A 72,089-nucleotide genomic window follows, 5' to 3' on the forward strand; every position below is an offset into this window, starting at 1 on the left:
TACAGCGGCTCTTTTCAGTTATTAAGCAACATGTAGCTGTTCTTCCTTGTGAAACTGGTAGTTCCACAACAGCTGTTGCTTAGAGATCCTCAAAACTCTCCAGCTCTCAGATTCAATTGAATTTTCAATGGTTCGATGGTCATGAACATGTTCCTGGTAAAATCACCAGTTGACCGACCCCTGAGTCAAATCTTGTGATTCAAGCTCTCCATTCACTTTCGATATTCTCAGTTCGACGAACGCTCTTGAGGTTCGCCAATTGCATTCCAGGTTCGCCACTCTCTTTAAAATTTGTGTTTTTAAATGTGTTTAAATAATAAATTATAAAGTATTTTACTTTTTTTAAAACAAAAATAAAAAATTTCCACTGCAAACACTACTGTGTTAGGGCAGCACGGTGGCTTAGTGGTTAGCACTTCTGCCTTACAGCACTGGGGTCGAGTTTAATTCCCGACCATGGCTTTATCTGTGAGGAGTTTGTATGTTCTTGCCGTATTTGCGTGAGTTTCCTCCGGGTGCTCTGGTTTCCTCCCACTCTCCAAAAACATACTGGTAGGTTAATTGGCTGCTAAAAAGTTGACCCTAGTCTTTGTGTCTGTCTCTGTATGTATATGTTAGGGAATTTAGACTGTAAGCCCCAATGGGGCAGGGACTGATGTGAGTGAGTTCTCTGTACAGTGCTGCAGAATTAGTGGCGCTATATAAATAAATGGTAATAATAATACTGTGTTCAAAGTGGGTACAATGTTTACTAACTATAATCCACAACCAGGCTGGGCTGGGTAGCATCTGCTAGGTCACTGGGCTACCTGCATTTTTTTCTTTGAAAATGTTCCTAATATGCTGCTAATAGGAGGGGCAGGTCTCACCCCCATGGCTAAAACTTGCCATCCAGCACCTGACAACCATTAACATCTATCAATATAAGATTAACCGAGTTCAAGGGAAAAATGTGAAAATTCCAACAAAGTTTATTAATTTTGCACCGATTTGATATTAATTAGGAAAGTAATATTAGAGCCTCTGTACTGCGGTGACTCCGCTTTCTCCATCTACTATGTAGATGATGTAGATTCTACATGGTGGGACAACCACATAACAAGGGAGAAGCGTCAAAGGGGCGGGGCTGTCGCTATGGTGACGCAAGGAGCACGCCTGTTACTGGGGGCGGAAGTGACGTAGGGTACGCGGAAGTTTTGGAAGTGGTTGGTCATGGAGTCAGATGCTTACAAGGTGAGCCGGCGATCTGGGGGTCGTTCCACCGGCCGGGGAGGGCCCAGGATGTTGGGGTTGTGTTGTGTACGGGACTCGGTATAGATTAGCATCCATTTATCTTCTGGGGAAGAAGCTTGGCGGCAAAGCTTATAGCTGCCGCTAGGTGGCGCCGTGCAAGCTGCTATTAATAATCAGGTGACTGGGTGTCTTGTGACTTCTCCTGGCCTAGTGTCTAATTTGCCTGATGGAAATGTGTATTGATGGTAAAGTCCAGGAAAAAAATGGTTTTACTACTAGCATACAGCACGTCTGGGCAACCTGTGGCTCTCTAGCTGTTTGGGAAACTACAAGTCCCAGCATACCTTGCCAGCTTTTGGTTAGCTATCACCTGGCAAAGCATGCTGGGGCTTGTAGTTTAAAATCACCTGGTGAGACTCAGGATGGCCAGACCTGGCAGACAGTGTGCTGACAGCTGTTTCTGTGTATCTGCACTGGTATCCATCACAGGAGAGCCCCAAGCAGTATTCGTTCTTCCTTATTTAAAACCATTGGAGTTGCCAAAATGTTTAAGAATAATAGAGTTGGGCCCCTAAACATAGGTAGTGTCACAAAAATATATTATTATTATTATTATTATCGTTTATTTGTTAGGCGCCACAAGGTTTCCGCAGCGCCGAACATGGTACAAACAGACTATACAGGGTAAAACAGTACAGGACAATAAACACAAAGTACCAGTACTTCAGAAACTCCAAGCAGGCAGATACAGTAGAGACGGAGCAGAAGAACAGGTATGGAGACAGGAGGGAAGAGGGCCCTGCTCATTCGAGCTTACATCCTAAGGGAGGGTAAACAAAGTCAGGCACAAAAGGGAGCCAGTGAAGCAACGGGGAGAGAGGAAAGGAGCCAGGGGAGAAACAGAAGGGTGAGTGGTTAAGTGGATGGTTGGTAGGCCTTAAGGAACAGGTGAGTTTTAAGTGCCCGCTTGAAGGAGCACAGATTGGGTGAGAGACGAATGGAGCGAGGGAGGTCGTTCCAGTGAAGGGGTGCAGCACGGGAGAAGTCTTGGATTCTAGAGTGGGAAGAGGTGATCAGAGTGGAGGAGAATACACTCAAAATGTGAGTTTAAAGCCGCACCCAGATACCGCAGTTCCAAAACTAATTATTAACTTTAGAGTTAGAAATTATCCCATCACCAAGGACAGTGTAAATGATTTCTATTATCCCTGCTGTCTCAATAAAATATGACAGTAAACTTCACGATTACTATGTTTATGGTAAAATCAGAACAGTGTTTACTTTATAGGTACACTAAACACAATAGATGGTTTTGTGAATATGTTCATGACATGTAATACAACATCAAAACAACTGAAATGAATATTGCTCATGGTATTATATCTGAAATATATATATAAAAAAAAGTCTTTAGTCATTTGGTGTGTCCTGTTTGATTACTTTAGAAGAGATAAAGTTAGAAGATGTAATATACTGAAATCAGGGCTGGGCAACTTGTGGAATGTGTGAGTCAATCAGACACAGTTGGAGCCAGCATGACTTTTTTTTTTTTTTTAATCGATCTATAAAGTTTGGGTTTGACAATATTCCACACAATGGTTCCTGATCATTCCTAATTGTAAAGGTTAATGCAGATTTTGTGACGGCTATATGCACTGTTCTGAATGTTTTAGGATTACTGGATGAATTATTTTGCAATTCACATTTTTAATTATTTGTTATATGTAGAGCAATATGCTCACTCATAAAAACGCTGGTGACCCACCGCGACTCGTGGGGTACATCCCCCTACCTGCTTTCCTCATATGGTCAGAGAGGTTGTGGCTGAGTGGGTCAGCAGTAAAGGGGGATGTATTTTCTTTTTTCCTCCCCTCTACTTCCACCTCTCAAAATGGTGTAGGATTTCTGGATTTGGAGCACGATAAAGGTCTTCTAGTGGATTAAGAGTAAGGTGGACAGTGAAGGCACTTGAGAACATTTATTTTAAGATCACAAAAATTGCAACCTTCTAAAGCAATTCTGTCCTCAGTCAGCATAAGATGAAAGTGAAAGGGGAACACTGACTGAAGTTATAATTTTAGAATTCAAGCGGTTTCCTTAAAGTGCCGTCGGATGCTGCCTTTACTTTGTATGATGATGGGTACACGTCACTGATTTCTAATTGGCCACTGACAGTGACCAATCAGAAACCAGCAGTGCAGTCCTCACATCGTGGTCATTGATGTGGATCACTTATCACCTCTAGGTCTGTAGTACTACCAGTGAAGGGACAGGGTGGATTGGGATTAGAAGAGACAGTAGCAGTACTGGCGAGGTGAAGCCTATATGGGACATTATTACTACTGCTGGCATATTATTGGGAACTATGACTACTGCTGATGTTTTATTGCTTGATATCTCTTCTTTTTTTTTTTTCAGGTGGTATTTGAAAAACTTGGTGTCTTTTTACATACCAGCGCAAAAAGGCAGAATGATCAAGACTCTATGATCCCCGGAGTTATCCATCTTATTGAAAAGGTAAATATGGTTATTTCATTGGTGTCTGTGGACAGAATCAGAGACCATATCACACTGGTAATCGTAATTCCAAATAAGGTTCATGTAATAGTAGAGAATACAATATTTACAAGAAACATGCTGTATGTATAATGGAAAATAGAATACAAATCAGACTTTTTATGAATCAACAACAGCACAATTAAAAAAATAAATAGAGAGCACTATCGTGGCAACACGCTTAATGACAGTAAAAACAAATAAGAACAAATATATGTATATGCATCAACAATCATTAATAGTATCAACGGAGTCCAGGAGCAAATAGATCTCATAAATGCAGCGCTCTGTTGATACTATTAATGATTGTTGGTGCATATACATATATTTGTTCTTATTTGTATGTATAATGTCATTTCTTAAAGAGGTTCATATGACATTACAATATTTTTGTATTAAATTGACAGTAGCCACAACTTACTACTGATGGAGGACCCTGCTCCTTCCACTTAGTCTATCTGTGACTTCCTATTAGCCTCTGATCTGCTCCTTATATTATGACGCAGCTTGTCACGTGAGGCCCTGTCCTCATTGACTTAATCACACAAGCAGACACTTCCCACTTCAATCTAGCTTCTGCGTGCAAAAACGATTGTAGGGGTTTGATTCTGATTTTGGGAAGACCAGTAAGGAGGGAATTGCTATAGTCGATGCAGGAGATGATGAGTGCATGAATGAAAGGTTTTTGCAGTGTCTTGTGTGAGATATGTGCGTATTCTGGAAATGTCCTTTAGATGTATTTAACATGATTTAGATATAGAGTCGATGTGGGGAACAAAGGATAGTTGTGAGTCAAGGATTACACCTAGGCAGCGAGCTTGTGGTGTGGGGTTTATGGTCGTGTTATCAACAGAAATAGAAATGTCAGGCAGGAAGCTTCTGTTTTTGGGTGGGAATATTATTAATTCTGTTTTTGAAAGATTGAGTTTGAGTTGGCGAGAAGACATCCAAGATGAAATGGCAGAAAGACAGTAACGCGAGACAACACAGATGGTGAGAGATCAGGAGAGGATAGATTGTTTTAAGGCGTTTTCCACCTCCAGATAACTTTCACTTAAGTTGGCTTTAAATTTGTGTATCATCCGCATAGAGATGATATTGAAATCCAAAGGAGCTTATTAGTTTTTCTAGAGAAGTGGTGTAGATAGAGAATAGCAGAGGACCTAGGACTGAGCCTTGTGGTACTCCTACTGATATAGGAAGCCGAGCAGAGGTGGATCCAGAGAAATTAACACTGAAAGAGCGATTGGATAGGTAGGATGAGAACCAGGATAGGACAGTGTCTTCAAGACTTAGGGATTATAGCGTTTGTAAGAAGAAGAGGGGTCAACAGTGTCAAAAGCAGCAGAGAGATCCAGGAGAATTAGAAGACAGTAATCACCTTTAGTTTTGGCTATGATCAAATCATTGACAACCTTGGTCAGCGCAGTCTCTGTGGAGTGTTGATAGCGAAAGCCTGACTGAAGAGGATCCAATAGGTTGTTTGCTGTAAGAAAGTGTGTGAGGCGAATGTAGGCAATTCTCTCGGGAAGCTTGGAGGGGCATGGGAGCTGAGAGATGGGGAGGTAATTTGAGAGAGTTTGGGTCAGAATTAAATTTTTTCAGAATAGGTGTAATCACTACATGCTAAAGGGGAAATTTTGTTCAAATAACAATCATTGTTTTTGGGAGGGGGGGGGGAGTTTAAATATTTATGGATAATAAGTACTTGGTAAGGAAAAGGTTGGCACTGAACACAACCTTAAAGGTTGAGTTGAAGTATTAGGCTTATACCTTGATAAATGCAGTGACAGGCACTATTTGTTTCCTTCAGCACAACACCTGAGATAGCTCTTCCCACCTACGATCCTCCTTGCTTCATGACCCTCCCACCTACGATCCTCCTTGCTTTATGCCCCTCCCGCTTATGATCCTCCCTCCTTGCCCTTCCCACCTACAATTTTTGCTCCTTATCCCTCCCGCCTACAATACTCCTTCCTTCCTCCATGGCCCTCCCGGCTACGGCCCTCCTTCCTTCCTCCATGGCCCTCCCGGCTACGGCCCTCCTTCCTTCCTCCATGGCCCTCCCGGCTACGGCCCTCCTTCCTTCCTCCATGGCCCTCCCGACTACGGCCCTCCTTCCTTCCTTCCTCCATGCCCCTCCCGGCTACGGCCCTCCTTCCTTCCTTCCTCCATGCACCTCCCGGCTACGGCCCTCCTTCCTTCCTTCCTCCATGCCCCTCCCGGCTACGGCCCTACTTCCTTCCTCCATGCACCTCCCACCTATGATCCTCCTCCTTCCGTCATAGCTGTCAAACTTGTTCCCATCTCCCAATGAGACGGAGAGCAGAGACTCCATACTTTACATGTCCAGAGCTTTATTAGTCTGCATTGAGACATCACAGTAGTTTTATAAGTTGTCTGCTCTGCAGGTATTACCAAGGCCTCCGCTGCTTCCTAGATGACTGTGGCGAGATGGTTCTGGGAGCCTACAGTGCAGCAGAGGAGGGGACCCTGTCAGGTTTACGGCACATCTCTCTCTTGGGCAGAGGCGTCAGAGGATCAGATATACAGAGCAGCTACCGGCATCATGCCCAGTGCGCTTGATGAGCATTACTGAGTTGTGTGATTTGATTCCAAGCCTCCGACAGGAAAGTTTTTCAGGCCGTAATTTAAACCCTCGTCTACCTTTGGTGCCCTCCCAGGTCTACTGCTGCAGGACATGGGCAGGAATGACTTTTGTTGCTCACCTGGATCTCCATTCCCTCACATGCCCACCTAAATTAAATGGTTATACTAATAATAAAGTATCCTTTTGTAATTGTATTGTACTATATAATAGATTTGATATAGGCACATACACACAATACAAAAGTGTTAACAAAAGACACAGTTGAAACCCACACTGAGAAAAGCCTGTGTTGCCCTCTGAGGCAGCGCACAATGAGGTTACTTACATGTATTAGCTTGTACGTGCCCACTGCAAGTTTTACTAAAACATTTCTTTATCTTTCTACCTCTCATCGGTCAGAATGTTTTCTAGTTCTTCTGCCCTTGGATATGATGCAGCTTTGCTGTGCCGTATGCATTGGTTATAGTTGTATCTTATTTCACTTGTGTGTTACATTCAAATAAACAACTCTGCCTGATGATATAAATGCACATCATGAAAAGCACAGACATAAGTCTGGAATATAAAGCAACGCGTGTACAATAGATCCAGGGGGGCACGTTGAAGTCAGCAAGTAAAAGTTGTCTGGAGGTGGAGAATGCCTTAGAACAATCTTGGCGGAAATGTCACTTGTCTTACCCATAGAAATGACCTGTGACAGCTTTTAGCCAGGTACATTTTCACGGAGTGATGACATTTGTAGAAATAAAGCACAACAGAAAGAGTTGGGGGAGGAAAGTCTGATAGTGGAAGTGGTAGTTTGGTTCCTGTGATTTAGCTTCACCTTTGACGACAAACTGTTGAACATTGCAAGTAGATATGCATTAATTAAAGCAGTAAAATATCACTCTAGTTAAAAAGAAAGAAACAACGCTTCCTAATTTCATACAAGTTTCTAGGGCTTGTATTATGTACATTTATTAATGGACAGACAGAAGTATTTTTTGGACATTTAATAGCAAATCCTATCGTTAAACAAATGAAGCTAAGATCCGCTACAAAGAAGACTCTCTGTTACTTTGTAGTTTCATGTACTGTATGAAGAGAACTGAGACTAAGATCACCAGGTTTCTCTGGGGCTAGCAGTCAAGTAAGTTACATCAGATTTCTCCGTAAGCCAAGAAAGTCAACAATATATCATTTAACGGAACATCATGTCATACAAACGTGTAATAAAGGCTCCTAGCTGCTGTAGATTAAATCCTGTGTGTTTTCTCCCGCAGACTTCGGATGTTTTTCTGCAATGGACGCCCATAGGAGACGATGGTGAATCTACACAGATTCATTATTCTAAGAAGGTAAGGGGAATGTTTGCTACCTATAGACGCCTTTCAGTATCTGCATTGCGTTCTGTTACTGTCTATTCACGGTAGAGATGGGCGGGCTCGGTTCCTCGAGAACCGAACACACCCGGACTTAGGGGTTCCGAGTCGGCTCGGTACTGTTGTGCGCCCTCGGAATCAAAAACGAGGCAAAATGTCATTGTTACATCGTCGGATTTAGGATCTCACGAGTTTTGGATTCCTTTCTAAAATCCAACATCACGGGGGTGGGAGGGAGGGCGGACCCCCATTTTTCTTTTTTGCCACTGCTGTGTGCCAGTGTGTCCTAGATGTGCTAGGGACTGCCGTGTGTTTGTGTCATTGCTCTGTCGCTTACCATCCAGCCAGGTCGCTGCAGTATTTGTCTAAAAGTGTATGAAAGTAATATTGTGACCTGTGGGGTGGTCTAAATTGACTGCAAATGACTTGCAATTAGTGTTATTGAGGTTAATAAGAATGTAGGAACCAAAAAAGAGCAAAATTATGTGATTTTAGGATTTTTTCTAAAAAATACAAAACCAAAACACACGAGGGCCGTTTTGCCAAAACCAAAACACGAAGCTAATCCAGATCCAAAACCAAAACCACTTCACGGGGTCAATGAGCATCTTTAGTTCACGGTAAGAGGAATACAGTTACTGATCTATCTAAATTCATGGAATTCTTCTGAACAAATCGGAGGGATATTCTTTGCTTGACATCAGGAATTTGTTTTAAGGGGGAAAATGACTTACAAGGAACATTTTCTAATGGATAATAGCTGGTAGCTTTTATATTGCAAACAGGGGTTTATAGAGAGATCTATTCATCCTCAAGTGTCCTAGATTTCGTTGCCTAGCTCTGCAGAAGGGAATGGGTTAAACCAGGTGCTTCACTCAACATGTGATGAGAATGTAAAGGTATTACCCATTTCACTCATTGTGTAGGCTACACTGCGTTAGTAACCATCATCATCATTTATTTATATAGCGCCACTAATTCCGCAGCGCTGTACAGAGAACTCACATCTGTCCCTGCCCCATTGGAGCCTACAGTCTAAATTCCCTAATATAGACACACGCATACATACAGACAGACAGACAGACAGACAGACTAGGATCAATTTTGATAGCAGCCAATTCACCTACCAGTATGTTTTTGGAGTGTGGGAGGAAACCAGAGCACCTGGAGGAAACCCACGCAAACACGGGGAGGACATACAAACTCCACACAGATAAGGCCATGGTCGGGAATTGAACTCATGACCCCAGTGCTGTGAGGCAGAAGTGCTAACCACTAGGCCACTGATCCAGATTTATGATTATAGAATATAGGCATGCACGCAGTACGTGTTGGCGTTGGTTGCTATGGGTAAGACCTTCATTTCTACACAGTTACCTATAGAACCGGTTTCATATATATCCTCATTGTCTCTAGCAAAATAATCATAATCTTTCTTATTCTTATGGATTTATTTTTTCATTTGTTTGAACAAAATTCCTTAATGGGCCAGCCATGGCTATTTAATCGTATGTCTTCTTTTTTAAGTACAAGTGCTCTTATCTTCAGTTAGGGGGGTGTCAGGAAAGAATATAGGGCTTGTGTACACCAATGAGATTTGGGTTTCCAACAGCAGCAAAAGAAATCATTCAAAACTCATCCAAAAATCATGTGTGGGGTTCATGCTTTAATCAGGGCTCAGGGCCTGATTCATTAAGGATCTTAACTTGAGAAACTTCTTATTTTAGTCTCCTGGACAAAACCATGTTACAATGCAAGGGGTGCAAATTAGTATTCTGTTTTGCACATAAGTTAAATACTGACTGTTTTTTCATGTAGCACACAAATACTTGATAGCTTATTTGTACACTGAAATTTAAAGTTGATATTTGTGTGCTACATGAAAAAACAGTCAGTATTAAACTTATGTGCAAAACAGAAAACTAATTTGCACCCCTTGTATTGTAACATGGTTTTGTCCAGGAGACTGAAATAAGAAGTTTCTTAAGTTAAGATCCTTAATGAATTAGGCCCTCTGTGAGTGGTCGGAGTTTCTGTGCTACAATGCATAGGTGTGACTGGTAAGACCCAGATCGTCTCTGCCACGGCTCCCCCAGGATCAGAGATCAGAATGTGCGTTTACATGACATTCCAACATACAGCATTGTATGTTAAGTTATGTTTTGTCAGATAAAAGTTTGTAAAAAAACAAACCAATAAAAATAAAATGGTCATATTTTTAATAACATAAATAAATAAATTGTGTGTGTGTGTGGGGGGGTTGGAGACATGTTCATGTTTTTACATATACAATTTTTCATTGCACAAAACATTCCTCCAACAAAGTACTCATATATGTTATCCCTGTAAGTAAGTTTTAAGAAAAAAACAAAAAGCTGCGTTTTCCTTGGTTGAATTAATTTTGATAAATTAGTTAATGGAAGAATGAAACAGCGCAATCCTGTAAAACGCCTGTAAACTAAAAAGATATCTACTTGATTATGGTACCAAGTAAAAGATTTATCTGCCTTGAATTTTTTTTTTTTTTTTAAACGGATACACAAATACAGTGCGAGTATGTGAAAAATGATAATGTTTGCTGAGATATAATTGACTCCTGGCAAGAAAAGAGTTAACTGTAGTGAGTTTTGCATTAAATGTGCTGTCCACTTAAAAATATGATTGAAAAAAAAAAAAGCAATTTGTAGTAAATATACATGTTCCGTATAACATAACTTTTTATATGAGGTCGTTCTTCACTCAGACTTAACAATCGGGTCATATGGGGGTGTGATTAGTTTATTTGGGCGGTGACCCCACACACAATCAGATCATGGCGATCGATTGGCTGAGTGAATTCTACAGCTTGTTACTTTGAAAGCCGATCAGTTTCGGTCGGTGTTGCTGGTGGTATAGGTCCAATACTTGGAGCAGTGTCTCTATAATTTGGTCAATAATTGCTGCGTTGAACCGCGTTGTTGCCCCTTGTGTAGTTCATTTAAAGTGACCCGTGAGCTGAATTTGTATGGGGGCATTAACAGGCACAACCCAAGTTGCCATTTCATGAAAACAATGTAGCTACTGTAGATTCGTGTTATAGGTTTATGAATCTATAACAAGCGTTTTATGTCATATATTGGTGGTTTTTATAGTGCTTTTTGCCTCCTGTTCAACAGGAATCTCCAGGCAGTGTGACATGTCAGGCGGAGGAAGAATTGTTTGACCCCGGCTATGAGCCAGATTGGGCTGTCATCAGTACAGTGGGAACCAAGGTGCGCCCCCAAGAGGAGTCAGGTAGGTACTACACTAGACCTCTTTGTGTCCCCATTGTAGGACTTGTTTCAGTGTTAAGCCTATGCGCCTTACACTGGTAGAGGCACAGAAGGATGATTGTCTGGGATGATGCAGGGTCGTCTTCTTAGTAAATGTTCCACTGGGTTTACATTTGTGTTCTTTAGCTACAGTAAGGAGAGGAAGCAAGAAAACAAACCATACTGGGACCAATTCACCTTCGATCGCAATGTGAACGCAACTTGCATTGAAGAAATCGCACGTAACTTGTACACACGTCCGCCGTATTCATATACAAGCGGATCTCAAAACACGTTTGAATTTGAGTAGAAGTACACTCTGTCTATCCAAAAAAACATACTAGTAGGTTAATTGGCTGCTATCAAAATTGACCCTAGTCTCTACCTGTCTCCCTCCCTCTCTGTCTGTCTGTCTGTATGTATGAGTCTGTCTGTGAGTGTGTGTCTATATTAGGGAATTTAGACTGTAAGCTCCAATGGGGCAGGGACTGATGTGAGTGAGGTCTCTGTACAGCGCTGCGGAATCAGTGGCGCTATATAAATAAATGGTGATGATGATGATGTCTATACGTTACTTGCCATATACAGACAGACAGAAGACAGTACTAGATACACACATGTATATGCGCAGTATAAAGTCCTATCAGAGCGCAAGTCAAACAAATTGTTCATAAAATAAAAATGTTTAATTTTTTTTTTTCATGTAATACATTTATCAGTATGTTCTTAATGCGCATTGGACATAAAATGCACAGTCAGAAATGTAATTTGCGTTCGGAGGTGAATTGCATGCAGTTGGGTGCGCTGGCGTAAGGTCCGTTTCTGAGTACGCCCAGAGCCATTTATCGCGAGATACGACGCGCAGCTGGACTTGCGCAGAATCAGGCCCCGTATGTTTGTTGTTTTTATGTATTTGCATATATTTTGTGAAAGTAAAGGCAGAAACGTTGGTTTATGAGAAATAAAACAAGACTGGTACATTGCCCCAGTAGCCATCTATTCATACAGTAACATTTGGATAAAGTGTTTTTCAAAAATGGAAGTAACATTGTTGTAATCTGTATTTAAAACACGAAAATAACGACCCAATATTGCTGTATTGAACTAGATTGGTTTGGATCAGCTGTAGATCAGGGGCTCTGTGAAGCCCTAGTAAAATATAAACAATATAAGAAGAAAAGAAGATCCACCAAACAACAAGTTACTCTAGTAACCGATTTTAATACCTAGCGTAAAGTTACCCACAATATAATCAAAGCACAATAAATACATTAATTAGGATACAATTTTGTACAGAGAACACTAAATGCTGTAATACCTGCAGGACTTTTGATCCCATATGAAATATAATCCAATATATACTTGTAGATTGACCCTAATGATATAGCCATTTCTACATGTGCGCTGTGTAACGAAACACAGTTTCAGTATGTTTATATCTCGAGTTGGGCAGCACAGTGGCCTAGTGGTTAGCACTTCTGCCTCACAGCGCTGGGGTCATGCGTTCAATTCCCGACCATGGCCTTATCTGTGTGGAGTTTGTATGTTCTCCCTGTGTTTGCGTGGGTTTCCTCCGGGTGCTCCGGTTTCCTCCCACACTCCAAAAACATACTGGTAGGTTAATTGGCTGCTATCAAAAATTGACCCTAGTGTCTGTGTGTGAGTGTGTGTCTATATTAGGGAATTTAGACTGTAAGCTCCAATGGGGCAGGGACTGATGTGAATGGGTTCTCTGTACAGCGCTGCGGAATTAGTGGCGCTATATAAATAAATGATGATGATGAGTTTGATAAAAAAAAATCTTCCACTTTTAGACATCAAATATTCTCACAATTCCAGGGGTAAATAATTAAAACTCAATTGTCAGATTTTTTTCAATGAGGTGTTGCGGTCTTACTGTGGCCAACAGCTCCAAACAACTACGTCTCCATATTAAGTTCAAGGCTATACGTCTCGACTGGAAGGATAGATATCGATCTCTCGATGAACATACAGAAACAATAGTTAACTGTTCCAAGAAATTGTGCAAAGAGTATCCGATGAGATCCTGTAATGTGACAGGACAAGTCAGTCTACATAGTAACAGGGGTGGCTACAGAAATTGGAACCTAAGTTTTGCTTAATTAATAAATTCACCTAATTGGCAACTACGTCCCTTTTAGAAAGCAGTACGGGACAGGTGAACTTAGCTTCTGAAGAAATTTCAGAACGGTAATGAAACGCGTCAAGCTTTAATTCGGATTATAGTCGGGTACTGTTTGCACAACTTTTTGGAACAGCGTGCAATCAATATCAATCCTTCCAGCCAAGATTTATAGCACTACATGGAATATGGAGACGTAACTAGCCGAGGTGTCGGCCACAGTGAGACCGGGACACCACGTTGAAAAACAGGCTGACGAGTCCGGTGAGCAAGTTTTAATTATTTACCCCTGGAAGTGTTGGGGATATTTTATTCCTAAAAGTGGAGGATTGTTGTATCACACTTTGCTCAGAGATATAAACAGACCGAACTGTGTCTTATTACATGGCAGGGATGGAGAAAGGGCTATATCATTAGTGAAGATCTGGAAGTGTATATTGGGTTATATTTCATTTGGGAACGAAAATCCTGCAGGTATTCTGTCTTTTAGTGTTTTCTGTGCAAAATTGTATCCTAATTAATGTATTTATTGTATATTAATTATATTGTGGGTCTCTTTATGTCATGATACTATTATTTATTTAAGTTGGTTACTAGAGTAACTTGTCCTGTTGTTCGTCTATTGTTTGGTGGATCTTATAAGTGCTGGTTGTTCTTTTCTTTTATTATTGTTAAAATCTATCAAAGAAATGATTTACTAAGTGACAAAACAAGTTTCATATATTTATTTTGTCCCTTTAAAAACACCATAATCGATATGCACGTAATGAATGACTTGTCAGTTACTAGATGAGGATAGTAGAGGATGTGAGATCTTGTAGAAGATCGTCTTTAAAGTTTCCAGGCACTTACCGATTGCACGTTCTCTTCTACAGCGGCAAAGCCCAGCAATCGCGAGAAGTGGGCCTTTTCCCTCCGCCTGTCGGATCTCAAGTCTATCCGCAAAAGCAAACCTGGCCTGAGTTGGTCCTATCTCATATTTATTAATAAGGAAGGGGTGTCTTTCCAAGCTCTGCATTTTCATCAGGGTGGAACAAAAGCTCTGCTGAAAGCGCTCCGCAAATATGTCATCCTGGCACCGTGAGTACTGCGCATATCTTCAGGTTATCGTGTTGCATAATGAGTGGTGGGTGAAATCCTGTGGAGGTTATGGGCCTGTCCGTGAGATGTGGGCAGCAGGTGGGCCGCCAAGGCTTCTCTTGTCGCCCCCGACCGCCAAGGTGCATACTTGCCAACTTTTCCTCGTTGGCTTCAGGGAGATCCTGGGGGAGGAGGGCGTGCGGGGACGGGGCTTGACGAATCGCATCATTTCAGCCCCACTAAGATGACATGATATTTGTGTCATTAAGCCCCCGCCCTGCCACTTATCTATTGCGGGGGGCAAGAACCGGGAGGTTGCCCTGCTCTCCCGGGAGTTCTCACAGAAATGTGGGAGCTATGCGTTAAAGAAAAGCAGCTAATGAATCTCTAGAGACTGAAGTGTCTTTTACATTTCTGTCTCCATTACTGAAGTCATGTTGTCTTACCTGTCAGTCTTTGAATAATCTTGGTCTCCATGAAAATGGCCACCTCCATAGGCATCAATACATGGACGTAGGACATAATTTCTGAACTGTGTCATCATGCCACAGATGGCGAAGCCAACCACGTCTTGTACTGGCTCAGCATCAGGGAGAATGCCAGACTCTTCAGGGAGTGAGGGAGATCACCCCTATGTCAGGGAGTCTCCCTGACATTCAGGGAGAGTTGGCAAGTATGGGCTTATGTAGGTGAAACGTGTGTGTTTGAATATCAGTTACATTGCCTTTTTAATTTAAATTGCACGTGTATGTAGAGTTAGGAAAAGATAAAAAGAAGTCTACAAAGTTTGCTAACATTCACACTGGGCAGTGTTTTCCTGCTTTGCACTAATTAGTTTGACCGTGTTTCAAATCTGTCAATACTGAAACGGAGCGGACTGCAAAACGGTTAATAGACTCCTCCACTCGGAGTGAACCATCCAGTGGCCCTATTTGTTTTCATATCTATTATTTACAAGGTCGATCTTGTTATAACAAAGTGCTACAGTTTCCCTTACAGTCTGGTAATACAGCCAGTGCCGGATGGTGCAGCCTGCTGACACCAGACTATTAGGACAGTCTAGGTATTGCTAAATTGCTAATCGGGTAACGTCAAGCTTGATTTTCTCAGTCCGTAAATAAATCTCATTTGTTGAAGTTGTTTCCTGCCGGTTAATATTAAAAGTGCTCAGGGTACTGATTATATTGAAGCAATGTTAAATGGACACTTAATCTAAACAATGAGTTCATCCTGTGATGAAAAAGTATCTTGTTCTATATTACAGGTGCCGGCGTTGTAAGTCGCCGTACATAGATTTCAGTAGGATTACTGTGCAGGAGTATAATGTCATTGAGAGAATACATCATTCTACTGTACATGATAACCTAATAAGTTTCTAAATTGTTTTACATATGAATGTTATCAGTAGCTATTTTATATAAAGCAACTTCCATGTTCGGGTCAATGGTACTTTTAACATAATCTGTGCACCCTCCAGTGTCTGAGAGATGGAGAAGGAGACGTAAATGATTGATAAAGAGGCGGCGAGGGTGGAAGGGATAGCGTTAAGGTGGACCTGACAGTTATTATTATTATTATTATTCTTATCGCAGATTGGTAAGGTGTCCCAGCACCGTACAGTATGAAAAACAGTAGATGCATAAAACAGGGACATACAAGGTAGACAAAATAAACGCAGACAGGAAAACAAAGGGTATGGAGGACCCTGCTCATTATAGAGCTTATATTCTAAGTGGAAGAGGGCACGGCTGAAACAAGAGGAGCGAGTGTGGCTCAGAGTGGAGATTGGGACAGTTGTGAGGGTGTATTGGTGTGAGTAGTATTATCAGGGATAAGGTCACCTCTAATAAATAGATGAGTTTTCAGAGAACGTCTAAAGATTGGAAGGCTGTGAGAGAGTGTAGTAGGGAATTCTATAAGTGGGGAGCAGCACGGGAGAAGTCTTGTAGGCCGGAGTGAGAGGTGGTTATCAGAGGCGCAGAGGTAGATCTAAGAGGGCGGGAGGGACAATCGTCTTTCAGTAGAAATTTGACTACTTACTGCTGGTTATAAAGAGCAACTATGAGTTTATTACGTGGTTCATTCCCATATTGGAAATTGAATGTTGTTACCTTGTGGAGGCCCCTATTGTCAGCTGCACCATCTTGCTTGATGTGCTTAAACAAAGCATATACCAACATAAGTAAAGCATGAGAATGAGATGCACGGCCGTCACTCTCAGCACAGTAGACCAACATGAGACAACAGGTAGAGAGGAAGCTGCCTGTGAGAGCTTACATTCTACAGGGGGGTGGGGGGGAGAGACAGTAGTAGCAACTGGTATATAATGGAGATGGTGGGCAAAGGAAGAGGAGGTGATGGACAGGAGGTGGCAGTAGAGGTGAGCATGAAGAGGTGAGTTTTGGAGGAGAGTCGGGTGAGGTTCGGTAGGGATTTCCAAAGGTGCGGGGCAGCACGGGAGAAGTCATGGAGGCAACAGTGGGAGGAGGCAATTGTGGGCTGTACCAATATCCAAGCTATCCTCTATGAGCTAGAGAAAGCCCCAAGGCATGAGGTGAGAGTGACCTCCAAACCTCCCAGCGTGCGACGTAAGAGAAGAGAACCCCAGCTATATAGAAGAGACGGCAGGGACTGAATAAGCGGATGTTTATTCATTGTGTGATCTTCTATTATGGTGTTGATGATGTGTAGTTTGTGTAGCATTTATTTCCTTTCAGTCAGCACACAATGTAAGTAAAGCAATTCATGCTCTGACATTGACTCATAATAGTCTTCTCTGTGTCATCACAAAACCCATAACTGCTGATGAGAAAGCGATGGTCCTTGGTTAGATTTGTGCTGCAAGGGCAGAACGAAGATCTCATTAGTTGTTTAGCTGAGTCGATGACAATAGATAAGAATGGGTTATTGCATTGTCACTCGCCTGGGCTAATGACCGTAGCGTTAAACTCTTTTCCCGGTGTAACCGCGGCTCGTCTGTGTTATGACTGCAAGACTTTATCAAGCAATAACTAGGAATACTATTGTGTTCGTCCGTAACGGAGAGACGTGTAAATCTAATTGATTTCAGAGTAAGGACGGTGTCTGTGAAATGTTCCCTTGTTTTTGTTTTTTTAAGAAACTGTTTTGCAAAACTCTTAAGAATCTTAGTAAATAAATATTCCATAAAAGAGAAGAAAATGTTTTGCTGTTTGTTTTCCCAGTTCCCCAAAGGACTCGCGTCTTTTCCTGGTCTATCCGCACGATTCCCACGCTCTGTCCCACTCGTTCGATGAGCTGCAGCTGTTTGATGACGGTTCTTCTGACCTGGTGTCTGTAAGTTCTACACTCACGTTTCGGCATTTTTTTCGTTTCTTTCCTAAAACACCGCACCATCCATGATAGACTGTTTTCTGTTTCAGCGATGAACAGGTCCGGTGATTATATTTGTTTTGAGAGTCTACCTGAATTCTAAGCAGGGGCTGGCTGGCAAATTGTTACCCTATGTCTTTCAAATGACAAATTCCTTTGAAAATGATTTGTCTGAACGCCAAGCCAAATCTGAACCCTATTTTGCATATTAAAGATAAAAGGAGGAGCGTAAATGACAATTTTAGCTCCTAGAATAAGATAACTGTGTGTCCTGTACACTAAACATTCCGGTGGTAATCGTTTTAGCGATTACCAGAATTCCGACGCCGAGGGCACCTACGAATATGGGACCACAATGGGGACAGCAAATTATTCCGAATGGTCAGCTTTTCAGCAGTACAGCTTGACGTCATTAAGACTTCTATGGATGTTAATTTAAAGCGGCAATGTCGGTTTAAGTCTCTAAACACTTAACCTGCCTGGTCCCGACATTGCCGTTTTAAATTAACATTCATAAAAGTCGCGATGACGTCAAACTGTACTGCGGAACAGCTGTCCAATCGGAATAACTTGCGTGGTCCCATCGGAGATGTGCAGTGTCTGTTTTGAGGTGAGTCTATTTATATTCTAATCGGTTTTTCATAAGTTCGGTGTCGGATTTTTCACAATCGTTAAAGTGTGCCCAACCCAAAAATTCAGGGTTTCTTAATGATTCATCTGAATCATGATAATAACTTTTAAGAATCCTCGATATGTATCTCCCAACATTCCAGGGATAAGAATTGTGACAAAAATCTGCCATTGTCATCATTTTTACAAAGACCGTGCTTCAAACCCCTTTGCCTGCCAGTTACCTGGACTGGGTTCTGGGCTGTATGTCTTCTAATTGCGTTTTTTTTTGGTTTAACAGAAAAATTACATAGTAAAGAGTGTTATCTAAGACTTTAACATGCTCCCAGCCAGTACAAGACCAACATTTCCACACAGCGCAGCTTTTTTTTTTTGGACCGTCATCATCATCATCTATATAGATGCACTAATTCTGCAGCGCTGTACAGATAACTCACTCACATCAGTCCCTGCCCCATTCCCTAATACACACAGACAGACAGACAGAAACACAGACTAGGGTCAATTTTGATAGCAGCCAATTAACCTACCAGTATGTTTTTGGAGTGTGGGAGGAAACCGGAGCACCCGGAGGAAACCCACGCAAACACAGTGAGAACATACAAACTCCTCACAGATAAAGCCATGGTCGGGAATTGAACTCATGACCCCAGTGCTGTAAGGTAGAGGTGCTAACCACTGCTTCATTGCATAAGACAGACTCTTGAGGTCTTCTGGCCGAAAAGTGAAAAAAATAAAAAGCTACCACACAAACATTCCACACTGTGTCTGGAAAATGCCACCGTATTTACTATCATGTGAGACAACCCGCAGTCAGGATCCCCAGTTCACCTCTTCACTTGACTTGTTAACACTGCTTCTAATGAACAGCCTAAGGGGCAGCGCGAGGTGCCGCTGAACATCGCCTCAGTGCTGTCTATTACGGGAAGAAATCTCTTCTCAATTTTCTGCTCAACTCTATGGGCCGGGATGAGTGTAAAATCTCAGAGGCAATGTCTCCGCGGCCTGTCCCGGAGACCCATCCTTCACCTCACGCTGAATTGAATCTGCCCTAAGTGTCAGAAGATTTACTTCTAGATGAAACATGTCCCCATGTTGTAGTCGTCATCCGCTGCCCCAGCTATTGAATAGGTGCAGTGTTGTTGTGTTATCTTCAGTGCCGTGTTGGTCAACAAGTGCAGCCATTTTTTCCTCACACTGTGGAATAGGGAAGCGTTCGAACCATATTAGGCAGCACGGTGGCTTAGCGGTTAGCACTTCTGCCTCCCAGCACTGGGGTCATGAGTTAAATTCCCGACCATGGCTTTATCTGTGTGGCGTTTGTATGTTCTCCCCGTGTTTGCAAATGTTTCCTCCGGGTGCTTCGGTTTCCTCCCACACTAAAAAAACATAATGGTAGGTTACTTGGTTGCTAACCCTAGTCTCTCTCTGTCTGTCTGTGTATGTTAGGGAATTTAGACTGTAAGCCCTAATGGGGCAGGGACTGATGTGAATGAGTTCTCTGTACAGCGCTGCGGAATCCGTGGCGCTATATAAATAAATGGTGATTATGATATGAGGCTGCAACCCTTTTTTTTGTTGATTTTGTGTAACAAAATTAAAGTCTTCTAGTATAAAAAATAGTTTTTTGACGAGACCCTAATTTCTTTATATTTGTGTTCATTAGCCCTAGTGCTGGCTTTGTCTAATGTGGTGTTTAACGTCGTATAAATCGGTGCAAAAAAATTATATATTTTTTTTCCACCCATCAAACTCACTGATAAAAAGCTGTGTTCAAGACGTGTAATCAATGCAAAGGTGTTTATGGATAATCCCTCAAATCCAGGGTATGTAATAATAGGTGAACACAGTAGTGTGCTCTGGGCAGGGACTGATGTGAATGACAAATATTGTCTGTACAGCGCTGCGTAATTGGTGGCGCTATATAAGTAACCAATAATAATTCTATAACATGACATTGATAGATGATTAATTATTATATTATGACATAAATCAGTATAGTATAAAATGCTACATAAAGGCAGTATATGGCACCTGTGCTATATATATATATATATATATATATAAGGTATGATATCACTTTTGGTACCATCTACGAGTTAGTAGAAAAATACATTCCTGAGTAGATTAAACAAATGCAGATAGATAACTGACCTTGAAACTCATAGAAACAAACTTGTGTGTTACGGAAAAATTACTTATTTTGGACATTGGGGAAGTAAAGCAAGAAAAAAAAAAAAAGGGTTAACTTTGCACCTGGGCAAAACCATGTTACATTGGAGGGGGAGGTAAATTTAAAATGTGGGGACAGATTGATAGTTGCGGTAGGGCATGTCCTAGATCAACTTTAAATTTCAGTGTAAAAATAAAGCTATCACGTATTTGTGTGGTAGATGAAAAAACAGTCAGTATTTAACTTATGTGCAAAATAAAAAACTAATTTGCACCCCTTGCATTGTAACATGGTTTGTCCAGGAGCAAACTTACTCCTTTTTTGCCTTACTTTCCTTAATAAATCAAGTCCAGTATATCTAAGGTAAAATCTCTGTATCTTATTCTGTGTGAGAATGTTTCACATGAATAGAACTGCAAATATCATTAGCAATGGCTGTGTCTATCTGAATACAAATGATAGACCTGTAAAGTCCTTGCTTTATCTATACCGTTAAATTATCTACTGTTTACTCTTCTTTTATCTCATCATTATCTTTGCATTAATTACACATCTTGACTGCCATTGTTTTTTTTGGGTGAGTTTAAGACATCCAAAATTCACCATTTGCCCTGATTTATGTGGCGTTACACACCATAGAATTATATTTATTTGGGGTTCCTACATTTTGAGCGTCCATTCTTTATCCAGGCTGCAGAGGACATCTGAGAACTGATCTTGGTCACCTGATTCTTTTGTGAGGCGGTTCTCTCTCTCCAGCCTTGGCAGTCGTAATCGGGTCTGGAGAGGACCCAAAAATGACAAAGAGCAGGCAAATAGGTGACGGACACCGGTAGAGGTAACCTAAAATGGTCTAGAACAGAGGTGCTCAAATCCAACCCTCGAGGTACCAACAAGTCATGTTTTCAGGATTTGTGTCTGTAGAAATAGATGGTATTTTTATTATTAATTTTTATTTATATGGCACCACTAGGTATCCGTAGCGCCGTACAGGGACAAACAAAGTTACAATACAAAGGTGAGACAGCACGATACAGTAAACAAAACGCACAGTAACTCAGAGATCTCAAAGCACAGCTAGAGGGGCGGGGGAGGGGAGAGGGGAAGGTCCCGCATACGGCAGAGCCCAAGAGGGCACGGAAGGCAGGGAAACCCCCAGAGTGGAGAGGAGGGAGCAAGAGGGAACGGGGAGGAGGAGGGCAAGGTAGCTGGAGAGCAGAGTTAAAAGTGGTGAAGACAGGAGGAGAGATGACCCTGCTCAAAGGAGCGTACAATCTAAGGGATGGTATAATTACTGACCCAGAAAAATAGATTATCTCACCTGTGCATGATTAAAGAAATCCTGAAAACATGAACTGTTGGTAGCCCTTGAGGGACTGACTTTGAGCCCCTCTGGTCTAGATTATAAACCTGTTTTGATACGTTCAGTGCTGATTCAGTTATCCGCATGGTTCTGTAGTAGCCTTGGGTGTAGTACCTATTACCGGTACTGGCTACTCCAACATGGACTAAGACGACATGAGGATTCCGAAGAAGGACTACCCCGACCTGAAAAAAAGACTACTTACCAAGATCCAGATGTCTCTTACCAACTGTGGAAAATTACGTCATGTGAAACCGCGACTCCTCTTAAAGCGGCGATGGTCGGACCCGGGTGTCATTCATGTAATGTAAGTATTATGTTAGGGTTAGTGGTATTAGGGTTAGGAGTTAAGGTTAGGATTTAGGGTAAGGGTTAGGGTTAACCCGTTTTGCAAGCCGGGTCCAGCTTGTAAAGGTATGGTTACCCTTAAGCCTTACTCTTGACTCTAACGCCTAACCCTAATACCCCTAACCCCTAAAAAAATACCTACAGTACATAAATGACACCCAGGTCCATCCGTTGCGGCTTCACATGAGTCATTTTCCACAGTCGGTAAGAGAATGGGTCGTCACATGAAGTCATCTGGATCTTGGCAAGTCGTCCTTTTTTTCTTCAGTTCGGGGTAGTCCTTCTTCGGAATCCTCATGTCGTCTTAGTCCATGTCGGTGTAGTCAGTATCGTTAAACGGACTACCACCGGTTGCTTTGTGCGCCGAACCTCTACGACCGTAGTATAGGTAGTATATACCTATACAATGTATATTGAATAAAGGTGCTTAATACACACGTTGAACATACAAAGAGCACAGCGTGATGAGTTGTGTACAGCTTTGCAGCAAAACTGTAGGTGTGAATAGACCAAAAAGGCAAACAATGTAACACGTATATTAAGGATAAAAAATGATCCGTGTTTTCATATCTCAGAGATTTTTCCAGGATCCGTACTCGGCAACGTTTGGGGGGTTCTCCAAAGTCACCAACTTTTTCCGCGGAGCTCTGCGGCCCCAGGATGGCCATCACCAAAGACCCTTATCTGAGATGGCAGTTGGACTGGAGGATGAACCAGGTTTTGAGGTGATTACCTGTGTAAGTATTCAGCGGCCTGGATTTACTTTCTTTGTAGCGGAGCCTCTCGTTTTAGCCGCTACGGCTCGTAAAGGATATTGAGCGAGGTCGGGTAAATTGAAGGGATGTTGTAATTACTCTTGCTTACCCTGGAGTTAAGTGATACGGAGAGGCTGGAGTGTTATTGTGGGTTTCTGACAACCAAAAAAAAAATCTATTGCAGCAAGTGGAGTTGGGTGAACGCCCAATCATACAGCGCCAGGCCCCTGTCAGCGAGCAGGAATGGGAATCCAACATTGATTCCGAAGGTCGAGTGACAGATGTGGATGGTTTGAAGAGGAGGATATTTTCTGGGGTGAGTGTGGCTGAAGAACAGGGATTAGGTCTGTACACTGCAGCACTCACTGCAGACTGAAGCTTCTGCTGCGTTCATACATTTTCTTTCTCTGCCCACAAGATGGAGCTGTTTACAACACTTATACGCTAAAGAAAAACCTCACTGCAGATATAGCACACTGGGATTTAATGAGTAAACATGTTGTTCGCTTGATTTTTTATTTTTTTTTAGGGCTTGTGTCCAGCGCTTCGAAAAGATGCCTGGAAGTATCTCCTTGGTTATTATCCTTGGGATAGCACAGCAGAAGAGAGAAAAGCTTTAGTTTGGAGAAAAACGTAAGCGTATTTGCAGATTGCATGGTTTGTGAGACCCCTTGTGGACTGTGGAGTTACTGCAGTGTTTTTTTTATGGTTGATGTACGTGCAATACTCATTCTGCTCTGTGTCTAGGAAAAAGTCCATAGTTGCTATATTATCATAATCTTTTCTACTATGCAGCGAATGTCCTGCACCTCCTTCTGCCCTGGAGGTTGTCTCTAACTACAGCTGGTGTGCGGGGTCCAGCTCAGCTAGTAGCAGATTATTAAAGCACAATATGTCTACGACTTGGATATTACAGTTCGAGCCACGTCCACGGGACAGGTCGTCACATTATAGTGTCCCCTCCAGTAGCTGCGCTGATTCCGCACAGTAGCTGCGTTAGGAGACAACCGCGTAGAGAGGAATAAACCACAGGATCATCGAGGGCAGGAGGTGGTAGTTGTTAAAATCTTCATATGTTCTGCTTTTTTTTAGACCGTGTCAAGTGTACTATGAATATGGTCACCCGATTTTATATTGTGTTTATATTTTCTATTTCTGTTATTGTGAGTAATATTTACCATTAACAGACATTAAGTTGTAGAGTTGCCCCCGGGCTATATCTTTCTTGGTATTATGTTGTCCTTATACTTCAGCTTTGATCTAACGTAATCACTATTACTAGCTGCCTCCTTCTTAGTAACACAGTACAAAACAAATCACCGCTCTCTTCTGTGGGAGGAAGCGTTAGCACAATCTCTCCCACACACCTTCCACGTTGTAAACTGTAACAGAACCCAGTAGCAGTCACGTAGCGCGGGCTCCGTGCCATCTCCGTGGGCCACTACCCAGCACATGTTCCAGTGTTTGTCTTGCTGATTCCAGGGATGAGTATTTCCGCATGAAGCTGCAGTGGAAATCTGTGACTGAAGATCAGGAGAAGAGGAATTCTCTGCTGAGGGGTTACCGCAGTTTGATAGGTCAGTATAACATGACTCTTTCAGTCTGGTGGCACTGCTTGAACACAGGTGTTGAGACAATGCCTTACACGATGTATGCTTAGAAAGGGATAACACAAAATCTATCGTGAGTGTACAGACCCCCGAAAACACCCATCCAGATACAACCTGATCAGCACCTCCAATGCTTGTTGCCTCCCTACTTCAGAGGCAGGAAGTGATGTTACCACAATGGGGGGAGGGAGAAAACTCTACCTCCAAGGCTAAAGGGCAGTTCTTACTAATGAAAGTACAGACCTATTGGTGCCATGCAAGTAGCTGGGAAAAGGTGGAAATTACAATGGACCTTCTCAGTGTATTTCAAAATATAAGGCACTGAGAATCCCTAGAGTGCTGCTTGGACCGTCCTAGAGTGCTGCTTGGACCGTCCTAGAGTGCTGCTTGGACCGTCCTAGAGTGCTGCTTGGACCGTCCTAGAGTGCTGCTTGGACCGTCCTAGAGTGCTGCTTGGACATTGTGAAGACATTCCTAGAATGTCTATTTAAAAAATACAGTATTCGAGTGCTGCTTTTGGGCCTTCCTCGAGTGCTGCTTTTGGGCCTTCCTCGAGTGCTGCTTTTGGGCCTTCCTCGAGTGCTGTTTTTGGGCCTTCCTCGAGTGCTGCTTGTGGGCCATCCTCGAGTGCTGCTTGGGCCATCCTCAAGTGCTGCTTGAACATTGAATAGACATTCCTAGAATATCTATTCAAAAAATACAGTATTCCAGTGCACCTGGACCTGCATTAAGTGAGCTCTGCCCACCCTGCACTTTTCAATAACAAGGAGAGGAATCAACTAAGTCACCTGCCCTGAAGCCCTACACATAGACTGTCCTTGAAACGCTAGGTCAAGCTGTAGGTCAGCCCGTTGGGAGGACTTCTTTCACATGGATGGTGCAATGAGAGTTGGGAGAATACGAAGAATCTTGTACTGTCAGGAGGAACTTCTTCCCAGTGCAAGGACTTGTATACTTTTCCCAAATCACTAGACCCAGTAGGGAACAGAACTGATCAATCCCTATGCTCATATAGCGTCAACAAGGGAATTAAGGGAAAAATGAATACAGTTTCCCACCAGGGCTCATATCCCCCGAGGGCCCATTGAATCTGATATTTGTATATTTGAAGGCTAAGTACAGGTGGGAGAAGCCGTTTCCTGAGGCTGGGACTAAGCCCCATTGGTTAGTCTCTGTTCTCCAGGGAGCTAATGAAGAAAAATCTGTGCTAGTTATTCTATGTAGCATGTCTCTCAAGTCAGATATATTACACAAGGTAAAGCGTATGAACCCATTTGTCAGCTATAGGCACGTCCTGGAAGTATTAAAGCTGATTTTGTCCAGGTAATATACCAAAACCCTCAACGAGTGATAAGTATAATGAGGAATAGAATGAAATGCAGTGCAAAGGAAAAAGTTGGTGTTATTCATAGCAACCCATCTGATTTGAAATTCGTTTTGAAGTGTAATTATGGGAGCACGGTGGCTCAGTGGTTAGCACTTCTGCCTCACAGCACTGGGGTCATGAGTTCGATTCCCGACCATGGGCTTATCTGTGAAGAGTTTGTATGTTCTTCCTGTGTTTGTGGGGGTTTCCTCTGGGTGCTCCGGTTTCCTCCCATACTGGTAGGTTAATTGGCTGCTAACAAATTGGTGTGTGTGTGTTTGAGACATGAACCTTGATTGGGCTGTGATACGAGACGGGGGACTGACTGGTGTAAAGTTACTTAGAAGGAAACCGTACACAGGATCTGTATAGTATTTTCTGAAAAACTACATCTGTGTTCATATAAAATATTTACAATTTGCTTTTCCTGCAGAAAGAGATGTCAGTCGTACTGACCGGAACAACAAGTTCTACGAGGGGAACGATAACCCAGGGTTAGGTCTTCTCAATGACGTCTTGATGACTTACTGCATGTTTAACTTTGATTTGGGTAGGTGCCTTCACCTTTTCATCCATGATTTGACTTGGGAACTTCTCATCCTGGGATTTCAGCAGTGTATAACACTGTCCAATCAGAGATGGGGAGCAACACTGACCAGCACCTATGGGGGTTGGGCTTGTTGTGACGTTTGTTGAGTCACGTCACAGTAAGTCTCCTCGGGATAGGTGCTGGTAATCCCTGCCTCTGATTGGGCGGTGTAATTCACTGGGTGAGAACTTCTCACATATATACATATACTCTTGCACAGTAACCGTTTTAATTTATCGGAGTCCATTTCTGTTGGTTAGGCTACGTTCAAGGCATGAGCGACCTCCTCTCCCCCATTCTCTATGTCACTCAGAACGAGGTGGATGCCTTCTGGTGTTTCACTGGATTCATGGAGATGGTGGTAAGTCCAATGAGGCGAGTGATGGATAAATGCGACTTGTACTCTCGTTTCTTACTCCACTCTGTCTCTACTTTGTCACATGGGTTATGTTCCCACCAAGCAGCTGGTCTTGTATACTTCTGTATTATCACTATTGGGCCAAGTGTCCTTGGTCTTCTCAATATGGTGACCTGGATGTGGGTGAATGTCCGATTTTAAAACCAAGCTCAATATGTGTACGTAAGTTATGCTTTAGGCCAGGGTTTCCCAAACCCAGTCCTCAGGGCTCCCCAACAGTGCAGGTTTTCCATATCTCCTTGCTGGAGCACAGGTGTAGTCATTACTGACTGACACATTGTAACAGATCCACAGGTGGTCCTAATTATGTCACATGTGATCCGGAAAACCTGCACTGTTGGGGAGCCCTGAGGACTGGGCTTGGGAAACCCTGCTTTAGGCCATAGTTTCTTAAACTTCACCTTAAGTACTCTCAAGTGATGTTTAAAGGGCCGTCTGATGTCCTAACATGGGATAATCATTGGTCAAGTCAATTTGATAAAATCCCTTCTCTTCTATTGAGTGGGTCATTCCATTAGCTGCGGCCAAAACATTAAAAGGAAAACCAGGCTTGTAATCTATACAGGGGGATATAATCCATGTAGTATCCTGTGTGAGTGATGAGACGGGTTTAACATTCCGCTGACAGCTGCTGTAACCAATCAAAGCGCTCGCTGTTTACAGCCAGCAGCCCGGGATCAATGCATTGATCGGTTTCTCCTACATTCCAGCACCATAACTTTGAGGAGAGCCAGGAAAGTATGAAGAGACAGCTGGCCCAGCTCAACCTGCTCCTGCGTGTCCTGGACCCGGTCCTCTGCGACTTCCTGGGTGTGTGCAATATATAAATAATGCTTTCTATACGTTTTTGTTTTATATCTGTACTTGTCTAGGTCTTTTCTGCAGTTCAGTAATAGAGGAAACTGCTAAAATGTATCTCCTGTAATACTGACTGATGTTGGCAAGCAATAGATGAAGTAATAAGGATACTTTCTATACTTGTAGGTGCAACCTTGTTCCCTAAATTTGTTAAAATAAATATATACATTTCTTTTTTTTTTTAGTCCAAATATTTTGTTAGCTGCTGCGGACTCATACAGACCGGTACCTGTAAACTGTACATTTTCCACTATTGCTGAATTTTTCAACTGCCTTATGGCTGAAATGCGTGATTTCTAACTTCTCTGCAGCATCAATTGAGTACACTTGTGCATGTTTGGTGGTGGGGGATAGATAGAATCAAAGGACCTATTTTAGAAATAGAAGCTTTATTGTTAATAGAGAGTATCTAACAGGCAGGGCCGGATTAAGGGAATGGAGGCCCCCGGGTTAAGGGTACTGTGAGCCCCCCCCCCACATACATATATAAATATATATATATATAATAATAGAGCATAATATAAAGCTGTGAGCAAGACATAACTAGTTTCTGCACACATTGACTTGATAACCGTTTTAATTGGTTCCCGGCCTACGGATCGTTGCACGCTCTGTTCAGACTGAGACGTGAGAGGAAATCTGTTTACATCACACTTTGTGACTTGTGGCCCACAAAGCCATAGCAGCTTCATTAATAATAGGTGCAAAGTGCAATGATGTGCTGTAGCCCACGGCAACCAATCACAGAGCTGCTTTTGGTGGTCTTGTGAAGTCAAACTAATCAATACTGATTTGATTGGCTGCTTTGGGTTCCAGCACATCACTGTATCTTGGTTATAAAAGATACGTTGCATTTATTGGATAGGTTGCCATCAAAGTCCACCAACACCCAACTTTTAACATGCAGCTGTGTCTGTTACAGTATTTAAACTTTTACTGCTATACTGAATGGTGTTCTTAGCTAACGGGTAATATAAAGATTATTCTTCACTGCAAACACTTTCTTAAACCTTTATTTTATTTCCCCTTAGATTCCAAGGAGTCTGGTAATCTGAGCTGCTGCTTCCGGTGGCTGCTCATCTGGTTTAAGCGGGAATTTTCCTTTCAAGATATACTTCTCCTGTGGGAGGTGAGTTCTTTTCCCAACAAGCCTCCCCCAGACGCCACAGACCTGTGCTGCCCGCATTCCATCTATGCTGAGTTCAGGATTTATATTTGAAGCATACCTGTAACTTTGTCACACTGGAGGCAGCCATTTTTTGTGGGTTGGACCAATAGTCATGAGCATGCAGCCTATCGATTCACTAGGATCTCGAGACACTGTGCTTTGATGGGCTGAATATTTGTTCAGCCCGCCCAATCTCTGCCTCCAGTGTGCTCGCGTAGGGGCGGATTCAGGGTGACTATTCCGCCACATTGCTGAGTGAAATCGCTGTGCGCACGCCTAGAAAAGTGAGAGCTGGCACATACGAGACTATGCAGTCTTCACTTATGCCCGCTGGCGACTGGATGGGTGGGACGGGCAGGGAATCGGGGTCAGTCATCATCATCCACTAACACCAGCGAACCACTTGTGATTGGTTGTTTCCAGAAGCACTGCTCACCCCGATTGGTGATTTCTTCGGCACGCTAGCAATTGTGTGTACGTTTAAGCAAAACTTTTTTATTTATTTGTTTTTATTGCGCATGAGACGCAGTTGTTTCTGCTGTATTAGAAAGGTTTTGGCAGTTTTATTGATGCCGAAATAGCAATTACGTTTGTTGTGGATAACATAGATGGTAAAAAACGTGGGAGCAAGTGAGCGTGTGTGACGTATACCTGGCGTAAACCGGGCACATAGCCTACTGTCGCCGACCGGTCCGCATCTTAATGTAGTTGCCGCTTTGCATATGGCGTCTTTAGGGAAAGCAAATTGCGCAATGTGATTTAGGGCGCAATTGTAGCCAACTGTGCGTCGGCCCCTTAAAGTATAAGTACATATTGAGGAATCCTTCTGCTCTGGCTTAGCCATACCATAGGAAACATCCTTCTATTAATGCATTAATAGATACAGACGCATGTCTGAATCCAGTGCATATTTTAACCTTGCCGTCCTCTGGATCCTGTCTGCTGAAGGTCCTTATCGCCACAGTCTTGCATGATCACTTGATGAAGCATTTGTATAATAACTGGATGAAGGGCATGGATTGGCCATTGATTATGTTAAGAACTCTTGGTCTTTAGTGCTGTCAGCATCCATAGATTATTGTTAAACTAATAATTCCCTTTTCGCTATGCTGCGGGTATTGCTCTGAACAGCTTCAAGCTGCCCACATATCAGATGCTCGGTGTGAGAATCTACAGACGTCCTCTGCCGTGCCAAACTCCGTCCTGAAATATCGCTTCTAATAAGCGTGCACGGAAATATTCAGCTTTATTTATTTCACTCCAGGTGCTGTGGACCGGGCTTCCTTGTCCCAACTTTCACCTGCTCATCGGATGCGGTATTCTGGACCTGGAGCGGGAGGCTCTTATGAATTCGGACTATGGCTTCAATGAGATCCTTAAAGTAAGTTAGATTTGGCTTATGAATTGTTACCAATAAATCATTTACTAGAGGGCTGAAGTTATCTTTGTCTTCCGTTGATTATCGTCTTGCTCGCATCAATATTTTGTATGTGCCCCGTTATGTTTACACCTATATCCTTCATATTTCAGAAGTCATGGGGGGAAAATTTAAAGCAACGCCAGGGGATATATTTACTAAACTGCGGGTTTGAAAAAGTGGAGATGTTGCCTATAGCAACCAATCAGATTCTAGCTGTCATTTATTTAGTACATTCTAGAAAATGACAGCTAGAATTGGATTGGTTGCTATAGGCAACATCTCCAGTTTTACAAACCCGCAGCTTAGTAAATATACCGTCATGTCTCTCCAGAACAGTCCATAGCCTCCATGTTTTGAAGGAAATCTCCACTCATCTTCCCTCATGTCCCATAGAGGTGCATGAGCAGAGATTTCTTGCCGTAAATTGGGGAAATACGCGCATCCGAACATCAAGGTGAGGTGAGGTGGTGCCTTGAGCTGATTCTTGGCCAACGTAATCAACTGCTAGACATTAATTTGGTGGGCGTACAGAAAGGTGACAACATTTAGGTCGACAATTGAAATGTCGACAGTATTATATGGTTAGGATGAAGGATATTATTGTCGACCTAGTAATACTGTCTACATTTGCCTTGTCGTCTTAATAATACTGTTGATGTCATTATTGTCGACTTTCCAACCCTGTCTACCTTATGGTGTCGACCATATAAATGTCAATCATGTAACTGTTGTACATATGTATCACGCCCGATACTGTCGTACATATGTATCGCGCCCGATACTGTCGTACATATGTATCGCGCCCGATACTGTCGTACATATGTATCGCGCCCGATACTGTCGTACATATGTATCGCGCCCGATACTGTCGTACATATGTATCGCGCCCGATACTGTCGTACATATGTATCGCGCCCGATACTGTCGTACATATGTATCGCGCCCGATACTGTCGTACATATGTATCGCGCCCGATACTGTCGTACATATGTATCGCGCCCAATACTGTCGTACATATGTATCGCGCCCGATACTGTCGTAGATATGTATCGCGCCCGATACTGTCGTAGATATGTATCGCGCCCGATACTGTCGTGAATATGTATCGCTCCCGATACTGTCGTGAATATGTATCGCTCCCGATACTGTCGTGAATATGTATCGCTCCCGATACTGTCGTGAATATGTATCGCATCCGATACTGTCGTACATATGTATCGCTCCTGATACTGTCGTGAATATGTATCGCACTCGATTTTTGACATTTGTCATGTTAATGTGTCCGAAGTCTACGCACAGTGGATGCCGCCATTTTAAGGGCTGAACCCAAATTCATGACACTGCTATCTAAAATTTGGTTCATCACCCCTGCACTTAAAAGCTATAATAGTATTGTAAGGTTGAACACAGACAATTGATACAATTACGTGCACAGAGCGCGCCAGGGCTTCTGGGAACACATTTTTGAGCTGGTACAGCACCATCCTTCTCGTGACTGCGGCCATTTTATTTACAGACTTGATAAGGGCGGCCATATTTTTTTTTTACCTCATTGGATGTCTGTAATAATTTTTATTTCCCTTGAATTAAGACTCTTGATGCACCTTGAAGTATAGGGTGACTGTTGTGTACTAAGATGGTGCTGTAAGTGTAGCAACTCAGTGCTCTAAAGATATATGGGATTTCTCATGACATAATTTCAGGCCACAAATTTACCTTTATTCACATATTTACATTTTCCCACATGCTGGGAATTGATTTAAGTGTATTTTTTGTTGTTGCAATGAGTAAATAAAAATATGCCACGAGACTGTATCAAATCTTTTATTCCACCCCAAAGATTTGTGACGGATAAAATATATGAAATCTGTTAATCAAGTAAGTTCAATAATGCATCTTATCTTTCTCATACTCGGCTGGGCCTCGTCTGGTTGTTGTCTCTTGGCTGTGAACCTCTCATTCACTTGAATAAATTATGTGGGAGGGGCCTCGGCAACCTTAGTTGTCGAGTTAGTGTGACTAAGGCTCCTCCCCAGCTCAGGATAAGATATGTAGGGGAACAGTCCACGCAGACACATGGCGCAAATGTTATGCCTGGAATCTCCACTCATTTTTCCTCCAACCCCACGGAGGTGCAAGGTAATACAAGCGGAGAGTCCTTGCCGCCATATGCGCAGCCGGATATCACGGGCAATCGAATCTCCCCCTTAGTATAGCTACTAAATGCCCACAGTTAGTTAACATACTCCTAGGTCAGGGGGTAGTCAATCTGCGGCCCTCCAGGTGTTGTGAAACTACAAGTCCCAGCATGCTTTGCCAGTAGATAACCAGCAGATAGGTGGCAAGGCATTCTGGGGTTTGAAGTTTCACAACACCTGGAGAACCGCAGGTTGCCTACCCCTGTCCTAGGTCCACCCCTTGCAAACAGTGTTGATAAACGCTGTCATTAGGAGCCATTAATTTGGTTGGTTAATGTCACCCCCCCCTACCCCCCCCCAAAAAAAGAACTAGCATAGCTGTACAAATACATTGTTCTTTTTTTCTGTGTATCTTTCCATCCCTACACTTCCCACCCCCACTTGGTTGTACTCTTATTTATGTGTTGTCTCTGCCTCTGTACAGCACATTAACGAGCTGACCATGAAGATGAGCGTGGAGGACATTCTGTGTCGCGCTGAAGCCCTGAATCAGCAGCTGACTCACTGTCAGGTGAGTGCCGGGGTTACTGCTGCTAGTACCGCAATCCTGTCCTCTCCATCACCTCCCTCCCTAATGTAGTATTTTAGCCTGTGGTATATTGTACTATACTAGATATGTAGAAAAATATAGTGTTTTATTAGAACAGATGTCTAAATGTTTGCATGTGATTCAATCTGTGGACTTCTAAGAGGTTGATTTTCTTTTTACACAGGATATTTTCCATACAGAGGCAGGTTGGGGGTATCTTAAAATCTCCTTTAGGACAGTGTATGTGTAGATCTATTCAGTATGTCCCAGTTAACATGAGACGTACAGCCGCCAGGATCTAGATACAGGATTTGCATGCATTAGGGTCAATAGTGATGTTGGGGTGGTCATTATCTACACATCTCCACAGTGTGCAGTCGTTAGTATGGCTGGCCGGTGTGTGCCAGTAGTTGGTATGGCTGGCCGGTGCTTGCCAGTAGTTGGTATGGCTGGCCGGTGCTTGCCAGTAGTTGGTATGGCTGGCCGGTGCTTGCCAGTAGTTGGTATGGCTGGCCGGTGCATGATAGTAGTTGGTATGGCTGGCCGGTGCATGACAGTAGTTGGTATGGCTGGCCGGTGCATGACAGTAGTTGGTATGGCTGGCCGGTGCTTGCCAGTATTTGGTATGGCTGGCCGGTGCTTGCCAGTATTTGGTATGGCTGGCCGGTGCTTGCCAGTATTTGGTATGGCTCTTTCACATGGGCACCTGGTTTGCGGTTGTCTTACCATGATCCTGAGCTTTAGTCACTGCAGCTGTTAATATATAGGGATCATTGATCCACATAGTAAACAGAAAATTGAGCACTTGACAGACCAAGGACGCTGTTTGGGCTGTAATGAGGTCACCCTGACCGTCACATGGGCGCGGCCCCTTCGCACCCATGCCTTTTGTGTGACTAATTAGGAGAGCGGTTTTAGGAATGGTTATACTGCATCAAATACTCTTCATACGCCCTTGTTAGTCGACTTTTATCCACCAAAAAAAAGGAAATTAAATATCCTTGAAGTTTAATGCACAGTGAGCAAGGACATTGTAATGGAAAATGCTGTGTAGGGAGATTTATCCTAAACATAGATCCCAGTCTACGTACCTCGGTATCTGGTACAACACAGTGCAGGATTTCACCTCTGTTGTGATGTTCTAGAGTAATTTGAGATAGTTTTTTTTTTTTCTTCTTCCATATCTGAATATTTAACGAGACGTTTGGTTATTGTGTGAAGAGCGTATTATTATTATCATTATGTCCGTTCATTATGTCTCCTTTCATTCACAGGAATTGCCTCTTAATCTTAAAGAGCTTCTTGGCATGGCGGATGTGAAAAGTCCAGCTCCAAGCACAGACACAGCCAGCCCCCCTCAGCCCCTCTCTCCGAGCCAGATCCAGGAGTTAGACCTCACGGACAGCGTGTCCCCCAGTCAGCCCGACAGCAGTATAGAGATCCTGCCCACGGAGGACACCGCCACGTCACAGAGTCTGTCTCCTTGACCAGTTTAACAACGGCCTTCCCTCCGGTCTGTGCCCTCTAATACATCCACCCTGTGTGCACTTACAGACTTCATTCCTAGAGGGTTCTGCACTCACATCCCACCAACATTCACTAAATAACTAATAACCTTTGTACAGAATCCCCAACTACAGCAATACAACCTACAAAGTGCGTGTTTCTTGGTGATCTGGTGGAATATATATGTAAACCCATTTCCCATCCAACACTTTTGAGTGCACAAGCAGGTAAAGAAGAACCTGAACAGGTCCCTTACTAAATACTTGAACAGTCTGTTTCATTTTACCAACAGATGATTTCGTTGGTAAACCCGGTTTCTGTGATGACGAACTAATAAGTACCCTAGGTCCATACCTGGGGAAGCAGCGTCTAGTTGTGTTCCATCCACTTTTTACCTTGTTACTCGGTTCATTGGGTTTTTGTGTGGCTGATAACACCGTTCATGCGAGACGTGGTGCCTAGAAGATCATTTTGGCCTCTGGCGCTAATGTCAAAGTGAACTATAGGTCGGAGAATAATAGGACTAAGAGAATACTGACGAGCTTAGGAAATAGGCGTTTAAAATAGTTTCATGAGAATCTGTGACCTATATTAATTTTTTACTGACATATTTATGAGTAACAAAGATTTTCCTGATGTGTTTCAGACTCACGTTGCATATCTTTCAGTGAAGGTTGTGGTGCGTACAGAGTTAGTTTTCCTGTTACCAGGATTAAGCTTGGCAGTGTTAACAAAATGTCTTTTTTATATTCGATTGTTGAGCGTTAAGTCCCACAAGTGTCCTACAGTGGACTATTCTGAGAATGTAATATACTGTGTCCTTATGAATTTTGGGTCGAAGTACAGAATGGCTATATTCTTTCCATCAATCACTGCACTTGTCAACAAAAGGGGAAAGACATAGACAAAATTCTTAAATTTGTATATGTTCTTTCATAGCTTGTTCCATTATCCTTTAATTGAGAAGGGGCCGTACAACCCAACGCCATTGAGTTTGATTATCACTCCTCGCCTTACTTAAAAGCAAAATATTCAGACTTTCATAAGTTAATTAGAGATCCACTGCTGGCTTTGTGTAAAAAAAAAAAAAGGCCACTAATGTTCGAGTTTGGACTAAATGATATCTGGATTTATGGATAATCTGTTATACCTGCACATTGTTTGGATATGGAACTGTTCAGTCATTTTCAGAATCATGACAAACTGCTCCTGGAGGTCGAGGGGAAAGTGAAGGAATTGTCGGGAACTCTGTCATTCCCAGGAAAGGGATCATTCATTCATCTGAACGTATGCTCGGCTATTACAAGCAAAACAAAATGGAGGAGGTTTGGCCAATGGATGTTGGGGGAGGGGGGGGGGGGCGCACTGTAATGTCCTGAGAGGAATTACGTTTATTCAGCTTTGCACTTTTTATAAATATATATATATCTTTCTATGTGTATTATATCTGTTTGTATTTGGTATTTAATATATACATATATTTACATAGATTGGTGAAGGTCAGCAGGGTCGCCCTGTAGAAGACTATATTGGCAAAACACTAATTTAGTTTGCTACGCCATTTTATTGTTTTGGAAAAGGTAGAGCCGCTTAGCATGGGGACCAGTCGTTCAGTGATCTGTGCTGCCTATTCCGCTTGCTATATGCCAAATTCCTTCACCTTGTGAGTTGTGAAATAAAATGGCTGCTTGAATACCCTTGTCCAATGACATAACACTTTATTTGGCATGATGTCTACCTCTTTGGATAATGGCCTCCTTCCTAAAAATGCATTAAAAGAAAAGCAATTTTTAACAAACATTTCCTCTGTGTTTTAATATAGACAAATGCACATTTTATTCTTTTTTTTTTTTTAGTTTTCTAAAACTTCCCAGTTAAGTTTCCGGCCAATATAGTAATATTGTAAAAGTCACGATTTGTCCCACAAGGTTGTTGCAGCCTCTAAGTTACTGTTGTAAGTTGTATAGAGCACCGAAGTGAATGGGGTATTGTTCATAAATCACCATTTTGGTTCATTGATCACTTCATGATCAGGTATATTTTGAAGGACGGTGTCTCTAAAATGTTACCTTTGTTATTTAGCCACCTTTTCATGTCTGGTGTCTCGAGGAATCGGGAGAGGGGGTTGTATAACCCCCTATCTCTTAAAAAGTGAGGCAGTCCCCTTCAAACCAAGCTGTCTGACTGCACACAGTGGAGGCAGCCATTTTGTAATCAACTTTGTCCCAATATTTACTTTTGATGCAGCATGTGAACTCACCAGGATCCTGTCACGTCATTGGTTCTTGGTGAATACAGAGGCTGCGTTGTCATGACTATTGGTTCAACCCACAAAATGGCTGCCTCCTGCTTGTTTTAGAAAGGTAAACACTAAAGAGTACCTATTGTCTATACACAGTGACTGACATTTTGTAGCATGAGGCTTTTTTGAGGTACTTGTTCTTCATTAATTGATTGGCTGCCTTCTTAATGGATTGAATGTGTTCCTCCATTTTGTCTGAGTCCTCTGTTATGGAAACCCCCCTACTGTTGGTGCCGCACCATATGTTTTACAGCTGTAAAAAAAAATATGATATTTTTACTGTTGTTTGAATGCTTTCTGCCATTTATTCCTTTTTTATGTATCAGACATTCTTCCTTTTTATTATTTGTCTAGCTGAACTACATGTCCCATGGCGGTAGTCAGCATATCGATGCTGACTACCCCGACAACTCTTACCACGACACCTTGACACTGAAGGGCTCCTTCCCGACGAGGATCGATGATGACTGTTGTGGCAAGCGACTGTAACCAATCCTGATGAAGCAAGAATCCGGCAGCACTTGATGACCTCACTTACATCGCCAACGCTATTATTGCTGCTGTTAAGGCGGTAATGTAAGTATGTGCCCATGTCCAATGTAGAACGATTTCTAAACTACATTGGACATGGGCACATACTTACATTACCGCCTTAACAGCAGAGATAATGGCGTTGGCGATGTAAGTGACGTCATCAAGTCGCGCCGGATTCTTGCTTCATCGGGATTGGTTACAGTCGCTTGCCACAACAGTCGTCATCGATCCTCGTCGGGAAGGAGCCCTTCGGTGTCAAGATGTCGGAGTAAGTCTGGTCGGATTACTCAGCGTCATTATACCGTACCCCACCCATGTCCCATGATGCCTACAGCTGACCGGAGCATCATACGAGAGTGAATTACAAACCACTTCAGCATTAATAGTCACTTTTAAATTGACTTGTTATAATTAGAGCCACAGTTCTATGTCTTATTTCATCAATCCCATGGGAATATTACAAACCTGTATTATTTTACACCCATTGTGTTGTAATGACGTCTCGCCAGCCCTTCTTTCGCTGTTAACAGACGGGCACCGCACCGCTCTTCTGAGTGGCACTTTTAATGAATGTGGGCAGTAGTTATTTTCATGTTATGCCAGATAAGGAATTCATTGGTTTCATTTAAGTTCCAACTTCCAATTATAGAATGTTCTCTGGTGCCAGATGTGGGATTCCATCTGGTTATTTATCTTCAATATATTTATTTGTTCTGTTCTTCATAGAACGTTGAAGGGCAGTGATGTAAAATCTAACGCTACACAGCAATGAAAAAGAACATTTTCTTTTTTTTTATACTACTAATTTTACTAAAAGTCTAAATTAGCACCAGTGTTCCGTCATCAGGAAGATTAGGATGTAAGCTGAATGCAGAGTGCGGTTTAACATAATGAATTTGGTTGGAGACTCCCATGTATAGTTTCTCAGTGTAACATGATTATTAACTTTATTGAATGTAGAACTAATTCATATTTACTCTTTATTAGTCCCTATCTGTTTTTTCAACCCAGAACCTCATAGAGCCTTTACTCCCAGGACTGATACAGTAACTTGACGGTATTGCTCTGATTCAACTATTTATTATCGTAGATTTATAAGGCGCCCCCGTGCTCTGCAGCACCGTGCAGTAGGGAAAACAGGACATACATAAAACAGGGACATACAAGGTAGACAAAATAAATGCAGATATGAAATCAAAGGGAATGGAGGACCCTGCCTATTAGAGAGCTTACATTCTAAGTGGAAGAGGGCACAGCTGAGACAAGAGGCGCTAGTGTGGCTCAGAGAGGAGATTGGGACAGCAGTTGAGGGTGCATTAGTGTGAATAGTACTATCGGGGATAAGGTAAGCTCTAATAAAGAAGAGATGGGTTTTCAGAGAGCGTCTAAAGATTTGAAGGCTGTGGGAAAGCCTGATCGTGGTAGGGAATCCCATAAGAGGGGAGCAGCACGGGAGAAGTCTTGTAGGCGGGAGTGAGAGATGGATACCAGAGACGAGACAACATGCAGGTCAGAGGTAGATCTAAGAGGGTGGGAGGGGAGAGTGTTTGGATATGAGATATGAGATGTATGCAGGGGTAGAATTGTTGAGGGGTTTATAGGTAAGAGTGAGTAATTTTGAATTTGATTCTGGAGGACACAGGGAGCCAGTGTAGAGATTTGCAAAGTGGTGCAGCAGATGTGGAGCGGTGAGAGAGGAAGATCAGTCTTGCAGCAGCATTTAGGATGGATTAAAGTGTGGATAATTGGGTGTCAGGAATGCCAGATAGCAGGAGGTTACAGTAATCTAGATGTGAGATGATGAGAGAATGGATAAGAGTTTTGGTAGCATGTTGAGTAAGAAAAAGGTGTATTCTGGTATTGTTTTTAAAGGTGGAGTCTACAGGACTGGGAGAGGGTCCGAATGTGAGGAATAAGGCAGAGCATGGAGTCACGTGTGACACCAAGGCAGCGGGCTTGGGGGACTGAGGAAATTCTGGTGTGATTGACAGTGAGGGAGATTTGAGGGTAGGGGGTGACTGTGGCAGGAGGGAAGATAATAAGCTCTGTTTTGGATATGTTGAGCTTTAGGTAGCGTTGGGACATCCATGTGAAGATAGTACAGAAAGGGAGAGGTCAGGGGAAGAAATAGATTTAGGTGTCATCAGTGTAGAGGTGGTATTGGAGACTGAATGAGCAAATTAGTACCCCAAGAGAATAGGTGTACAATTAAAAAAAAAAATATATCAAAGGACCAATAACACAAGAACAGAGCCTTGTGGGTCCCAACAGATAGTGGGATGTGCCAGATGTAGAAGCACTAAAGGAGTGGTTGGATAGGTAGTAAGTGAACCAGGAAAGAACGATGTAACGAAGACCAATGGAGTGAAAGGTGCGTGGGAGAAGAGGGTGATCAACAGTGTCAAAAGGGTCAAAGAAGTCCAGGAGAATGAGTACGGAGAAATGACCCTTAGACTTTGCAGTAAGTCGATCATCGATCACGTTTGTGAGAGCAATGTCAGTGGAATGTTGTAGACGGAAGCCTAATTGTAGAGTCAAGAATGGAATGAGAGGAGAGAAAGTTAGACAGGCGTTTGCACACTAATCGCTCAAGCAGAACATAGGGGAGGAGAGAAATAGTTGGGTAGCTGGAGAGAGAGGCTGAATCGAGAGATGGTTTCTTTAGAATAGGTGAGATGAGCCCATGTTTAAAGGAGGATGGAAATGTGCCAGTGGAGAGAGACAGGTTGAAGAGGTGAGTTAGAGGTGGGCATGCAGTGGAGAAGAGGGTGCAGAGAATTTGGGAGGGAATAGAGTGGAGGGGACAGGTTGTAGGGTGAGTTGATGAGATTTCTTATCAGCCAAAATGATCTCCAAAATTGTCTGGATGTAGTTTCATACAAGGACCTGCGTATTCCCCATTACTTGTTACCAATTTATAGGAATTATTTTTTTTTATGCCACACCAGCAGCGGTAAATTCAATGTTACAGCTAAAATATACTGTGTGATGTTATGGGTAGAATGTCTGAAAATTGCTCACCCTACGTTTTAAGTGGAATATATCAGGTTTCTGCTAACCTTTTATACATGAATGAGTGTTCCATCCAAAGAGTCTGATCTGGTGGCATTTATCTAAGTTCCACTTCAGTACGCACCAATGTTACTCTTTACTGCTGGAATCCTCTGATATACCTTTGGTGTCTTTGCTGCTTGATCTTTTTAAAACTATTACATGCAACTTGCAAACATAGTGTCAGTACTTACCGCATGACCCATGCCACAGTGGCGTTTTAGGATCATATAATCACAGCATTCAGGCGATTGTAAATACATGAGAATGTTACGAGCCGCGGCGGTGCCCAGCCGCCGCAACTCTCCGACCTCCGTCCTGGCCGTCGCTATGACGACCGGGACGTCACTTCCGGGGCCAGCTCGACCGTTGCCGAAGCAACGGTTGGACGCTGAGTGGTTCAGCGCTGCGTCCAGGCACTGTGGGGCAGCCGGGAGCGTGCGCGATATGCGAGTAGTCTGTGGGCTAATTAATATCAGTGGCACAGTCTGGGTGCAATTATAGAGCTAGGCTCTCATTGGTTGTTTCCTGTATTTAAGGCAGGGAGGGCTTAGCCTCCCTGCCAGTTATAGCTTCCAGTTCTCTGTGTTGCTGCCTGCTGCTGTACTCCTGGTGTTAAGCCTTTGGATCTCTGTCTGCCGTGTATGACCCCTGCCTGTCCTCTGGATTTGTCTTTTGCCTGTGCCCTTGACCTTTTGGCTTATATCTCCGTTTCTGCTGATTTGCTCGTGACCTCGACCCCTGGCGTGTTTTCTGACGATGCTTCCTAGCAAGTGACCCCTGACCTCGGCCTGTTCTTTGGATTTGCTGTCTGCCGTTACCCTCTGCTCCTGGGTTCCCCGAAGCTGGTACACATCACACGACCCTCTGTAGTCTGCAGCCAAGTCTGTCCCCACCACTAGGGGCTCCAGTGAACACCAGACTGTCAGAGCAGACTCCGGGTGGTGTTGTTCTGGCTGGAGGGGTTCCTGACAGAGAATGTGAAGCTTCTGTGACCTTGTGACAGACTGATGATGGCATCTTTATGTACCCATCAGCAGGGGTTGTAATCTCTTCAGATTGTCCTGGCGCCTCCAGAAGTCTTCCTAGATGTTCCAGCATCATTCAGTGCTATGAATGTGTGTTTATTGGTCCCGGAAGGGATGAATGTACCAGGATAATATGCTGCTCCAGGCTTATGTGTGCTTACTGCTCAAAGGTTTGAATTAGAGATGCTCACTGACCCCCCCTGAACTGGTTTTGGTTTTGGATCTGGATTAGCTTCGTGTTTTGGTTTTGGCAAAACCGCCCTCGTGTGTTTTGGTTTTGGATTTTTTTAAGAAAAATCGTAATATATGCTAAAATCACATATTTTTGCTCTTCTTTTGTTCCTACATTATTATTGACCTCAATACCACTAATTTCAAGTCAATAGTGTTAGGAGTCGCTCCTCGCTCCTCCTTGCGTCCCGGCCATCTCCATGACGACCGGGACGTCACTTCCTGTAGTTGGTCCGACACCGAATTGTCAGCGCCTGGCAATACAGGGCAGCCGGGCACGCGTCTCCAGGGAGGGCTTAGCCTTCCTGCCAGTGATAGTGTGAGCAATTTGCAGTCAATTTTGACCACCTCACAGTTCACAATATTATTTTCATACACTTTTGGACAAAGACTGCAGCGACCTGGCTGTGGATGGTAAGCGACAGAGCAATGACACAAACACACGGCAGTTCCTAGCACATCTAGGACACATTGGCACACAGCAGTGGCAGAAAAGAAAAATGGTGCAAGATGGAATTGTCCTTGGGCCCTCCCACCCATCATTGAGTTTGATCTTAAAAAGGAATCCAAAAATCGCGAGATTCCGACGACTTAACGATGACGTTTTGCCTCGTTTTCGATTCCGAGGGCGCGTGAAAGTACCGAGCGGCTCGGTACTCTTCCAGCAATAAGCTGCTATATATTGGAAAGCATGCTGGGACTTGTAGTTTCACAACACCTAGAGTGTCACAGGTTAGCCAACACTGCCTTAGGCATTCTTAAATAAGTTGTTGGTGTGGGCTATCCTTAAGGCTGAAGACTGTAATACTAATCTCATGTGATCCCACCGAGCCAATCAGGAGCCTGTTTTGAGAGCTCTCATACTTCCTACAGTTTGATGTCACAGAACATTGCCCAATGTGTTCCTTCCAGTACTATAAGTCTGTGCCTGTAAGTTACATATTTATTTCTCAGTTGTCTGTTTACGTATATGTTGTGTGACAGGTCCTTTATAATATACTCCTCATAGTGGGAAAACGATGTACAGACGGGCAGCCAGGAATTAGTTGCATCATTGCTACATGAGCACCAGGTGCCAGAGCTACGACTTTCTTGTCTAAAAGTGGGACAATGCAGTCCTTTTATTTGCACAGTTGTTCCGGTGCTGTATTTATACTGTGAAATTACTGCAGATGCTCCCTGTCCTACATAAACATATACTTTATGAAATGAAATTTGCACAATATGCTGTGTAATCAGGACACAGAGCCCTGGAGACTTCAGACACTGGAATCAGGGTAAAAGTGTATTTCCTGATTCTGTTAAAAAAAAAAATCTCTCTATTTTCTGCAACTCTGTGTAACTGGTGCTCACTGCAGTATGTGAGGGAAGATTATACTACGTACATACAGCCGGTGATTATTGGCGTAGATCTTCAGTTCTGCCAAGGTGGGGTAGAGGATTAAATGCATAGCTGTCAATGTAACTGATTTCAGCCAAGGGGGAAAGGTAACTGATTACCATTTTATCAAACCCTATTCACTAACCAGTCACAGCTGTCCTTTCTCCCAGGTCATTTGGACTGATGACAAACATGCATCACCTTTTAGTTCGTGTTCTTGGCTTTTTGGCTGTACCAGAAAATGTTATAACCCCACCGGCCATTAGGCCGGGGCTGAGGGGCACTGTATTGCTCATTGACACTAGTACTTAATCTCACGTCTCAAGGGGTATGGGTGAGACCCTTATGGGCAACCCTCTCCCCAAGTTATTGGAGGCTCCCTCCTTCTAGGGGGAGCTGAAGACCCCGTTCCCTATGGGACTAAATGAGCCTTGTGGCAGAAGTGGTCCTGAAGATCCTTACGTTCTAAGGGGCCTTATGACTCCAAAGTCGGAGATGTCAAACCCTCCGCCCCAGCTTTGACCCTTGCACCGCACCTCGGGCTTCAATAAAAAAATAAAAGTATTGATGACAGATTGTTCTCCAATTATCCCATTCACCTGTTCATTAAAGCCTTCTAGCGTCCTTTGATAGCAGCAACCTATATCTCTTGTCCATCAGTGAAGGGCTGGAGAAGTTTGACCTGGGAGGCTAGCTGAAGTCATTGGCCCACATCTGCCTTCTACTTAGTTATCTCCAGTTGAACTGGTGCCACCAACCCCCCCTCCCCCCAAATCAATAGATTTATGGAGGTGATAATGGGCAGGTCTACTGTAGGAAGTTAATTAGAAACGTGTTCTCTTATTGGTTTCGGTGCTAAGATCCCACTTACTATAGTACATCCAGCCAATCGGAGGTCACTACTAAGAAACGCGTTAGCACTATGGACTATTGCAATGTCAGTTGCTTCCTAGTAGTAGCTATGACTGGACTCACCACTTGACAAACTGCACTAATGGGTCCTAGGGTTGAGTATTCTGGCTGGTATTGGGACGATGTATGCTGGCACGAGACTGTATAGAACCTTACAAAGTGTTTTGAGATTGACTTTGAGCTGGTGAATCAACTGACGGATGCAGACAGTTCTAGGTCTTGGTGGATGGGGGGCTGTAACTGCTGCCTAGGCAGTACCATTCACGCAGCCCCCCATAGCACAAGAGCTTAGAAAACGTCCGTGTTGAGTGCACTAGGGGGCCGGTTGCCACCTGGGGCAGTTACTTATGTCCTTTTTATGGGCCCTTCTCTGGTAGTCTCTCACTGCTCAGCCCAGATGCTGGTGACCGATGCCATGCTGTGGGTTACCACTAAATCACTTTACCCCACCCGGATTGGTCCGTGCAGGGAGTGGATTTAAGAACTGCAAGTGGATCTGGGCATTATTAAGTTAAACGTATCTGTAAAAGAATAAACCTGCAGTTCTACCCGCCTCCTAGGCCGTCTCCATCATATTGTGTCGGAAATTGCTGGTTTTCCATAGCAGGGGCCTGATTCATTAAGGATCTTAACTGAAGAAATCTTATTTCAGTCTCCTGGACAAAACCATGTTACAATGCAAGGGGTGCAAATTAGTATTCTGTTTTGCACATAAGTTAAATACTGACAGTTTTTTTCATGTAACACACAAATACTTGATAGCTTATTTGTACACTGAAATTTAAAGTTGATATTTGTGTGCTACATGAAACACAGTCAGTATTTAACTTATGTGCAAGACAGAACACTCATTTGCACCCCTTGCATTGTAACATGGTTTTGTCCAGGAGACTGAAATAAGAAAACCTTCTTTTAAGATCCTTTATGAATCAGGCCCCAGATTCTGAATACATGGGGTGAAAATTAGGACTGGTGAGCTGAATACTTTGGGGGACGAAGTTTCAGGAGACTCCCTCCCCTCTACAGGTGTATATTGTGCCGTGGGGAGTACTTTGCCAGGCTACATCTTACAGATGATTGGAACTGTAGAAGGTATGTACAAGTTGGCAGATTTGGTGCTGTGATTGAGCAGTATTCATGTTGCTATATGCTGCTGTATGGCACAAGGGAAGTGTAGTGACCAAGGCTTAACTCACCATTTGTTCTGTCCGGATAAGCCCGGTTATAAGTTTAGACATCAGTGATCACAATGAGAAAGTGAATTGAAACTGTACTGATATAAATAGGAAGTGCTGCATTGTTAACCCTTATTTAACGGCAAGAAACCAGGCAACTGGAAGGTTTGCAGGATCCATCTATTTTACATCTCGCCACAAGGTGGCATCACAAACCAAAATGAAATCTGAAAGAGGTTTAATTTATATTTGGAATTAAGTATCTGCACCAGATATACTTCCCTGTATACTCACTGAATGATGTGTATAAAATCTAATTATTCCAGCAAACAAAGTCTGCTTGGCCTGTTCACATGGTTATCTTAACAGAGAGGCCGGCTACTGCCTCAGATTGCATGGACTGTACCAAGGATCATTGTAAATGGCATAATTTGGATTTTGATGGTTTAATTCAGGCCTGTCCAACCTGCGGCCGTCCAGGTGTTGTGAAACTACAAGCCCCAGCATGCTTTGCCAGTAGACAGCCTGTTGATAGCTGGAAGGGCATGCTGGGACTTGTAGTTTCACAACATCTGGAGGGCCGCAGGTTGGACAGGCCTGGTTTAATCAGTGACAGTACAGGGACATACCTACTCCTAAAACACCTTAGAAGACCCGACCATTCCATGTCATTGTCCTTTTTTTTTAGCTCTATTACAATTATGCTGCTTACACATGCAGATCTGATTGGCCGATTTGGTTGCTTGTGGTTCAGTTTTTTTTTGTTTTTTTTTATATATAGATCAAATTGGTTGTCCACATTTTCTTTTCTTTTATGCAATAATCTTTTCTGTGCTTTGTGCAGTGGATGTACCTGTTTTTTCTGCTGTCCTATATGAACAAGAACATTTAATCAGGGAGCTCGTAAGGATAGGATAGATGCATTGGTCCTGATTCAGAATAAGACGTCGGTCAGTTTTGGTAGCGTATCTTTGCAATTTTCCCACTGCACATGCTCAGACAGTGAACATACGCAATGGTGGATATTCAGACCTGCAACTCATTTTTTTTTTTTTTTATGCCATTTTTAACTCCTTACACCTAAAGTGGTGGTAAGATGTGTTCAAGCAATTGTGTACGGATTCAGACCAGGGGGTAAATATTTCAATCTGCAACTCTTTACAGGCAAGTTTTGCCTGTAAAGAAATTGCCGTTTTAAATCTACCCTGCAAAGTCGCCGAATATCGCCGAATTGCAGAATGCGCAGATTGATACATTTACCCACAGGATGTAGATGCAGATAGGGCTGAGAAAGCACAGTTTTATTTGCGGGTAAGCAGGACCGGGGCTAGACTGTAAGCTCCGCTGGGGCAGGGATCGATGGGTATGATTACATTTGCTATATAAATAACTTAAAGAAATTGTAAACAGTATTCTCTTCTACACAGCAGAGAATGTATGTTACCCTTTCTCTCAGACTACAAACTATCTACACTAGGGACAAGGTCATCAGTCTGACTTCTGACTTTGAACCGAGGACAGTAAGACGTTTATACATTGTTTTCTTGTCTTTTTTTTTTTTTTTTAGACAGTAGATATATGGACAGAACAATGGTTGGACGTTACATAGGGTCCTGAATTCCGTAGTGCAAGTTTGGTATCGGTGAGTATAATATCAGAACATTCTACAAGCCCACATGGAGGGAATCTCACCACCCAGATTCTGCCACTGAACCAGCTCTTCCCTAATGACGGATGACAATGCTGCCAGGCAGCAACCTCTCTCTCAAGTTGTTCCTCTGCTTGTTCTATGTCATAACACTTTATCTGTGTTTGTAAAACAAGATTGATGAAGCTCCGGAGAAGTCAATAATCGCAGAGTACAGTTGTTTCATTCCATGGAGAGAGTTATATTTTCCTAGACAAGGCAAGAAAACGCTGGCATTAGAGAGCCCCACAACACACCTGGCTTGGTGGGCACCGGTACGGACGGCCGCTTGTAGGAGTAAGCTCCCCTTCTTCCACGCTAATACGTTGGTGGCGGTCCCTCCCCTGTTATCCTTACCCTTTGGTCAATGACAAGAGGGTCCCACTACTTATTGTAACTAAGAACCTGCCCTTTAACAGCTTCTGTAAAGTTATTGGATTGCCAGCAGATGTTACACGTAGAAATACTAGCCGGCTCCTGATTGGCTGCCCACTGCACTCATCCAATCAGAAGTGGATTGGGATTTCTACCCATGCGTAGGAGCCCTCTATCTGGCAGTTCTCACAGATCATGACAGAGTCCAGTAACTCCCCCAATCATAATTGGTATTGACAGCCCGCTGCTTTCAGCAAGGGACCCAGACATACAGTATATTCTAGTGGGGGAGTAGGGAGGAATTCTGTAGCCCCATCCATCCCCAAAAATGGACTTTTCCCCTTTAAAACATCTTATAAGTATTTTTTTTCCTACTTCACATTCGAGATTTTTTTTTTAAAATAAACCTTTGTTATTTCTTTATCAAAAGTCACAGTGAATATTGCCACTTGGATGGCACACAAGCTCCCATTTAAAGAGACACTAGACACAAAATTTCGGAAGTTGTGTCTGCCACCTCTTTGCTTGTTCTCGCCCCTCAGTCACCTGAGTAAAGGTATAAATGAAGTTCAAGCAGTGTTTTAGGAGGATAAAGGAAAAGCATACTTCCCAGACTGTCCGGAAGACTCCCGGGAGACAAGGCTATCCTCCCGCATCCTTCCTAGTTTCTAGTGAAGTGGGCGGGATGGGGCCTCTATGACTGGGTTGGACAAACTATTCAATTTGCAGCACCACACCCCCTGTCCCCTTTCAACACTTGACACTTGGCTGACCAGGAACGCTCTTAAGGGGAGCGCTCTAAAGTTGGCAAGTATAAGGAAAAGTTAAACTGAATAAAGTGTGTGGTACTAAACTAGACAGAGACTGATCTTTCGGGATACATTCTGTGAGAGTATAAAACAATGAATAGTTATTAAAGGTACAAATATATGTGTGTGAAATACCTTAAAAAAACTATAACTACAGATATGAGAATTACGCTCTTGAAGAAAAACTAGTGTTTCCCATGGAACAGACAATAACAGGATGCAAGACTGAAAACAAATGGCCTGGAAGATATTACGTAGTACTGGACAAAGGATATTGCCTTATATGTATTTATTGTTGCAAAGACGATTTGTCCTTATATGTACTTGTTGTTAACCAGTTAATGCTCTAGCTTAGGTATAAATAAAACAGTCTGAGAAGACCCTCAAAGCTGATTCTGAAACTACAACAGCTTATTTGTGTTTCACTTCCTCCTCTCCAGTCGACAGATTTATGCTAATAGGAAATCAGGTCTATAATAGTGGCACCAAGCCTCAGTACCCCGACAGTTTTGAGGACCAGAAAGTGGAAGCACTCCTTGAAATGCGGTTGGTGGACAAGTAGGAGCACATATACAAATAAAGAAGAAGCACCAAGCTAGCTATGTCTGATTCTGATCTGCCTATTGTCCAGGCGCATCCAGAAAGCCGCCATCTAAGTGCGCACCGGTGATGTAACAAACGGTCTTGGGTTGGACAATCTTATGTTCTTGTACTTCATGCCTTAAACTGAACTCTTTAGCTTAATGAAAGAAAAGTGGGCAGTGCAGATGATTACATTTCATGTATGAATTATCATGAGCAAAATTTTGAGTTTTCTATGAATTTCAAAATTGTTCAGTAATATTTCAAAGACCCCTAAAAATGTAAACAATTGCAAGCGGACTCGTTAATAAAAGGGTTATTCACTTTTTTTTTTATATAAAGCTCAATAGGCAAAAAGAGCAATTTAATAGAAAGGGGACAAATCCAAAAGGGGGGGAGGAGATGAAAGGGCTACAGGGACAAACACAAGATTTTAAGACAGCGGTTTCTAGGAATATTTGGAGGTTTGTCCCGCTCACTGCCGCTCTGCACATCAGACCAGACTTAAAAGGAAAATGGGTGAATATTGAGAACGCCATGACCCTGGAGGTCCCACTGCATTACCTCCCATGGTTGTCTGGGGGTCACAGGCCTGCCTCGGCATATGAACATCCCACAATCCGATTTACTCTACTAATATGGGATTCTGTGAATAAGCTCTTCAAATTGGCCCCATACCCCTCTCCACTAATTCCAGTTTGGAAACAATCCCAATTGCCTCTAGGCAATGTAGAATCCATGATTCTACCTTGTAAGTCCAGAAAAATAGATTCCATCACACGATGGGTGAATTTGCAGAGATATCAGAAAGACATGGGGGTATATTTACTAAACTACGGGTTTGAAAGAGTGGAGATGTTGCCTGTAACAACCAATCAGATTATAGATGTCATTTTGTAGAATGCACTAAATAAATGAAAGCTAGAATATGATTGGTTGCTATAGGCAACATCTCCACTTTTCCAAACCCGCAGTTTAGTAAATCTAACCCATGGTTTCCCAACACCTTTATACTTATCATACCTACAAATTCGTAGTTTTATTTAGTCACAAACACATACTAAAGACCTCCGAAAATTATTGCCCTTTGAGCGCAACTGTATTTATGCAGTAGGTTGCAGAGGAAACATATCAATGTTATATCGCTTCCTTCTCAAATTAGAACTACCTGCCCTGGACCCACATGAGGAAGCATGGGAGAGAGACCTAGGTCAGCTACAATGAATGACCAAGAGTTTTTAAGAAATCGGGAAGAGAGGGAAAGAAGAAAAGGAGAGGAAGGAGGAAGAAAGAGATGTAGCATGGATAATGCCATGTTTGAGAACGCAAGAAGAAGGAAAACGTAAAGAAAGTGAGGACAAAGAACAATGCGGAGTCAAGAGAAGGGTGAGCAAGCTTGAAAAAAAGGAGAGCCAAGGGTGCCAAAACTTGGAGAGAGATCTCGAAGACTTGCGAAGTATGTATTTCATATGATGTATCTGACAGACTCTGATTGATCATGGCCTTAATGGATTGGGGAAGCTTGTTGCCGGCAGTCCGCTGCAATTTGGCATGTAGCTGCCGAGAGAATATGCCTAGACAACTTATTCTGATGACTGGTCGCCAAGGGGGCTCTCAGTGGTAGAAGAAAAAAATGTAGGCTCCAGAGGGACATCAACCTGGAGAATCGATTGATATCAGCCCAGAAACGTATCAGCTTGGAGGAATATGGAGGAAAGTACGCTCGTGGCGGCACCCCCCCCCCCCCCCCCGAAAAGCCGTCAGAGGAGTCAGGAAGACTCTTATGGAGTCGTGAGGTCACATTGTACCAGCGAAACAACATCTTGTAGACATTCTCTTTTACTTTGACGCAGATAGAACTGGAGCAGCATTTTCATGGATCTCTGACCATTCTTCATCTAGTAAAGTTTCACCAAGGTCTCATTCCCAAGCCAGTTGGTGGAGGTCCCTGAGGCCTGAAGTGGGTGGTGCAAGTTCATAGTATTGTGTAGAAATGAGACCGTTCATGGAGGAATGATGTAGAGAGAGAACCTCGGAAGTAGTAGGAGAGCGGGAGGAGAGGTGAGATTTGATGGTGTTGTAGAAGTGGTGCAATGTTGGTAGAAATATTTTGAAGGGATATGAAAGCGAGATTGACTGTCCGAAAATTGGGGGAATATCGTGGTAAAAGTGAGGTCATTAGGTATTTGGCTCCCCGTCAGGGCCGGATTAACCCGAGGTCTAATCTGGCTAGAGCAAAGGGGCCCTGAGCATCTGGGGGGCATCCCCGCCCCTGGCTCCAACTGTCCGCTTGAGAATGGCAGGCAGCTAACAGCAAATGTTATGCTGTTAGCTGCCTGCTCCCACTGTAGTGCTTCCGCGGCGCGCAGTAATCTTGTCACTGAGGAGTCTCACGCTCATGTGATCTCCTCAGTAAGTAGATTAATGTGCACCGTGGGAGCACTACAGGGAGTGATAGAGAAACGGAAGCAGGTATGCGATGAGGGTGGGGGGGGGGGGGAGCTCAGGGGGGAATGGATCATTTGGATATAATTTCTTATGTATATTGTTTTCTTTTCACAATGGAGATCTACTGAGTAGAATTTAAAAACAGACATCCAAATAACGAGTTACTTAAATATATCAAGGAAACTCCAAAAACATATTCTACAAGTAAATGAGGATTTTTTTCCACTTTACCTTTGTATAAATGTTCAGTAAACCAGATAGCCACAATTTACCCTGCATATTTCAATTTAATATAACTGAGTTTTGCTAAACAGCTTGCTCTCTCTCTAGTTCAATTACAGTGTTGATAGTAAGCAATAGAACAGCGCCACATTGTGGCTTCATCATTTTGAACAACCGTGGAAGCCTTGTTTGGCCTCACAAGACAATAACATTCAAACAATACAGCTCTAGTAAGCAACAGAACAGTGCCACCTTGTGGCTACATCATTTGTAACAAACGTGGAAGCCTTGTTTGGCGTCACAAGACAATAACATTCAAACAATACAGCTCTAGTAAGCAACAGAACAGCGCCACCTTGTGGATACATCATTTTGAACAACCGTGAAAGCCTTGTTTGGCGTCACAAGACAATAACATTCAAACAATAGAGCTCTAACAAATACCCTTGTTTTATCCAACTAGACAAGGGAAAAAAAATATATTGTTTTAATAATAAGTAATTTTCTGTATGCTGTCCCTTTAAAGAGGGTTTAGTGGCATTACACACAGTGTGTTGGATAGTGTAAGCATGTTGACAGTGCAGTGTAAGTACATTTTCTCTACACAACCCCCTCCAGGCATTAGGTGGGATCAATACTGGACCATTAATTAGTTATGGGATGTTGGGAAGCAAAGTGCTTGGCTGTTACGTACTAGTAGCATAGGATTTTGCTGAGCCATCCCTATCTATTTTTTAAGCTATTTATCTTTTCTGTGCATTTTCTGGCTATTTAGTCTTTCAATGCACCTTCTACTCAATCCTGTGTCTATATTCACTTACGATTCATGCCAATATAACAGTGTGGATGTTGCGCGCAGAGCATTGCAGTAAATGTCACTTCCATGTAATCTATTGCTGTGTGACCCACAGGGACGACTCAGAACGATGGGGGTGGAAATTCATGAGCAGGCCCCACATTGCTGTAAATCAGAAAACGAAATGTGAAAAGAGAGATAAAACACCGTTTGACAAGCCACCTTACTTAGATTTGTGCTCCCGGATAGCACTTAGTAAATGACCAGAAGCGGCTGTTGCGTTAATTTACAGAAATGTGGCTAATGTTGACTTTATCCGCTTATCTGCACACACGGTGGGGCTGATGCAGAGTTGGAGCTACGCTGGTTTGCATGGTGTAAAATACCCAAAGGTTCTGCACGACGTGGAATGGACTAATGGAGGGCAAGTACAGTAAGGGCGTGTTGGCGTTATTGCGATTAGATGCGGACCCGCTCAGAGACTCAGAGCTGGTGGAAATACTATGATGAGGGCGGTCGGTAGCACTAGCCAGATCAGGCCTGGCCAACCTGTGGCTCCCCAGGTGTTGTGAAACTACAAGTCCCAGCATGCCTTGCCAGCTATATTCTAGTCATCTATTGGTAAAGCATTCTGGGGCTTGTAGTTTCACAACATCTGGAGAGTTACAGGTTGGCCAGGCCGGAGCTAGTTGCTTCTGATTGGCTCATTGCTGATTCACCACGGAAGCTGATAGGTCCTGTCTCCAGTGCTCGTGTTTATGTTTTATGACTTTAGCAAGCTTTTTGTATTAGAGAGTTTTTTTTAAAATTCTATTCAAACCTAATTGCGAATGCGTATTTTACTATCAAAACAGACCTTATGAGAAAACAAAATAAAGCGTAAAATCAGCTTACTAGCAGTAGAAGGTGTAGACTATTGTGTACTTCGCAAAGTGAATAACAGCCTATTGGTCAACCCATGATCCACACTGACCATGACAATATTTACAATATCTCACACATAAATGTGCCATACATGCCAACTTTTAAGATTTCTTCCCTGGGAAATCCGGGGGAGAAGTTATGTGACATGTGGTAGGAGGTGGCGTGGTGACAGTATCACGTCAAGGCGGGAGATGATGAGTGCGTGGATGATAGTTTTGGTGGCATCTTGTGAGAGGAAGGGCCGGATGCAGGCGATGTTGCACAGGAAAACGGCATATGTGTGGAGGGATGGGGGGGGGGGGCAGAAAAATGGCATATGTGTGTGAAGGGAGGGGGGGGCAGAAAAACGGCATATGTGTGGAGGGAGGGGGGGCAGAAAAACGGCATATGTATGTGTGGAGGGAGGGGGGGGCAGAGAAATGGCATATGTATGTGTGGAGGGAGGGGGGCAGAGAAACGGCATATGTGTGCAGGGAGGGGGAGGCAGAAAAATGGCATATGTGTGCTGGGGGAGAGGAACCGAATATGTGTGCAGGGGGAAGAGGGGGTGATTGAAAATGTCTAAAGGGGGGGGGGGGGGGTGAGTGAAAATGTCTGCAGGGGGAAGGAGGGGGGTGAGTGAAAATGTCTGCAGGGGGAAGGTGGTTTGATTGAAAATGTCTGCAGGGGGGGGCAATGGCTGTAGGAGGGGAAAAATAAAAATGGCCAATGTGTGTGGGGGACAGTATATAACTATAATGTGTGCTATTAAGTGAATATGGGGCTGTTTGGGGAAAATGAGGTCTATTTATTAAATGTGATTATGAATTATTTAATGCCTAGGTTGGTTGTGGGAAATGGTTATTTTTATTAAATATAAATGATATTTCATTTCTTGTTTGTTGGGAGGGAGGGAAATAGATTTATTTATTAAATGGGAATACTATTATTTTAATGTTGGGACTGGAGTGAGGCCTAATTTTATAACGTGGGTGCTATATTGAGTTAACACCGATGCTGTTTGGAGTTTTCTAACTTTCATGTACCCATTTTTTTTTTCCAAATAGGGCCCCCAACATTCCAGGATCCAGACAAGCAGCAACTTATCTAAAGACACCAGCAGCCACAAGTGGTGACAATGACAAGACAGGTAAGAGAGACCAGGACAGTCTGCCAACTGTCCTGAATTTGGTGGGTGACTGTCCCGCTTAGTCAGGATTTGGTCTGACTACAAGGACAGTTGGGAGGTATGTCCTACTTCACATTGTACTGCTTGTGAAGGCAGAACTGTGTGCACCTAACAGTAGTGCTCACAGTATTGCCTCTGTATTTGTTGAAAATGTGTCTAATAACCATATTACATCATAGGAACCCCCCAATCTTAAGTGCCTAGGGCCCCCTGAGCCTAAATCCAGCTCTGGTTAGCAGGAGGGAGCGGATAGCTACTCCCAGTCCCTGGATAGGACACAGCCTGCGGAGCAAGCTGAGGAGCTCTAAGTCTCATGAGATTTAATAATCTTGTGAGACCAAGAGTTTCCCTGCTCACTCTACAGGACGTTCCCACTCTGATGGATGTCAGCAGCATCAGAAGCATAGATAAGTACAGTGGACTGGGGGTGTTGTAATGTGTTTCTGGGATGGGGCGGTGGCATGATAGGGAGGGCCTGATAAATGTAATGTTTTATTATAATGTATGTATCAATGCCCCATGTTGACCACGCCCCCAACATAATGTGGCCACGCCCTTGGCGGCACCACTGCGCAGCAGCGGCACACAGTTTTTTCATGCTCATCAACAGAGATGGGCCTGTATGCTTGAAATGCCAGGGCTGATTTTTAGTCCCAGTCCGGCCCTGGTCCACGGTGTCAAAGTCCGCGAAGAGGTCGAGGAGGATGAGTATGGAGAAGTGACCCCTGGATTTGGCTGATAGGAGGTCATTGGTAACTTTGGCCAGGGCAGTTTCAGTGGAGAGGAGTGGAGGGGGCAGTAACCAGATTGGAGAGGGTCGAGGAGGGAGTTGTCCGAGAGGTATCTGGTGAGGCGGCTGCAGACAATCCGCTCAAGTAATTTTATGCCTTGAGTTTCTGCCACATGATTGGCTGATTAGATATTTGCATTACCTAGCATATGTTCAGGTATACCTAATAAAGTGGACAGTGAATGTTTATATATTAGGATCAATACAGATACATACAATAGACAGTGTATTTATGTATATTTATACATAGATTCAAGTTTTATTTTCTTATGTATTTTTCTTAAGTTTTCCCTGTACTTTGATCAATGTTAAAAACCTGAAAATTAGCATTTTTCATGTATGTTTCTGTTAAAGCACTTTATAAATAAAAATAATCAACCATTGTTTGTAATTTGCCTTCAATGGTCAATAAAATAACATACCTGGACCTCTCAACTGTCCCAATTCCATCAGGATAGTCCAGATTTTAGGGGGACAGGCTTGGCTAACCCGTGACACTCCAGGTGTTGTGAAACTACAAGCCCCAGCATGCTTTGCCAATATACAACAGCTTATTGCTGGAAGGGTATGCTGGGACTTGTAGTTTCACAAACTCCTGGGGGTAAATGTATGAACCTTCGGATTCTTCAACTCCGGCGAGTTCAGCGTCTTCAGCGCTTAAATTTAAAGCGGCGCTGCCTTGTAAAGGGAAGTTCATACATTTACCCCCTGGAGTGTCACAGATTAGCCAAGCCTGAGCTAGGAGCTTGTTCTGGCATGAGGGACAGCTGGAACGTATTTCCACTTTTCACTTTATATACATGCTGTGTGAACAACTTAGTGGTGCACTCTTTGCATAAGGGAAGATGAGAGGGAGATGTAGGTGGTTGGAGGGAAATGCAAGCTATACCCTCCATGGTGTTGGCCACGCCCATACACAGCTGACCACACCCACACATTACTGACCACACCTTCGGTGGGACGGCACTTCTCACATTAGCTCTTTATAATTTTCAGCCCCAGGCCCATGTGGCCTTTAATCTGGCCCTGTCTGCAAGGGATTAAGCTTTCATCATTACTCCTGGATCCTAATCACTTGAGTCAGCCCTTTAAGAGCAATCTGGGCAAGTTTATCAATTGTCATTGCTGCTGGTCTCCCTGTGAAAATGTCTGTGATCTGATCCTGACTTCCTACCTTTTGCACCTCCTTCTATGACCCAGACCCCAGCTTTGTATCACCTTGCTCCTGCTTACTCCATGATCATTGTGGTTCTACCGGCTTCTGACCCCTGGCTTGCCTGACCCTCCTTTTGCCTGATTCTCCTGTGCTAGTTGCCTTATCATTTACTGCATCTAATTTTTACCTGTTTTAAACTAAACCACTTCGTTTCATTGACATTGCTATCCGTGGACTTCATATTGGGAATCCTTGCAAAATGTAGTATTTTGTACTTACCATTCTGTATTAAATTATTATCATTATTTATTTACATTGCGCCAATCATATTACAGGATATGTAGTCACTTGTTTCAGTTCCTGCCCCTTTGGAGCTGGCATGCTAAATCCCTACTAGACACAACCTAGGGTCTATTTTGTCAGAAGCCAATTAACCTACCAATATATTTTTGGACAATAGGATGGAACCAGAGCACCCAGAGGAAACCCACACAAACACGGGGAGAACATACAAACTCCACTTTTCCGAAAAACATATACCTAGCATGACATAAGAATGCATTTGACTTCTCCTTGTCGTATTAACTTCATCTAATCGGCAGTAACCACTATCAGGCAGATATGGTCAGTGCTTCTATAACATGATTATTCTGCATTTATTGAATATAATTATATTGGTTGAAAGAAATCAATGCTTAACCCCCCCCCACCAAACAATCAGAACTATATTACCGTGCTGATACCATATTTGTACTGGTGTAATAAGTGCTCGTCCCATATAATTACTAATGCACTGATTTTCCCCCCATTAGGAGGTAGGGGTTTTTGAAACTGATAAATGTACAATAGACAATGCCACATCATTTCAACAGACAATGCTTTTGATAAATGGATTTTCATGGAAATATGGCAGCATAGTGTAAGCAGCTTCTTAATGACTTTCCTGATCAACTGAGCAATTGTGACATTTAAACTAAGTTAAAATGATCATTTGCGGGTCAGTGGGTTAAATCGGTGCACATATGAACTACACAGACTCACAATCTGCTGCATGATCTTACAGTACATGTATGTACGATGCAAGCTCAGTAAGTCATGTCTGTGGTGTTAAACGGCTGACCGGGAACAGCCATCTGTAACATACACAAATATATGATTTTCTGGCTTAGTTCCACTTTAACTCATTTATAAAGCATTAAAATGGTCTAATCATTTTTTTATCAGAATGTAACATGTTTCCCCTCACAAGCAGGTTTATTAGTGATGTGGCGCCTTTAAGTAACCCCTGGCAGCTGACATTGGTTCACGTTAGTCCTTTCAAGGAGGCTAAATAAGAAGGTTTATAAAATTGCTGCATTCTCCAAGAAAACAATACACTAATCAATAGGTTTTCCTTACACTCCCCCCCAATCATTAAACCCCTCACCATCATTCTTTCTTCCACCCCCCTCCCACAATCATTAACCCCTTACTGTCTTCTCTTAATTCATCCATCATTTACCTCTATCTCTATTTTTCTTTCCACTTCTCACAATCATTAACCCCTCGCCCTCCCACATTAACAGCTTAGTCAATGGTTTGAAAGGTTTCAAATGCTTCATGTGTTTGCTTCATAGGTGATTCCATGTCAAACCTGAGCAATATGGGGTAGGCTGCTTGTATGTTGTGTCTAGTTACCCGCATTTCCAGAACGGAATGTACCGCTTGGGGGGAGTACACCTTCTATGCTGATGGATTCATCTGGTGGACTAAAAAGAGCAATTGTTACTTGTTCAAGCAGGTAGAAACGAAAGTTTAGTGTAGTAGAGTGAGGACTGCAATGACTAACATTTCTTTGGTGGTCAGTGCAGCTCTCTTTACTCAAGAAACAAGTTGCTTACTGGTCGCTACCATATTTCAGAAATACATTTCACTATTTTTTTGCAACACAGTATACTACAACATACTATATAAAGCAATTGCAAGGATGCCTCTTACATTTTTTTAAATTAAATTAAAGTAATGGTTTTTAGAATAGAGCTCATGGAAGCATTTGTTAATCTGTTAAATCCCCCTCCCCAATCACTTACTTTAAATACACAGTTTCTCTGCCTCTCCCTCCTTGCTGTGATGCGGCAGGTCGCAGTCACTGATAGGCTGGTAGCGTGCCACACAGTGATGAGGTCTCCGTATTGCACACTCAATGGCTATCAGGGACTGGGAGCTGCTGTAGAGTTGAACAAATCAACAGGTAGATATATATGTACACCGCATGGGTGCAGGGTGGGATCATGAGACAAGGGGCTGACGCAAGGCTGCCCTGACCCATGGGCCGACGGGCACTGCACGCTCTGCACCCAGTATAGATAACTGCTGAAATGTTGTATGTAATAGATCAGAAAATAAATAGATGTTGAATACATTCTCTACTAATTATACAACATGATGATGAGCGCTAGGGTAAAGACTTGGGATAGTATAATAGTTTAAATAAACATATTAAAGATTATCCACTCGGTCAGTCTCTACATTGGTTGCCTGTTTTTCACCGACTCCAATATAAAATACTTCTACTAACATATAAGGCTGTCAACAAAATCGTTCCAACATACATCTCCTCACTTGTCTCAAACTATATCCCAACTCGACACCTTCGTTCTGCACAAGATCTGCGTCTCTCTTCCACTGTCATCACTTCCTCCCATTCCCGGTTACAGGACTTTTTTCGGGCTGCACACAGTTTGTGAAATTCCCTTCCTCGCACCACAAGACTTTCCTCTAGTCTTCAAACCTTCAAGCGTTCTCTGAAAACCCACCTCTTCAGGCAAGCTTATAATATTCCTCTACCACCCTCTTAACTTCTCTAGGTTACCTTATTGCCATCCTTTAAACGGTTCACACAAGACAATAACCCTTTAACCAACATTGCTGTGTGTCTGGATCATATAGTCCATTAAGCACTTTTTACCAGGGCAAATTGGCTGGACCAATATGCCATATGTAGCACTTAACTCTAATGTATCAGACTCCCATTGTCCCATAGATTGTAAGCTTGCGGGCATGGCCCACTTCTCTGTCTGTATTACCCAGTATTGTTAGATTACTGTGTTTGTTCCCATTTGTAATGCGCTACTGAATTTGCTGGCGCTGTATAAATAAATGATGATGATTAAGAATGGTCTTTTTAATAAGTATTCAGCAATGACAAAACAAAGGTATTACATTGCACCATGGAAATAAAAAAGTATATAAATACAAACTCATATAATTGTAAATACTCTCTAACAATTCATGTGTTTGTAACATTAGTAGTAAAATCGATATATAGATACAATAGTAGTACAAATCAATGGATGGATTTGTTTTTTGTAAATATAAAGGCAGTGGAATGCTGATGTTGTTACAAATTAAATCCCTATAGTCTCAGCTAACTGATAACATTATTGTGACAGTGTAAACGGATACTGTGCAATAGATGAAAGTTCATATTGATATGCCCTAAGGCAGTGATGGGCAACCTGATACACTTCAGGGCCGAATAGGCTGCCCTCTAACCTTCTACCTCAAGGGGCCGCACATTACCCTTAATGTCAGTAATTAGGTAAAACTATACATTTAATGAAAGACAGAGACACCTATCTGTAATGATATAACAGGAGGCATCTTACACAAGTGTTACAAGGGATAGCAAACAAATATGATAATAAAGATGAGTGCTGCAGGTGTGGCTAGGAGGGCCCTATGTGGCCTCAGGAGAATGCTGGGCAACCAGGTTTATACCCCAGTCTGAATGCTATTGAATTAATCAGAGCTGGGACTGTGTGTGAAGGTTAATGTGACATAATAGAAGGGAGTGCAGATAGGAGGAGGATGGAGTGCAGGTAGGAGGAAGAGGAGGGAGTGCAGGTAGGAGGAGGAGGGAGTGCAGGTAGGAGGAGGAGGGAGTGCAGGTAGGAGGAGGAGGGAGTGTAGGTAGGAGGAGGAGGAGGGAGTGTAGGTAGGAGGAGGAGGGAGTGTAGGTAGGAGGAGGAGGAGGGAGTGCAGGTAGAAGGAGGAGGAGTGAGTGCAGGTAGAAGGAGGAGGAGTGAGTGCAGGTAGGAGGAGGAGGAGTGTAGGTAGGAGGAGGAGGAGGGAGTGCAGGTAGGAGGGGGGAGTGCAGGTAGGAGGAGGAGGAGGGAGTGTAGGTAGGAGGAGGGAATGCAGATAGGAGGAGGAGGTAGTGCAGATAGGAGGAGGAGGATGAGGAGCCAGTGCAGGTAGGAGGAGGAGGGATTTCAGGTAGGAGGAGGAGGGAATGCAGATAGGAGGAGGAGGAGGGAGTGCAGGTAGGAGGAGGAGGAGGAGTGAGTGCAGGTAGGAGGATGAGGAGGGATTGCAGGTAGGAGGAGGAGGGAGTACAGGTAGGAGGAGGAGGAGGAGGATGAGGAGCAAGTGCAGGTAGGAGGAGGAGGTAGTTCAGATAGTAGGAGGAGAGAATGCAGATAGGAGGAGGAGGGAGTGCAGGTAGGAGGAGGGAGTGCAGATAGGAAGAGAGAATGCAGATAGGAGGAGGAGGAGGAGTGAGTGTAGGTAGGAGGAGGAGGGAATGCAGATAGGAGGAGGAGGAGGGAGTGCAGGTAGGAGGAAGAGGAGAGAATGCAGATAGGAGGAGGAGGAGCGAGTGCAGGTAGGAGGAGGAGGACGTAGTGCAAATAGGAGGAAGAGGAGAAGGTAGTGCAGATAGGAGGAGGAGGAGGGAATGCAGATAGGAGGAGGAGGAGGGAGTGCAGGTAGGAGGAAGAGGAGAGAATGCAGATAGGAGGAGGAGCGAGTGCAGGTAGGAGGAGGAGGTAGTGCAGATAGGAGGAAGAGGAGAAGGTAGTGCAGATAGGAGGAGGAGGAGTGAGTGCAGGTAGGAGGAGGAGGAGTGAGTGTAGGTAGGAGGAGGAGGGAATGCAGATAGGAGGAGGAGGAGGGAGCGCAAGTAGGAGGAGGAGGAGGTAGTGCAGATAGGAGGAGGAGGAGGGAATGCAGGTAGGAGAAGGAGGAGGGAGTGCAGGTAGGAGGAGGAGGAGTAGAGAATGCAGATAGGAAGAGCAGAAGGAGGGAGTGCAGGTAGGAGGAGGAGGGAATGTAAATAGGAGGAGGAGGAGGGAGTGCAGGTAGGAGGAGGAGGAGTAGAGAATGCAGATAGGAAGAGCAGAAGGAGGGAGTGCAGGTAGGAGGAGGAGGGAATACAGTGCAGTTGGCACCACGTAATCTCTCTCCTTTAACCGCGGGAAAGACCTGAGCTCTGAATCCTGACTGAGTAAGGAAGTGCAGTTATTGGGTATGGCGGTTTTAATTAGTGGTAATTAGTGGCCATTAATTGTTAATTAGTGGATATGCGGGGAGGTGTGAAGGAGTTTGAGGATGAGGGCATGTGAGGCATTTTTGTATATTATTTTGTAAGTGCCGTCAGAGGGCATGCGGTGGTGCAGAGGTAATTTAGGATCTGTATATTAATTTATTTATTTTGCATTTCAGAAAAAAATATTTTTATTTTTGGGTTCGGGGAGAGAGCAAAATAAGAGATCAGGGTAAGGGAGAGGAGATGTGTGTGGTAAATATAATCTTTAAAGTCTTTGCTGAGAATAAGGGTAATGTTCGGTCCTTGTGAAAGTGAGAGAGCCGTATATGGGACCCAAGAAGTGTACTAGGTTGCCCGTCACTACTCGAGGGAAATTAAGTTCCTTATTTATAAAATCAGCCTTTTCTCAAGTCTGTGACGGACAGAGTTGATCAATTTTTCACTCTCTAGTTTTGTTATGCAAAATAAAGATTGAGGGAGCCAAGTGTTAATCAGTTTTTTAAGTAATCAGGCTAAATGCAGCCTCATACTTTCTCTCACAGAGCTCTGGGATCTGCGTAGCCGTTTCCTGGCAGAGCTGTCTTTGTTTTCACCATTATTGTGGAAGTGGCGGACAGAGGAAGCAATCTCCTCACCTTTCTAACATTCAATGACCCACCACTAAATGTATTAGTTATTTATTTTGCAATTTATGTACTTGTAAGCATTTATAGAATTAAATTTACTTTCTTTAGCAACCATATTTTTAAGTATCTATTTTTATTTCTCCAGATTTATTAATATCTTTGTAGTTACTTAATCCCCAGAGTTGCTCTAGTTTAAACACTTTAAAAACTCTCTTTTTTTACTTTTAATTAGAGACATTGTTTTAAAAAGTGATTCCACAATAATTTAATCTTGCTCCATATATGAGCATGAAAATTCAGGTTTCAGTGGACAGCTTTATCCTTAATGTGAATATAGGAATATAGGGGTCTATTCATCAAGCCTTAAACATGTACTTGCCAACTGTCCCTGAATGTCAGGGAAACTCCCTGAAATAGGGATGATCTCCCTCACTCCCTGAAGAGTCTGGCATTCTCCCTGATGCTGAGCCAGTACAAGACGTGGTTGGCTTCGCCATCTGTGGCATGATGACACAGTTCAGAAATTGTGTCCTATGTCCATGTATTGATGTCTATGGAGGTGGCCATTTTCATGGAGACCAAGATTTAATCAAAGACTGACAGGCAAGACAACATGACTTCAGTAATTGAGACAGAAATGTTAAAGATTCTTCAGTCTCTAGAGATTCATTAGCTGCTTTTCTTTAACGCATAGTTGCCTACTCTCCCGGAATGTCTGGATAACTCCCGCATTTCTGGGAAACCTCCCGGGAGCACAAGGCAACCTCCCGGTTCTCGCCCCCGCAATAGATAAGTTCTAGGGTGCGAGGCTTAATGATGCAAATATTGCATCACCTTAGCCCCACCCACTGCTGTAATTGGCCAAAATTGTGACAAATGTTTAGGGGGCTGGGCCAAAATGATGCGATTCATCAAGCCCCACCCCCGTGTGCCCACCTTCCTCTGGATCTCCCTGAAGCCAATGAGGAAAAGTTGGCCGAAACCATGCAGAAACAGCTGTTTCCAGATGGATTAGTTTTTTTTTTAGTATCCGAGCTATGTAACAAAATCCTAATGCAGGAGATATCTGATATCTGAGATATCTTCTGTGTTAGCCTAACTATTGCACTATAACACAGTCCCCATAATTCTAAATTAACCAATTTGAATGGACCAGTATATTAACCTTTGAAAAGGATAGCTTTTCAGCTGTTCCACCGTGAAAATTGATTTAGACAAAATCTTGCCTTAATTTTACTCATCACTTCTTCTAATACTACCTTTTTTTGCCCACATCCATTTGTCTTTATCACTAGAGCATTTGCTAGCATAAGATATCTCTCTCAACACTTCCCTGTCAATAAGAGTAAATATTAGACCTCCAGTTGGCATCAATCACTGAAAAAAAAAAAAAAGTGCTACCATATGTAAAGAGCTAGCCACTAGCCAATATATGTATTATATATTAGCCATCAGAAATTGATGTAGATACCAGATTGGGGTCTGTATTGCATAGTAGGTGTCATATTAGGGTGTTACGGTTCTGATGCCTTAGTCAGTATTAGCACAGGCTTACCTAGGGCGTGGAGTCTAACGGCCTTCCGGTCTTCACCAAGAACCACCGCAAGGTAGGATGGATTTTGCTGCCGAAGAACCGCAGGTCGCGGCCCCCAGGTTAACCTACTGAAGTAAGGGAGAAGGCTCTAAGTGATGGATAGTCAAACAGGCAATATGACAAGGTGATGCAAATACAGGCACTAACTGTGAATTCCAGGGTCTGGAGGTCTGAAGCGGTAGCCGGCTTGGTGCACGATATCAGTTGTATGCCTTAGCAGGAGATGAGTCCAGAGAAGTAGAAACACAGCCGGGTAGGTACACAGGAGGTCATCAGATATACGGTGCCAGAGGGAAATCCAGAGAGTTGTCAAGAACACAGCCGAGTCGGTACACGGAATGGTCCCTCCAATACGCGGTGCCAGGGATTTAGCCAAAGAATAGTCAGGTCACAGCCAGGTCGGTACACAGGAATCTGAAAGAAATATGGGAGCACAGAGGGAGCAGGATCACAGGAGTCAGGTACACAGGGAAAGGTAGCCAGGAACAGGAAACACATTGCTCTGACACAGATAGCGTGTGAGAGTAGGAATAAGTCATTTTTTGAATTCCCCCCCCCAGAGTCACATGACCCCTGCTGCGAGAATCCGGAAGTGCAGCGGAGCCATCAGGGAGAGCGCTCACCGCTGAAGATAACAAGCTGCCAGACGGACAGCGCAGCGGAGCGGGGAACAGGTAAGATCCTAACATAGGGTGTGTGTAGTGGTGTTAGAGGTGGGATATTTCCATATTTTCCTATTAGCATGATTCACCCACTACTAAAAGATTGTCAGAGGCAGGGTCTAGTGTTTAGTCCTTGTTCTGTGCACTCTCCTTAATCCATCATGATTTGTGTGAAATCATAATTTTACTTTCAACACTAAGGGCTAGATTTACTAAGCTGCGGGTTTGAAAAAGTGGGGATGTTGCCTATAGCAACCAATCAGATTCTAGCTGTCATTTCGTAGAAAGTACTAAATAAATGAAAGCTAGAATCTGATTGGTTGCTATAGGCAACATCTCCACTTTTTCAAACCCGCAGCTTAGTAAATCTAGCCCTAAAAGGTTAATTGTAGATGTTCTACCAATCTTCCCATCCCATGTCTCCCACTGCCATTGTTAAGTATCACAATTATATGGAGTATAACGTATTAATTAAACAGTAATTTATAATCAATGATCATTTTAAGTGTAGCTCAACAGCATGTCATTAAGCATGAAACTATATTTGTTTGTTCATACTGTATATACCCAAAGAATCAGGGTTCATTTACAGCATGCCACTCATTGCCAATTGGGAAGTTTATCAAACTTTCTGCCAAATACTCTGCCCCTGCAAGATATTTAGCATCAACCGAACCTCTTCAACATAGTCTGTCCCAACTGAGCCTCTGCAAAATAATCTTCTTAACAAAACCCTTATAACGTAATCTGTCCAACCAAAACCTCTGCGTGGTAATCTGCTCTTATCAAACCATTGCAAGGTTATCTACCCCAACCAAAATCTATGTAATCAACAGGTAACTGGCATTATGTAGGTGCACCAAAACCGTAACACTAACGATATCTAAATATATCTGTAACGTTGCTCTTACTTATGTCAAATTGCATATGACCCTAGGATAATCCGCCCGTAGTGCCCCTTCACCAACCATGGCAGGCTAAGTGTCGTCTTTAATTTAAAATTCGGCTTCCTTCACACCTCAGCAATGTTTATATTCCTGTGTTTATGAAATTCAGCTCCATTTGAAAAACCAATCAGATTCTAGCTATCATTTTTTTTTAGTGCATTCTACAAAATGAAAGCTAGAATCTGATTGGTTGCTATAGGCAACATCTCCACTTTTCAAACCCGCCGAAAAACTCTCAGCTTGATACATTTACCCTCCGAATTGTACAGCAGAGCAGAGACATGAACAAGCGCTACTGACGGTGAAAGTGGAGAGGGGTGTCACTTTTGCGCCTGCCGCCATTCTTGTCTTTCCTACTGGCTTATCCTCAAGCGCATGCCCAAGGATGACTCATTGTCCTCAGTCTTTACCAAGATTAAAACCTTACTACATTTTCCTTTCATGTTTACGTTTTACTTTGAAAAACAACTATTCTCTTATATTTTAAAATTAATATTGGTTTATACCTCTCCCGATGCACACCCCCCAAAAAGCCTTGCGCCTTAGACTGCAGCCTATTGCATAATCAGAGTCTGTGGCCCCGGCATGAAACAGAACATTGGTGCAGGCTGAATATTTCCCTTAGTGTCAGTGCTTATATCTGGTCTCTAAGCGCTGCCTTCCTTGCCACAATTATCCAGCACACCCTGCTAACCTGGTCCAGCGTACTGGCTTCTATGATTACTGCGTTTGACCCCTGTTCTGGGTGACTAGCTGCTCTGACTCCTGACTTCGGCTATGGATTGATCACCTGTTTCAGCTCCTGCATCTATGGAACACTTCTTTGTGTACATATTTGTGTTCAGCATTGTCTTCCTTTAACTGCAGCTTTCCTCTGTCTGACTCTGTCCAACAGCTGTGCTGCATCCACTCCTCACAATCACGCTCACAGTAAGCTGCAGTTTATGTTACTCCGTCTTGTCCCAGGCTTGCAGATTTCCCATACTGCCATACTATAGCTTGTTACCTTTGCCTGCATTACTGTTCCCTCAACCTGTAGGCTCCTCCTCGCTATAGCGGGTCACACGACTACAGCATCATGGAGTGAACTTCAGAGAGTTCCATCATGTGTTCTAAGGAACCTCTGCATTATTGCATTAACTCTTTTGAGTTAGGTTTCTTGCCCCTCTGCACAGTAGCCCTAACCTGAAAGGATGACTTAAGTAGAATTTATAGGAAGGAATGATATGTTCATACTGAGGTCACCAATCACCATGCAGAGACTGCTGCTCAATGACAACACGAGTTGCTGGATGGGAGTCACACATCATTTTTCTAGTGGATACGCATCCTTAGGCTACATACTCACTGGCATTAAAGTAATGGTTTTTTTTTAATGCAACTTAAGCGCATGTAAGCAAATGGGAAAATAAAGATGATGGTACCAAATGAGCTTGTACACGTTTGACTTGCATTGAGCTACGTTATTTTGCATTCTTCTTGTTGTATTTCAGTGCATCTGACGTGACTGGGCAGCACGGTGGCTCAGTGGTTAGCACTTCTGCCGCACAGCACTGGGGTCATGCGTTCAATTCTCAACCATAGCCTTAGATGTGTGGAGTTTGTATGTTCACTAGGGCCTGATTAAGGGTTCTGGCCGCCCTAGGCTATTACACCACCCACCCCCCCCCCCCAACCCAAATCATTAAAGGAAAATTCAGGAATATTTTCCAGCAAACAAATTTAGACAGATTATCTTACCTGTTCTGGCTGTTCTTTCTTGCTTCTTCTTGCAGCTTTGTTGTCGTTTAGCTATTTTCTGGAAAGTTGTGGTCCTGTTTTGAAAATATGCAAACATTATAAACCCTCAATGATTAGTCTCTTTAGAGTGGATCCTCATGAACACCACACAATGCAGAGATCATACCCCCCCCCCCACAAGCGGCCAATTCATGACCCTCCAGCCATTTCATCACACTGCAATTCATGATTCCCCTGCACACTGTCCCCCTCAGAACACACTCTGCCCCCCTTTCTGCACACTGCCCCCCTCAGAACACACTCTGCCCCCCTTTCTGCACTCTGTCCCACTCAGAACACACTCTGCCCCCTTTCTTCACTCTGTCCCCCTAAGAACACACTGTCCCCCTTTCTGCACACACTCTCTTCCCCCCTTTCTGCATGCTGTCCCCCTTCATAAACACAAAACTACTTACCTGTCTTCTTCTTTTCCGCCAGCAGTCAGCTCCTCTCACTGCAGCTCCTCACTGACACAGTCGGGATGTGATGATGACATCATGCCGGACAGCCAGTGAGGAGGGAGAAGGGAGGAGAGGGGAGGAGCGGGTAGGAGGAGAGCGACAGTGTGGAGGAGGGGCACCTCCGTGTGCACATAATCAATAGTTAAAAAACCAACAAAAAAACCTAATCTTAACGTCTGCCGACGTTGCGCTCCCCAGGTCCCAGCGCCCCAGGCTGCAGCCTGATCAGCCTATTGGTTGATCAGGCCCTGATGTTCACCCTGTGTTTGTGTGGGTTTTCTCCAAAAACATACTACTGGGTTAATTTGCTGCCACGAAACTAACCTTAGTCTCTGTGTGTATGTTAGCTTAATGGAGCTTAGAGGCTGAATTCCCTTTGTCAGGCTGCTGGGTACATATGGTACAAGCAGAGATAACATCTCCACATGCAGATAGAGGGATGGCCGCCAATAATTTCCAGCTATAAGGTCTCAAGTCTTTTTACTACCTGCATGTCCAGAAAACCAAGAAGCATGGGCCCAATGTAACAACTTGGGTTGTAAGAATAAAAGTTTGCCAGGAGGACATTTGGATATCGAAAAAGGTGTAACTACTTGAATAGGATTTCAAGATGAATTTATCCTTCACGGATGATTCCTTATCAGATAAATTAAAAGATTGCGATAGTGAATCCACCTTGTTTGAGCCGGGATGGTAGGTAATAACGATATCAAAACGAGAAAATAATGACCACCTTGCCTGATGGGGGTTTAAACAATGTGTAGATTGTAGAGAAGGTTTTTATGGTCTGTATAAATAGTCACTGGAAATCGTGTCCCTTCCAAAATGTGTCTCCATTCTTCAAGTACCAACTTGATAGCTAACAAATCCTTGTCACCGGTATCATCATTTCTCTCTGCAGATGAAAGTTTGTGGGAGAAAAAGCCACAAAGGGAGAAGTTTCCCAGAGAATGCGCGTTGAGACAAGACTGTGCCCACTCTGTAGGATGATGCCTCCACCTCAAGGAAGAAGGGACGGGATTTATCAGGTTCTCGTAAAATGTGGGCTGATTTTAAGCTTCTATAGTGTCTCTAGACCATTTCTTGGTATTAATGTTTTTTCATGTTAAGGCTGTAATGGGAGCAACCAATGATGAATAATAATAAATTGTCGATAATATATGGCAAAGCCAAGGAAACGTTGAGTAGCCTTGAGACTCGAGGGTTGAGGACATTCAGAAATGGTCTTAAGTTTATCTGAGTCCATTTGGAATCTGGGAACCAGAAACCATGTAACCTAAAAAAAAGTATTAAAGGACAGTAATATTGTTTAAGCCCCAGTAGTCAACACATGGGTGTAAGTCCCTATCTTTATTTTTTGACAAAAAAGAATCCAGCTCCAGCAGGTGATGATGATTTCCTAATAAATCCACGGTCCAATTTTTCTTGAATATCCTGAGTCATAGCTCTGGAATGGACAACCGATAGACCGGGCCATGTGGCGGAGTTTTGCCTGAAAGCAGATCAATGCCACAGTCCCAAATCCGATGAGGGGGAATGTTCAGTTGCCTTTTGGTTACTAAAAACATCAGAGAGTACTGAGGAGGAAGAGACAGATCCATCTCTAAAACTGAAACAGATAATTGAACGGGTGGTCCCATCCTGTGTAAACAATGGGAATGACAGCTAGGACCCAAGGACAAGATCTAGGCAGTGTGCCAATCAAGTATAGGAGAGTGCAAACAAAGCCAGAGGACTCCCAAGACTACCGGGGTTATAAGGATATGACTTCTTTATGCAAAGCTCTAACCTGTAGAGTTATGGTTGTAGTACAATCTTGAAGGATGCCTCCAGCAATCTTGTTGCCATCAGTAGCTATGAAAGAAATAGAAAGCTCAAGTGTTAAAGTAGAGGGAGTGGATTTGGAAACAATGGAGCCTGAAATGAAATTACCTTCAGCACCAGAGTCCAGAAAGGCAGAAAGAGAGACTGCACCAGTGGAATCATGAAATATGATAGGGGTAACAAAATTGTAATCAGCCGGGCTTAAAGAAGAGGGATTAGAAGAACCTAAGGTGGCCTCTCCGGAACCCGTAGGCTTTGTTGTTTCCCAGACGTTTGGGGCAATTTCCGATAGGATAACCTGAATCTCCACAATAGAGACATAACTTATTTTTACATCTTTTTTTCATGCTCCTCTGGAGAAAGGCGAGAGTGGCCCAGATGCATGGATACTTCTGAGGGAATAACAGGAGTTTGGAACCTTGGCTAGACTGTTGCTTCTCTTGGGTTTGTTCCCTGAAGCGGATATCTATCCCATAATATAGTGTAATAAGAGCATCCAGTGTTTTCAGGAGTTCCCAAGATGCCAGCTCATCCTTAATTCAGTCAGATAAGACCTGCCAAAAGGTTGCAACCAAAGCCTCATTATTCAATTGGAACTCTGAAGCCATGGTCCAAAACTGAACACTATACTGCCCTAGTGATTGTGTGCCTTGGTGGAGAATACCAGTACTAGAGACTCTGCCGGTTTCATCAAATATTTTCTTAAAATCCTGGAAAGTGGCATAATTATGCCACAGAAGTTCATTGCATTCCTATAAGGGGCAGGTCCATGCAATAACCTGTCCAAAGAGTAGGGAGATTATGTAGGCCACTTTGGCTTTTTCCATGGGAAAATTTCCAGGAATCAGCTCCAAATGAAGGGTGCATTGATTTGGAAATCCTCCGCACAACTTGGGGTCTCCATCAAATTTGGAGGGATTAGGAACACAGAGTTGAGAGAGTGCCGTGGGATGTGCGGTTGGCTCTCGTAGACCCATAGATGGATCGCGAACTGCCAAAGTATTTTGGAGAATATTCAGACAGTTAGATAAACCTTGCAAGAATTGCATTAATTGTTCCTGGTTTGCCTCTTGTTTCGTATCCTTCCTACTAGGTGTTCCAAGAGATTTTTGGGAGAGGGATTACCAGTGGAATCCATTCTTATGGTCAGAGCAAACTGTCACATTCAATTTCCAATCTGGTTGATTCCAATCATTATCCAGAATTTGTGCTAGCAAAACAGAGGCGCAAAGTCTAACCCGCTTGGTTTCCACCAGGAACCGCCACAACATGATATGGGCTATGCTGCTGAGATCTCACAGGTTCTGACATAACAGAGAGGTAATTTTAGCAAAGAACAGTGGCTAAGTGATGGTCAACAGTCCGGGGTCTGGTAAACAGAGAGACAAGTGAAGTGGAACATACACACTGCTCAAAAGCAGATACTGCTCTGCTCTTTTCAGAGTAGAGGAGGTAGCGCAGGAGTTAACCTCACATCCCTGTGGCACTGTACTAGTTTCTGGCTCAAAGCAGTTGATAATTACAGATACAGCACTAGTTCCTGGCTCCGGGCAGTTGGTAATTACAAACATTGTGCTAGCTTCTGGATCCAGACAGTTGGTAATTGCAGGTAGAGCACTAGTTCCTTGGTCCATACAGTTGGTAATTGCAGACACTGTGCTAGTTTCTGCGTCAGGCTGTTGGTAATTGTAGGCACAGCACTAGTTCCTGTCAGACGCCGTCCCAGCTGATCCCCTGTCAGACGGGGAACGGACATCTGACCTTCCTGTCGGTGGTCTGGGAGTCCACTTCCGGGTTCTTCGGGCGCATGCGCCCTGTCCTCCGTCCCGTTGCTAGGCAACGGGACGCTGCTGCTCTCATGAGTACCGCCTCCTCCAGCCCGCCAATTAGGTCTCCCTGGTCTCTATTTAAACCTGTCTCTGGCGCCATTAGGGTGCCAGAGTAACAGGTTCACCACTAGTGTTCCTGGCTTCCTTATCCTCCATACTCGAGTATCTGCTTCCTGATTACCTGTTGTGACCCCGGCTTGGCGACCATTCTACTCTCCTGTGTGACCCATTCTGTACTGTGACTTCGGCTTGGCGACTACTCCTTTGGATTACCCTCTGTACCTGATATTCCTGATTGCTGTGACCCGGAACCGTCTGACCTTTCTACACTACACTGGTGACTGAGTAATAGGACCGTGACCTGCGTGCCCTGTGCAGCAAAGTCCAAACCTCCTTGCGGGGGTCCTTGGTGAACACCAGGGGCACGTTAGACTCCGCGCCTGTTAGACCAGTTGCGCTAATACCGGTTAGTGTTTTCTCCTCTCCAGTATCCCTAGGCCTACGGCCTGACAGTTCCTTGGTCCGGGCAGTTGGAATTTACAGATACTGTGCTAGTTTCTGGCTCAGGCTGTTGGTAATTGCAGGCACATCACTAGTTCCTTGGTCCGGGCAGTTGGTAATTGCAGACACTGTGCTAGTTTCAGGCTCAGGCTGTTGGTAATTGTAGGCACAGCACTAGTTCCTTGGTCCGGGCAGTTGGTAATTGCAGACACTGTGCTAGTTTCAGGCTCAGGCTGTTGGTAATTGTAGGCACAGCACTAGTTCCTTGGTCCGGGCAGTTGGAATTTACAGATACTGTGCTAGTTTCTGGCTCAGGCTGTTGGTAATTGCAGGTACAGCATTAGTTCCTGACTATGGTGGTGACAGTCACTGTCTTTCTTTCTGGCTCCAGACAGTTGGCAGTTACAGGCACATTGTCTAACCTGGGCATG

At 43.3% G+C, this 72,089-nt stretch overlaps 1 protein-coding gene across 3 annotated transcripts; it reads left to right on the plus strand.

Moving 5' to 3' along the window:
- The first annotated feature begins 1,155 nt into the window (after positions 1-1,155).
- Positions 1,156-36,356, plus strand: TBC1D17 (TBC1 domain family member 17). Of its 3 annotated transcripts, none has more exons than XM_075190470.1 (17): positions 1,156-1,233; positions 3,652-3,750; positions 7,663-7,737; positions 10,917-11,034; positions 14,070-14,274; positions 17,478-17,589; positions 22,715-22,876; positions 23,079-23,210; positions 23,424-23,527; positions 24,377-24,471; positions 26,304-26,420; positions 26,720-26,820; positions 27,588-27,687; positions 28,767-28,864; positions 30,168-30,284; positions 32,946-33,032; positions 34,325-36,356. In XM_075190470.1, exons 1-17 carry the CDS (start codon positions 1,213-1,215, stop codon positions 34,535-34,537), a joined length of 1,956 nt encoding a protein of 651 aa, XP_075046571.1. In that variant the 5' UTR covers positions 1,156-1,212; the 3' UTR covers positions 34,538-36,356. The 3 variants fall into 3 exon arrangements, with proteins under 3 accessions (XP_075046571.1, XP_075046573.1, XP_075046572.1); XM_075190472.1 differs by having other exon boundaries at positions 22,715-22,864; XM_075190471.1 differs by having other exon boundaries at positions 22,727-22,876.
- The last annotated feature ends 35,733 nt before the right edge of the window (positions 36,357-72,089 follow it).

This window comes from Mixophyes fleayi, chromosome 11 (assembly GCF_038048845.1).
Source record: "Mixophyes fleayi isolate aMixFle1 chromosome 11, aMixFle1.hap1, whole genome shotgun sequence".
Lineage (NCBI taxonomy): Eukaryota > Metazoa > Chordata > Amphibia > Anura > Limnodynastidae > Mixophyes > Mixophyes fleayi.

Coding starts and splice junctions, on each gene's coding strand:
- TBC1D17 (XM_075190470.1), top strand. CDS start 1,213: ATGGAGTCAGATGCTTACAAG. Junction 23,211..23,423: donor AGAGGAGGATATTTTCTGGG/GTGAGTGTGGCT, acceptor ATTTTTTTTTAG/GGCTTGTGTCCAGCGCTTCG. Junction 33,033..34,324: donor AGCAGCTGACTCACTGTCAG/GTGAGTGCCGGG, acceptor TTTCATTCACAG/GAATTGCCTCTTAATCTTAA.